Source organism: Sylvia atricapilla, chromosome 16 (assembly GCF_009819655.1).
Source record: "Sylvia atricapilla isolate bSylAtr1 chromosome 16, bSylAtr1.pri, whole genome shotgun sequence".
In the NCBI taxonomy this organism is placed as follows: Eukaryota; Metazoa; Chordata; class Aves; order Passeriformes; family Sylviidae; genus Sylvia; species Sylvia atricapilla.
Window position 1 is genome coordinate 14,310,103 of NC_089155.1, and position 71,137 is coordinate 14,381,239.

Genomic DNA, 71,137 nt, shown 5'->3' on the forward strand with positions numbered 1-71,137 from the left:
CCTGCAGAAACCAACCAGGGTGCCTGAGTTTTCCTGCACTTCTTACCAAAAATTCAACTGTTCAACGTGACAAACCAGAGCAGGGGAAGGGAGGTGGCAGGGAGAGATGGGGATCCTCTGCTCTTTTACTGGAGCTCTCCTCCAGAAGTTCTTACAGGAACATTTAAACCCCTTTACTCTACAAACCCACCCTCCCCAGCCCTCACAGGCACAGGGGTCAGGCAGGAGCCCACGGATCAAGCCCAGAAGCAATAACATGTTCAAGTGAGTTCTTTAAAAAAAGAGTTTTATTGTTACAACTAAAATGAGAACTGAAAACTTGTATGGGAGATTGAAAAACTGTACAGTTGTACTCTAACCTGGGAGGCCCAGCAGCGGCTTACACAAAAGACAAGATACCTGAAACTGTATTATACCAAAACATTCAGCTTTTTTGTTGAGTTTTTTTTAAACTTTTTTCTTTTTTATAAAAGTTTATTCTATGGCAATCTGTAAAAAAGAAAGACCTGATGAGTAAATATTTGCTTAAGGCAGATAGCAGAGCAGCTCACTAACTTTCTAACGAGTCTAACATGGATGTTTGTCCATTTCCAAGAACAGGTTACCCAACACCCCCCTGTGCTACGGTATTTACACCCCCCAACTACCACAGACAGTACAGGACAGCAAACAAAATGGGCACAGCTCAGGGCTCCAGCCCTGCCCACGCCTCCCCGGGCTCTGGGCACACTCCCCGCGCCCCACAGGCTCAGAGCCACGCCTGGGACACGCAGAAACAGGCTCCAAGAGGATGCTCAGAGCTCTTCTGTCACCTGCAGGACCTTTGGGTCCAGTCAGCTGCAGGTGAATACCTGTATTCAAAGGAGGGATGCTTTGTTTGCCTGCCAGACCCGGGCTCTGAACCAGCCCCTCTGGGGAAGGTGTCCGGGCCAGGGGAGGGGTGGCAGGGCTGCCTGAGCTCTCTGGAATGTCTGTACTACACTCACTCAGCTGAAAGGAACATGCTGCCACCGGGCACACGGAGCACACGGGATCCCACGGGACGTCATGCCAAGGCTCAGGCGAGTACATGGGCTCTGAAAAACACCACTCAGTCCAGTGCTGAACACAGAGACTCAGCAACCCCCCTCTGAACCACAGCCACTAAGGATCAGGTCATGCAAATATCATTTGGGCACATCAGGAAGCAGGAATATAAGTTCTGTCACCTTTCAAGCACGTGGTGGTTCAGACTTCACATGCACTTTAATACAAAGGGGTACAAACGGCGCCTCAGGGCAGGGTCCTGCCCACGCTGCAGAGAACGGTGGGGACAAAGCAATCACAGAATGGATCTTAAATACACAGATGAGCCATTATATATTACCATTTTTCTATACTCATTTTTTTTTCCTGTTTCCAATAATATAACTAAATATTGACTGATTACAACATTCCTCCTTTCAAGTACTGGTCTGACCAACAGTCTCACAGGTAAAGGATTGAGTCCCAGTACTACCTGAGGATTTATTATTGTACTCTTGAACAGCCCTTGATGCAAGCTTAACAAAACACAGAACAGAAGTAACTCCCACCCCCGCCCACCCCTTCACCTACTCACCCACGGAGGGAAGAGCTACACCTACAGCCAGTTGGCAAAAATAAATAGGGAGTGGAGGGGCTCCGCTGGGCTCCTCCCCAGCCAGGGCTGCACTCAGGGTGGGTAAGTGCTATAAATCCAGAAAGACTTTAGAAACCAAACAAATCAGTGACACTGCTGCAGATCAGCTGTCGTGGGGCAGGTTCAGTCACCACAGCTCCCAGGAGCGAGTTGGCTCCTGCTCCTGCACCACGACACCAGCAAAGCCACCTTCGCCGTTATTGTTTAACCATTAATAATTCGGTATTCCCCCGAGGACCAGCACTGGTGCAATGCTGCCTGCCGGTGCCAGTCCTCCCCACGCAGCCCAAACTCCCTCAGCAGCACTTTCCCCTGAGCCCTGGGGCTGTGGGGGCCAGGGGCTGAGCCAGGACTGGGCTCTCTGCTGTGAACACAGCAGGACACACCAGCCGTGTGCTGCCATCACCGGGGCTGGGACAAACATCCCCAGGGGTTTGTCCAGAGCCCAGGCTCCTGCTGCCCCAGCAGGGACTGCTCTGGATCTCCCCACACTTCCCTGCTCAGAGCCTGAGGGAGCAGCTGCAGAGTGAAACTGCCTTTTACATTCCAAATGCTGAGGTTTAAGGACTGGTCCTTCCACGGGCGCGGGCCCACTGCTGGTGGACATGGTTTGGTTGACTTTCCCTTCCTGTTTCTCCCCCTCCCCTCGACCTCTCCCAACCCAGAATATAAAAGTAAAAACAGCTTTAGAAAGGATGGTGCAATGTAAAGAGGCGTATGTGCAAGTAGAGTGCAACAAAAGTCAATGAGGAGATACACTTAGTAAAGAAAAAAAAAAAAAAAAAAAAAAAAAGGAAAAAAAATCCAAGAGCTGGACATGTTGGGATACCCTGAGCAAATGCAGAAGCCTGGTTCTATCAACACAAGTAAAACAATCAGCTCTTTAAGAACAGTTATGCCAAGATTAAATATATCAATACCACAGGCACTGCCCACAACTCAGTCTTTAAAGATGAAGCAAGTTTAAAAAAAAAAGACAAAAAACAAACCAAAAAACCAACCACAAACACACCTCCCCTTCCAAAAGTTTACATTCTTCAGGTATGTGGGTTTCTTTTTCTTTTTTTTTGGGAACTTGTCAATGTAAGTCATGTATTTGGTTACAACACTTGGAGAGTACAAGCAAGTTTCACTTGTGTCTAGTTTTTCTGAAACAAAAGAAAACGAACTGGCTTTTTTTTTTAAAAAAGGCTAAAAACAACAATGTGTTGTAATTCTATTATTCAGTTAAAAAAAAAAAGGAAACAAATAAAAAAAAAAAAAAAAAAAGGAAAACAGACTATTTGGCATTTTCTCTGCTTACTCCTGAATATTTCAAGGCCCTGAGATTACAAATACTATGTTCTTGGGACCACAGGGCTGGATCAAAGCCTAGTGCATCGATTCTGTGATGGAGCCCTAGCCCAGCTCTGGCCTTTCCCCCGAGATGTCCCTCTCTGAGCCAAGGCTGCCCCTGGAGGGGCCGAGGGCTGGGCGTGGGCCGGAGCGGCACCTGCCCCGGGTCAGTGGAAACACACCCTGTAGCACAGGTAAGCTCCTGCCGTGAGGAAAGTGAACATGCAGATGTTCACCAGGAAGGGTTTCCAGGTGGCCACCACGTTCTCATCCTCCTCCTCGGGGCTGTCCTTCGGGGGCTCGTCCTTGCGGGCCGAGAGCCGCGCGCTGTCCCCAACAGTTCTCCTGCGGGCTGCAGTGTCCTGGCTGCTGCTGGGGACAGAGGGGGACAGTCAGGGCTGGCCAGGGATGGACATGCCATGCTGGATTGGCCACGGAGGACAGAGGCCACACAGCTGCTCCAAGAGACCACAGAGCTGGGAATCTCTCGGAGCTGCAGCAGCCGCCGAGGCACAGCCTGTCTCCAGCCAGGACACATCTGGCTGTTCAGCAGAGGTTTAGGAAAAGCCTGGGAGGATTCTGTGCTCTTTAAAGAACAGGCTTTAACCACCACTGCTTTCACTGCTCATGACAAATCTGCACCAGGACAGGCAGTGAACAAACCCCACTCACACCCACAGCCGGGTCAGGGGAACACCAGAGTTCTAAACTCCAACCTGCCCAGAAACCAGACAGGGACGGGATGTGGCTGCTCCTTCAGCCCTCATCCCCAAAGAGCACCTCAGGGTGGAACTGAGTATCTCCTCCCTTTGGTCACCCCCAGAGCCCAGGGGCAGTCAGAGCTGTACCTGTCTGTCCCCAGGGCAGTCAGAGCTGTACCTGTCTGTGCCCAGGGCTCAGGGGCAGTCAGAGCTGTACCTGTCTGTGCCCAGGGGCAGTCAGAGCTGTACCTGTCTGTCCCCAGGGCTCAGGGGCAGTCAGAGCTGTACCTGTCTGTGCCCAGGGCAGTCAGAGCTGTACCTGTCTGTGCCCAGGGCAGTCAGAGCTGTACCTGTCTGTGCCCAGGGGCAGTCAGAGCTGTACCTGTCTGTCCCCAGGGCAGTCAGAGCTGTACCTGTCTGTCCCAGGGGCAGTCAGAGCTGTACCTGTCTGTCCCCAGGGCTCAGGGGCAGTCAGAGCTGTACCTGTCTGTGCCCAGGGCAGTCAGAGCTGTACCTGTCTGTGCCCAGGGCACTCAGAGCTGTACCTGTCTGTGCCCAGGGCAGTCAGAGCTGTACCTGTCTGTGCTCAGGGGCAGTCAGAGCTGTACCTGTCTGTGCCCAGGGCAGTCAGAGCTGTACCTGTCTGTGCTCAGGGGCAGTCAGAGCTGTACCTGTCTGTCCCCAGGGGCAGTCAGAGCTGTACCTGTCTGTCCCCAGGGCTCAGGGGCACTCAGAGCTGTACCTGTCCGTCCCCAGGGCAGTCAGAGCTGTACCTGTCTGTGCCCAGGGGCAGTCAGAGCTGTACCTGTCTGTGCCCAGGGGCAGTCAGAGCTGTACCTGTCCGTCCCCAGGGCAGTCAGAGCTGTACCTGTCTGTCCCCAGGGCAGTCAGAGCTGTACCTGTCCGTCCCCAGGGCAGTCAGAGCTGTACCTGTCTGTCCCCAGGGCTCAGGGGCAGTCAGAGCTGTACCTGTCTGTCCCCAGGGGCACTCAGAGCTGTACCTGTCTGTCCCCAGGGCACTCAGAGCTGTACCTGTCTGTGCCCAGGGCTCAGGGGCAGTCAGAGCTGTACCTGTCTGTCCCCAGGGCAGTCAGAGCTGTACCTGTCTGTCCCCAGGGCTCAGGGGCACTCAGAGCTGTACCTGTCTGTGCCCAGGGCAGTCAGAGCTGTACCTGTCTGTCCCAGGGCAGTCAGAACTGTACCTGTCTGTGCCCAGGGGCAGTCAGAGCTGTACCTGTCTGTCCCCAGGGGCACTCAGAGCTGTACCTGTCTGTCCCCAGGGGCAGTCAGAGCTGTACCTGTCTGTCCCCAGGGCTCAGGGGCACTCAGAGCTGTACCTGTCCGTCCCCAGGGCAGTCAGAGCTGTACCTGTCTGTGCCCAGGGGCAGTCAGAGCTGTACCTGTCTGTGCCCAGGGGCAGTCAGAGCTGTACCTGTCCGTCCCCAGGGCAGTCAGAGCTGTACCTGTCTGTCCCCAGGGCAGTCAGAGCTGTACCTGTCCGTCCCCAGGGCAGTCAGAGCTGTACCTGTCTGTCCCCAGGGCACTCAGAGCTGTACCTGTCTGTGCCCAGGGCTCAGGGGCAGTCAGAGCTGTACCTGTCTGTCCCCAGGGCAGTCAGAGCTGTACCTGTCTGTCCCCAGGGCTCAGGGGCACTCAGAGCTGTACCTGTCTGTGCCCAGGGCAGTCAGAGCTGTACCTGTCTGTCCCAGGGCAGTCAGAACTGTACCTGTCTGTGCCCAGGGGCAGTCAGAGCTGTACCTGTCTGTGCCCAGGGCAGTCAGAGCTGTACCTGTCTGTGCCCAGGGTTCAGGGGCAGTCAGAGCTGTACCTGTCTGTCCCCAGGGCTCAGGGGCAGTCAGAGCTGTACCTGTCTGTCCCCAGGGGCACTCAGAGCTGTACCTGTCTGTCCCAGGGCAGCTGGATCTTTACCTGTCCGTGCTCAGGGGTGGAGCTGGCCGTGCCCTGCTGTCAGGAGCTGTCTCCTCCCCGGGGCTGAGCGAGGCCCTGCCCTCCTCCTCCTGGTGCCTGGGGGAGAACTCGGGGTGCTCGTGCATCCTCCCGTTGTGCAGCTCCGAGGTTCTCTTCGGGGGCCGGGGAGGTGGCGGCGTGTGCTCAGGGGGAGGCTCCAGGTCCTCGTTGGAGAGCTCTTTCCACTGCTCCTAAGGGGAAGGACAAGCTCTGTAAAGCTTTTCTCTTTTATGTAATTTTAAACTTTACCACGGCAGAATCTTTATACTCTATCTTTTAATTAACTCTTAAAGTGGCTCTTCGTTTGCATTGAAAAGAAAGAAAGGAAAAACAGACACAAGAACTCCAAGCCCAAGCTATATCCACTACACGAAAAATATATTTGCCATAAAAGCAAGAAACTCCAATCTGCTTCTAAAAAATTTAAGCAGCACGAAATAAAATCTATTTTGCTGGAGTTCTGCTTACCATAAAAAACCCTGATGAATTTAATCATGACACTTAATCTTGAGGCATATTAGAAAACTTGCACTGTCTGAAATGCCAGGGGAGGCTGATGCAGCAGCTCCACCCCAGTCACTGTGCAGCAAAGCACAGCAGGCACCTGCTCCAGAGCAGGGCCTTTTGGAAATAAATAAAATACAGCACTTTAGGTTGTGACGGACTGTAAAGCACTGTACCTAAAACCCCCGTAATATAAACACGTACTGAAGCTGAAGCAAGCACTAAATTTGAGGCTCCTTTCCATCCCGTTCCTCCCACCCACTTGCTGGAGCTGCCAGGAGCACTCACTTGCACTGAAGCATCTCCCATGATGAATTTTGCCCCTTCAATGACAGCCAAGTAGGAGAAGCGGAGCTGGTCTGCAGTCTGGATGAGCCCCATCCTGTACTTCCTCATCTCCAGCAGAACCTGCTTGACGTCCACGGAGGAAGGATCTTTCCGTTTGTCCATCTGCAGATGGAAATGTGAAACACGTTTTCTGCTCTGCTGAGGTTCGCTGCAGTGACTCATCCTGTGGCAGAGCCTTCGTACCACCCTCCACATCACAGAGGGAACGAGCTCACACACAATTGGTATCAGCGGCTCATTACTGGGTCTCCAAAAACACAGAGGGGAAAAACGCTGCGCCTCAAAAACGCTGCCTTCCCTGAAGGCAAAGCCTGTCTTAGTGAATCACTGAAAACCGGAGACTTCTCTTCCCCAGACTCAGAATGGCCTCTGAGGAAGGAGCCCTGCTCTGGGATACACTCCCCAAGAGCCGAGTACAACAGTGGGAACCCCCAGGGAACCCTGCCCAGCTCCTTTCCGGCCCCACCAGAGCTCCCCAGGGCTGCAGAGCAGGGGTGACACAGGCCAGCCCCTGGCCAGAGTGTGCCAATGCATCATCCTCTGAGGGTCCAGCCTTTGTGGAGGAGTGGCTAAAATTAATTAGCACGGCTGCTCTTCAGAGGTTTTTGTAAAGCAAAAGGTTTAATAGGGAAAAATAACAAAATAACGAACGTAACAGAAAACAAATGATGAGCCTGGCACAGGTGTCCGAGAAAACCTCTGAAACCTCGCTAAAACCCTCCAGAAACCCTTCACCTCCTTTTGTGTGCCTTCCTAAACACTGAATGTTCTAGGAGGCACAATCTGTCTTGCAGCCAAAAGAGAGAGAGATGGAAGAAGGGTGACAAGGTCTAATTGACCCTTATTTCTGGCCACTGAGCCAACCCCTGTCAGGAGCTATCCCAGCCTCTGCGTTCTTTCCCTCAAGGAGCGAGTCCTAGCCTCTCCCCTCGGTGACAAACCGGGCTGGGTGTGTGGTGTGGCCGCAGCAGGGCCCTTACCAGCAGCAGACAGGTGTCCACCAGGCAGAAGGTGCCCGACCTGCCGATGCCGGCGCTGCAGTGCACCACGACGGGGCCGTGCGCGGGGCTCAGCGAGCCCGACTCCCGCACCTTGAACAGGAAATTCAGGAACGATGCCGGCGACTCCGGCACGCCAAAGTCCGGCCACGTGGTGTAGTGAAAGTGCAGGATCTCTCGAGTTTCCTGGCTCTGCAAAAAAAACCCAAAAAAACAGGGGTTTGGGAATTCTTTCAGCTTGGGGACACCGCTGACTGGAATTCCGAGGACAGAGTGTCACCAGGCTGAGGGAGCGTTTATAGCTGCACAGCCAAGAAACTAATCACAAGGAGTGGGCTTTTCTTGTCAAAGTGTCCTCTGGGAGCCAAAGGAATTGGGTAAGTAAATTTACTTATTTAGAGTTTAGTTATTTCAGTACAGTTCAAAAGGTTGTGTCACTCCGGACATAAAACTGCCTGGAGGGTCCCCAGGTACATCACATAAATATCCAAGAGTTTAATGTCCATGACATCCCATGCAGAATCATCAAATCCAGGACAATTCACAACCACCAATTTCAAGCCCTTGCTGGTGAGGAGATGAATTTCACCCCAAGGAGAACAGGGACTGGCTGAGAGCCGGTACTCACGGTCAGGTTTTCCAATTCCAGCTGTCGTACTGTGTAGTAGGATTTTATATCTTCAGATATCAGTGTTAGCTTCAAGTTTGTGTCTTCAAAAAACATTTCCTTCTCCTCCTTCCGTGGCCAGTACTGTGCACATTTTATCTAAAACCAAGCAGCAGACACCTAAATGTCATTCCCCACTTCTGACTGAATTGCAATTTTTTTATTAAGGTTTCCCAGGGACTGCTGCATGCCAGGGACTTTACCGAGCCAATCAAACAGGAGGGCAGCACTTTTTGAAGGAACTAAAATACTCACAAGCAGCACAAAAAGGAAAGTCTGCACCCAGACCTCTGATGATGCAATGTGGGGATGCTGTGCCTGGGAGAACTGGCTCCTCCTCCCTCTGCCCTGGGATTGGGATCAGCACCTCACCCCTCCCTCTCTGGGGCTCTGCACATGGCTCAGACCTCTTTTGGTAAGGGTAAACCGTGTGGCCAAACCAAGAGTGGAACATTGATACTAAAGCAAGGGCAGGCCCAAGACTAAGATGATTTCTGACAGCATTTTAATAAATAGAAAACCCCTTCAGCATTTTCTTCGTAGGTAGACTAACAGTGGTTTTGCTCCAACTAATTCTGGTTTATTTTGGAAATACATCCTCTTGTTTATCAGGATGTAGAATGCAGTTAGAATTCTCTGCTTTTTTTTTTTTTTGGATTTGTATTAATGTTAAAGTTATAGCAATTGCCTTTGTGTCTAATTTCCCCATCAATGTGTCTGCAAACAATATTTTGTTGTGCTCCACTCTGAGTCTCCCACTGCTGTTTGCTGAGGAGTGTAAGCACTGCCCTAAGGGATCACTGTAATTTGTTTTGCTCAAAACTACAGCAGTGCAGAGAGGGCTGGAAAGGAAGAAACTATTGAAAAACATGGTTACTGCATCTCTTTTGAAGATTAAATTTCACTTGTAGTACAAAACCCAGCAAAACAGAGAAAAACCCAGACTGCAGTTTATTAAAACACAGCTCATTGCCCAAGAATTTTCCAGATTATTGGGAATGTTTTCCTGATGATGCAAAGGCATGTACCACCCAGTTATCACTGGTGGGTACCAAATACACTCAGTGCTCTCCTCCAGAATGTCCTTATACATGATGACACTTTATTCTGGGCAGCAGTGACCCTGGAGGGGACAGGAGTGTGCCTTGGGGTCCACTGCATGATCAGAGCTCAGGGTGTGCTGGAAACCTGGAGCCCAGAGCTCCTCTCCCCTGCAGAGCCCTGGGAGCTGCAGTCTGTGCACACTGCCAGCTCCAGACCCCTGGTCAGCAGCAGACACTTCCATCTCTGTGGACTCGTGTTTGTGTTTGATTTCAGCCAAATTAATGAGAAATTAGGACCTGCAATTACAAACCGAGTGATTCTCTGACTGCAGCAAGATCAGATCACCAGGTATTCAATTCCAGGCACAATGTCATAGAGAAAACTACTTACAGTCATCCCATGCCATTCTTTGGGTTGGTTTTACTCGGGTTTTTTATTACAGGAAGCCATAAATGTGATGAACACATAGCTAGAACTGGGTGAGTACTTACAGATCCCTTTTCCATCACTCTGTTCAACATGACAACACCGCGGCTTTTCTGTTCCCAAACCATCTCCCAAAAGTGACCACAAGTATTTGGCAAAGGTCCCTGCAGAGACAGAATCCCCAGAAATAAGCATTATTTTCTGTAAATGTCAGTGCATTCTTCCCCAGTAACAGTCCCTGCACAAAGCAATAGATTCAAATGAGTAACAAGCAACTTCTCATTTAAAACTGTCAAAAAAATGCAGGGAGACAGCTTGTAGTTCCATGTTATGTATTTAGCCATGAAAGCATGGTTAACCTTTTCCCCCCATGCATTAGAGGAAGAGAGACACAGCCTTCATTTGTGAGAGCAGAACTGGGAGTAAAAATGCTGCATTTTCTTAGGAAAGGTATACAAAGGTCATGGGGAAATAAACCCCACTGACTAAAAGCAAAAATAACATCTGTGCCAAACCACCCTGCAGCCCCTCATCCTTACTCATGCTGCTTGAAAATTACTTGACTAAATGATAAACATCCAAAAGACTGAAAGGATGCAAAACCAGTAACACACTATATGGCTTTCCAGAATGTTCACAGATTTACTCTGGGACTGAACAAACGATGACTCCTTTTAAAGACAATCTACTCCCAAAGTAGATTTCCTTATAACTTCCTATTTCCTTATAATTTCCTATGTTCCTTTGCTATTTTCTACTCTGAAGTTTGGGGTTGATCCACTCCTGTGCTCAAAGAGAACAGCAGGTCCTCAGACAAAAATGACTGGATTTAACTGAAGCCACTCAAAGCCATGAAATGTGGCACATTTGACTATCCCACACAGAGTTCACCCCTGTGATCAACCCCCCAGCCTGAGAAGGGTAAATGCACACTGCTCTGCCCATTTCTTCCTGAGAAGATTTATCTTTATTCTTTAGAAACAGGAAGGAAGAGCTGTCACTTGAAAATATTAATCCCAGTCTACCTTTATCTAAAGTGTGGCAGGAAGGGGTAAAAAAAAAAAACCAGCCAAGATTAGAGATGAGGACAGTCTCCAGGGAAGGGAACATTTAGGACAAACAAGAGGCCTGGCACAGTTGCTGGCTCTCAGAATAAGACAACAGGGTACGTGGGTATTTTAAATTTGTTACACAGATAGGTGTGGAATTGGCAGAGTCAGGGAAAAGCAGTGACTTTTACACACACACAGATGTTCCTGTGCTTTTAAGCAGCTTTATAACAAAGAAAACAAACAGAAAACCCACGAGAAACAACTCCAGCCACCATAAGAGTTTTATTATCCACTGCCAGCAATTACCTGGGTAAGGATGTAGCTCCTTTGGGCCTCTTCCATTTTTATCAAACTAGCATTGATATAGTCGTTGTCACCTTGGTTTAGCTTAATTCGACTGTGATCAACTGCAGCACAATTAGAAAAGACTGGTTAATGAACACAGAACACAGCACAAGCCTCATCAGATGGTGGGGACAAGCAGCTGGGAAGGGACAGCCCAGGACAGGGACAGCCCAGGACAGGGGCTGCAGGAGCAGCAGAGCTGGCCACAGCTCACACTTCACCTCCCCAGGGCTGCAAAGGGGAAGGCTTTGCCCCTGAAATAATCCCCACTGCAATCTGCAAACCAGATCACACCGACCTATTTATACACTTATCAAGGTGCTGGTTTTAAATAAATCTAATTACACAACTCCTTATCTTTTCAGCTTCAACATTCAAATAGAGCTTGTTCAAGGTTGGTAAAGGTTTGTCTAAGCATATGTTGGGCAAACAGGACAGAGACCTTTTATTCTTACTGACGTTTAGCTGCTGTACCCGACCAAACAACCTTTCATGTACAGAAAAAATTACCAAAATTCAAGAGATACAGCAAAAGGAAATTATTTGCTCTTTTGTTAGTCACTTGCTTGACTTGGGACTAAAGATACCAAACCACCAACCAAAAAACCTCAATACACACAAGGGTACCCTCATCTGCAAGAAAGCAAACAGACTGGGAACAGGATTATCTAAAGGTAAGGAGGAATTTGTTCCTCACAACCTCAAATATTAGAAATGCTTAGTAAAGCAAACCACGTGCAGTATTTCTGTTCCAGATGACTGCCCCAAAGGCTTCAGCAGCTTTTAAGCACCAAGGCAGAGTTCTGTCCCACAGAGCAGCACCCTGGGCTGGGACAGCAGCTGGACACGTGCCCTGGCACTGCTGAGTGTCCCTGAGGGGACACAGGACTGGCACTGCCCTGGGCAGGGAAAGCTGCTCAGAGACCTCCTGGCACCTCCCTGCAGTGCCAGAGCCACTGAATGTTGTATCTGACCAGATCCATTAAATGTTTATCTGACCAGATCCTTTAAATGTTATATCTGACCAGATCCTTTAAATGTTGTATCTGACCAGATCCTTTAAATGTTTTATCTGACCAGATCCTTTAAATGTTTTATCTGACCAGATCCATTAAATGTTGTATCTGACCAGATCCTTTAAATGTTGTATCTGACCAGATCCATCAAATGTTGTATCTGACCAGATCCTTTAAATGTTATATATGACCAGATCCATCAAATATTATATCTGACCAGATCCATTAAATATTGTATCTGACCAGATCCATTAAATGTTATATCTGACCAGATCCATTAAATGTTATATCTGACCAGATCCTTTAAATGTTGTATCTGACCAGATCCTTTAAATGTTGTATCTGACCAGATCCTTTAAATGTTTTATCTGACCAGATCCTTTAAATGTTGTATCTGACCAGATCCATCAGATATTTTATCTAACCAAATCCATTAAATATTATTTCTGACCAGATCCTTTGTGTTGCCTGGCAGGAGCCTCTTCTAGGTGAGAATTGCACAGAAACCACCCCTGTGACTGTAGAAATGCTTTTCTAGCAGAAGAACTCAAAGGTAAAGCAAGTTTCTTTCCACAGATTCCTGCCCAGAAATACAGAGTCAGTCTGTGTGCTGCTCTCGTGTAGCCCTATGGATATAAAAGCACCCTGTGACACAATCTCACAAATAAATAAATACAACAATGAAGAGAGTTGTCTTGGACGCTTGTCCACCTAACAGAATCCTGCCCTTACAAAGAACTTTGAGCAGTGAGAAGTCATTAGAGGTCAACAGTCTTACAAACAATGGCAAAGAAAGTGTACTTACAGGGGCTGACATCTCTGTACCTATTTCTATTTTTGTTTCTGGGATGTTTGGCCACTTTGCATGGAAAATCACTGGCTTCATGCCTGATGTCCTGAAACAAAAGAAAAAACCCCGTTAGGTATGAATCCATCTAATTTCAAACCATTAGCTATTTTAAGACAAATAGCCATTTGACTTCCCATCTTCATGTGAGGGAATTCTGGACAGAAAGCACTTTGGGCCTCAAATTAAGAATGGAGTTTAAATTTCTCAGAGTACAACACCAACATTATTTATTAAAATACTATTAGTTTGCATAATAAAGCAGCACAACATTCACCAGACATTATTCCTTTCAGCTCCTGAAGGAGCAAGGTCTCTGCCCCAAAGCACTTCCACATAAACTGCTTTAAACCCTTGTTCGCAGCATCAGTGGAAATATCAACCCTGCCCCTGGCTGAGCAGCAGTGAGAACATTCACTGTGATAAAGGAACTTGTCTAACCCCTCCTGGCATCACACACACACACAGAGGTGATCTCAGACCACTCCCAGCATTGTCCTGAGTTATCAGCACAGAGCTGCAATGGCAGAAATCCGCTGTACCCAATTCAGGTGGAGCATCTCCAACAGATCACCAGGGTTCTCTCAGCCAGGTCCTTTCAGATGTATGTAACAGCTCAGATATCTGAGACAATTTCAGAAGTCAAAATATAAAGAATTCTGCTGCCCTTGGACATTAGTCCCAATTTGCCGAAACAGAATTTCCTGTTGTAAATAAATACTGTGCAAGCACAGCTCTGCATATAAACAATTATGTACAATGCTCAAGATTTTTTCAAGTGGGCCATCCACTGCAGCACATTACCTGTTTATCTCTTCTGCTGCATTATTCAGCTATGTACCAATTTACCCTGAATGCTACATGTCAGGAGAGGAGCTCTGATTTACATAAACCTGCCCAAAATTAGCACAGTATTCTGAAACTGAAATAAGGGCTGACATCAGCTGCCAGCTTTTTATAACTGAACACATGGCTGCCAGTATTTCTGCTTATGAAGAATGCAGTCTGGAGAATATGATCTGGACTGCCACAGTCTAATATCTCAAACATGAGGCAGCTAAAATGGGACTTTTCAGAGATTTGTCTCTGACACTAGGTTGGTGACTTTGTACTTTACAGAGATTTATTCTTCTGTACCAATTGTATGGGATTAACAAGAGAAAAAAAAAAACCCAGGGAAAAATGGTTTTCTAGATCAGTAACCACATTTCCCTAACGTATGTTGAAAATCCCTAACACCCAAAACCACCACAACTCCCCCCACTCAGGATTCATGTTATAAAAGCATCAAAATGCCAACCAAACCAAGATCACTGAGGGATCTTTCTGTAAATACTGGGCTGTGTTAGCAGCAGCACTAATACACAGTTTCATGTCACAGCATTAACAGACTCGAAAAAAACTGTCCCCTCTTTTAAAACGAAAGGGATCAAGTGCTTCTTTACCGAAATGGAATTAAACAAAGGAACTCTAATACAAAAATATTACACTGGAGCATCCACACGTATGTGCACACACAAATTACTGCCAGGCCCCAGGAGCTCCACAGACTCAAATACCAACAGCAAGTATTTCAGGAACTGAAAGTGGCAATTTATTGTGCTGGGAATAGAGAGCTGGCTATTACCTCAGCAGCAAATATCAGATCTTTCTCAAGATCCCACAGTGCCTAAAGGCACCTGGAGAATAATGGAGTTCCAGGAGATGCTGAACTCCCACAGGCACAGAGAAAATGGAAAGAAAGAAGTCACTCGTGTGCCTTCAGCAGACTATTTAAAAACAGCAGTGTATTTCTGGAGCATGTTTCAAGAAACAGGAAAAACCACAGGGTGGGGGTGGGATGGTAACAAAAGAGGGATGGAGATATGGCAACAGGCAAGCTGCTGCTTCATGTGCAAACCCAGCCAGCACCCAGCACCTCACTGCTGAGCGTGGAGAACAGGGTGAAACAAAAAATCCTGGAGAGCAGGAATGCCTGGGCATCAGACAGGGCATCTCTCCTCAGCACTGGGGCAGGAAAGTGGTTTGGAGTTTTGGCTGGGGGAAAAGTGGTTTGGAGTTTTGGCTGGGGGAAAAGTGGTTTGGAGTTTTGGCTGGGGGAAAAGTGGTTTGGAGTTCTGGTTGGGGGAAAAGTGGCTTGGAGTTTTGGTTGGGGTTGGGTTTTTTTGGATACAGAAGTTGCTAGAAGATCTGAAGTGACCAGAGGAAGTTTATCATCCAAGGTCACTTCCAGGATATGAAGCTGACTTCAGTGGAAATGCAATCGCCTTCAACAGAGAAAATGTCTGGAGAGGAACAACCCAGGAACTACTGACACCACTCAGCTGCAGTTTGGGTAGGCTCAGAACACGTCCACAACAGCACCACCAGGTCTGGAGAAACCTGACTCACTCACAGCACGGAATTATTGTGCTCTGAGGAACCTGAAGCCAGGGATGTCACGAGAACTGAAGGTAGGGGAGGAAGGCAGGGATTTATGAAGTTACAAAACACCTCCTTGAATCACACCCAGTCACACTGCAGAGATCCTGCCCGTCAGAAAGGAAGCTCGACATTTCATCTGAAAGGTCGCGCGGTATAAAACTCCAAAGAGGAAGGGCCAGAACTGCAGTCAGTTTTCCAAAGTCAAGTGCTTTGGGTTTGGAGCATGAGTCACTTCATGCCACTGGTCTCCTGGTTTTGAGCCCTGAGCCCCAAACGCTGCAGGGCTGGAAAGAGGAAGTCTGCTGAAGCCCTGCTCTTCAAAGGGGAAGTTCCTGTAGCTCTGAGCACACTGGGCTCCTCTCTCCCCATCCTGCTCCAGCACTGCAGGAGACTCAGAAACAGAAGATGCACCTCAAAATCTCCAAGGAAATATCCTGTAAGAGCACAGGGAGAGGTGGCCGTGCCATCAGCCATTCAAGCACACTGTGTAGATCTGTGTATCAGTATTTAGAAGAGAAACTGAAGGTTCAGTCTTGGTGTCTTCAGCTCCAGCAGACACACGCCCAGGAAGCCTTGGAGCAGGGCTCAATTTGATCACACTGTTTAATTGCACCATAAACCCTGGAGCAGCTCAGGCTCAGAGATAACCATTTACTGTCATTTTAGCAGTTCTGCTCCTACGGGAAGCAGCAAATGCCAAGATCTTATCAGGGGCTACAGAATTGCTCCTAATCCATCTAGTGAGGCACTCACACTAAGGAGAGCAATTCACAATAAATTATATACAGACTTATATAAAAGAGTAATCTTAGCTTAAAAACCAGGTTTCCTCTAAAAGCTGCCACTGGAAAAAATGACGACACATGATACTGCTGGAAAAGGTGGAAGAGTAAAAAGTTACAACGAAGTCAAGTGGAAGGTGCTCTTTTCCCAAGATATCACTCCGGGCTGGCTTCAGAAGGAAATCCAATCCAATGAGGTTGCAAAGACCAGCAGAGAAGAGCAGAAAAAACCCAGCAAGTGCCAAGAGATCCACAAGAAACCCCTGCTTTACACAAATGGGAAAATCTTCACATTCAGCATGGGAGAGATCAACCCGAGGCCCTGAACTCGCTCCCCAGCAAAAGAACCTCACAAAGATATAAATCACACCACTGCTCACGTAACCCACTTTGACAAGGAAGATTTGATTTCTTCTCCTACACTGAGCTTTACATCAGGATCTTTGGGCAAGAACAAGAAATGAGGATGTAACTCGTAGGTAAGAGGAAGGTCATCTAAAGATCAGATAAATGAGCAGGCAGTTGCATCACACAACGTAAATCTTAACAAGCAGCTGCAGAATTTTAGCCAGCTAAGTGAAATAAATGTGGGTTTTAATACCCTTTAAAAACGTTTCATCTGGTCCCCTAGTTTTGCTTTCAACTAAGATATGGTGGTATTGATTTGCTTACTAATCTCTCTGAAAAAAAAAAAAAAAAGATCCCAGTTGCCTGCTACGTCAGGCTTCTTCCTGAGGTCCAGCAGCACCGAGAGGAAAGGACAGGTTTGTTTAAAGTTCAACACCGCTGTGACACCAGGTTAAACCAAATAAATAAATAAGAAATCACACACTTGCGACACAGTTTCCTAGAAAGCCCCCTGCTAATTCAGCAGTGCCCGGGCACTGGGAGCAGGCTGTGGGGTTTGTGACACCAGTCAGCTGCCGGGAGCACGGAAATAACCCCCAGGAGAATGTAAACTGGGCATGACTGCCCTATTAAATCATATCAACACGTGGCAAAGCGGGCTCATCTTTCCCAAGCCCATATTTATCACGGCTAGCAGGTATTATAGATTGTCTCTCACCACGGACCAGCTCCAACACGCCTCACTGGAGAGGCTCCTGACAGCAAATCCTTTACTGCAGCCACTTTATCAGCGAGGTAAGCGCACACTGTGAATGCTCAGTTTAGCACCTGCACCTGAATGAATGGCTGTCAGCCCTTGGCTCTGCCTCCAGAAGGGAGAAAACCTCAGACTGGTGTCACTTCCACACCTCACCAGTGCAGTCATTTGGCATGTTCCCAGAAGGAAGGCACTGCTCTCAATAAACAGCAATACTGCACAATTCAACTGCTCAGATTCTCACATTGCTTCAGTGCCATCTGCAATGGGGAAAAACTGATTTCTCACTTCTGGTTCTTTTCAATGTTGCAGCAGAGACAGGGAATCAAAGAGCTAAACTTCAGTATCAGGTTAAAGAATTACATGCGACTTCTCAAATTTCAGTAAGTTCAAAATATAGTTTGTCCTTGAAATTTATGACCCATAACAGAAGAAGTTCAGAGCTGCTGGCAGGAACACTCCACTTCTGCTGTTTTGTAGCCATGTACTCACTGCCAAAACAGGAAACAACTGAATGGAGCGTCGGCGTAAGAAAACAACTCAAGTTCCCTTCTTCTTCTTCTTCACATCCATCTCTGTTTCTCCTCCCAGATACTCAATCTGCCCCAGAAGCGCATCTTGGACATTATTGGAAGGATAGAGACATTTGAGAATGTGAAATGGCTTTTTCTTGACAGCTGCTGTGCAAAAGCAAAGCTTTGCTATCTGTATCATCAAACAAAGCCAGTGCCAGGAAATAAACCACACTCTCATTAAAGTGTCAAGAGGTTCTAACTCAGTTGCTCTTCTTCTGAAAGAAAAATAACCACCAAGATGAGATCCAGATCTTAATTTGCCCAAACATTAGGGGTCTCTCCATGAAGAGTTTTGGTTTAACCTCATCTCCCATCGACTGGTGTATCCCACAGACCAGATATCCACAGAACTCCTAAAGGAATTTAGGCTGCAGAGCAAATCCAGACCTTAATTTGTTTGCAGTATGGGTTTTGTGTGAGTTTAAAAACGTATCATTGCTGGCCTGGAGGGTATTCCAGGCTTCACACACTGACAACTGTGGTTATAAACAGTCCTGCTTTCCTAGTTACCTCATATTTTCAATCTGACATCTCACAAGCTGTCTAAGAGCATTATAGCTTTTACAGAGCTACCACCACCAAAAACCCATGAACAAACCCCAAAGATTTAGAGGCTTCAGAGGAGAGAAAAAGACATGAACCCTGCAAATGCTAGAATGTAAAGCAATTACAAAAACACTTCCCACACCTTTCCATGTGCTGCATAACCAAGGTATTTTGTAGAATTTAGACAAGCTACAAACAGTATGTTTCAAATTGGAAACAAAAGGACAAGAAATGCCCCCCACTGCAGACAGTTTGCAGTTTCCCAAGGGGATCTCTGACTTCATGGAATCATTTACCATGGGATTTTTACCTGCACTCGCTCAGGGTCCTGGACTCTCTTTAGAGACACTGTTCTGAAAACCTCAGTCAAGGTGAAGAAAGCAAGACTGTACTATCTCCCCCAAACCTCGCCTAATCCATTATCACCATTCCCCCAAATCTTGTGCAGTCCATTACCACCACACACTCTTAAGACAAATGAACTAATTCGATTAAGATAATCAAATATAAATCTTGCTTCCTCACCAGGTAAAGCATTTCCTTTTCTCCCATTTCTGACCCCAGTGTGTGCATCTGCTGCAGGACTCTTGTCTCTGAACACATCCTGCTCCTCTGTGCAGCTGGGCATGCTGGCACACTGCCCACTGCAAGGACACAAATCTGCAGAGTATCTGCCCTTGCCTACAGCTGAGCAGCAGTCTGAAAGGCACTGCAGAAGGAGGTCTGGACCCAGCAGAGAAGGACATTATCACCTTCTGCCTGAAGAGAATCCAGGCCATAGTTTAGTACTGGATCCAGTGTCCCAGCCGAAGGGCCCCTGGACCAGCTGGGGACATCATTAACACACTCACCTAATGAGCTGTGCCAGCACACTGCACTGAGCAGGAGCACACACACACACAACAGGCTCTGTGGGCTCCATGAGTAATATCACAAGTGGGTTTGAGAGCAACCAGCCCAAAGTGTCTGAGCTCCACTCCTCCTGCTAAGCCTCAATGAAGATCTTTAAAAAGAGCCTTCACTTTGGGTTAAGACGTGCACTTCACATGCACTGAGCTACAACCGAAACCTGTCTGTGGTGTTGGTGTCCTTTCACCTTTTCCTGGAAAGTGTGTTGACTAAAAGCCAAACAAACAGCACAGCACTTTAGCTGCCTAACACACAAACACCGCAGTCATTTCACTCAGGGCAAATATTTTAAAGAAGCAAAATAAGACTGCAAATGTTCAATTTATTTTTTGAAAAAGAAATGCCAACATTCGTGTAGTTGCCTCATCAGGAGTTTAAACTCACACAGTTGCAGACCTACCACAGCATTATTTTTAATCCTTTTGGAGATTACAGGAGTTGAACACATCTAGGTTACCAAGTGGTATCTTAAAAACACTGGTGACAATAACAGGTAACTGGCCAAGCCCAGTATTCCCCATCTACAGTCACATCTGCTCATCTGTGACACGCAGAGCTCACTGAAAAACCAGACCTGTCACTGAAAAAAGGGCAGTTTGCAATCCCCAAGTGACCTAAACCTTGCTGAGATCATTTTCAACACAAGGCACCAGACGTGAGAGAGCTGCCTGCCCAGCACACACCACGACCAGAAGGTCCAGAGAAACCCAAACGCTCCACCACGAGGCGCATTCCCACAGCAGGGCCAAGGAGCCCAGCCTCTCTCCTGCTGGGGTATGACATGAGCCATGAAGGGATAAAAGAGAGAAGCCCAACCCAGAGCTGTGCAGCCAAGGTGACTCCCAGAGCCTGCAGCTGCCACCCAACACCATCACCGTCCCTCCCCAGGCTGCTTCTGGGAAAGGAGCTGAAGGGAAAGGACAAGTGTTCCCAAAACACTCCCCAAACACCACCCACACCTCCCTGGGAACACCACCTCACCACGCCATGAGCTTTCCCTTTCAGCCCTAATTGAACCTGGAAGCACCAGGGAGTTGAGTCAGGAGAAAGGCTGTGGCTCCTCGGGGACAGGGACAGGACCTAAAATACACAAGACCTGAGCAGCACCTGTGGTGTGGCTAAACCTTCCAGCTACCACAAACTCATCAGCTCTCCTAAATCCATCATTTTTGCTCATCCAGCAGAGATAAATTGTTTGTTAGGCTTTGGGACATTCTGTGGCAATCCTAACAAGTCAGAAAAAGTGAAGATTTTTTTTAAATGGTCTCCTAGTGGTGATGTTGGGGCTTTTTCAGTTTGATTTTATACCCACATATTTTAGCACCGGGACAATTGCCTGAAAGGCACAGGATTCCCTGAATGAGATCAGCAGGATCTGAAACCCTGGATTTAGCAAACAGGACAGTGCTTGTGACACGTCTCAGCCCGTTCTGCAGCACTGCTTCTGTCAGAGACATGAGAAGGTTCCAAGAGGAGAAAACAGACACCTCTCCTGAAAGGTGCCACTGACTACATTAAAGGGGTTACCAGTAATGAACACCAAAGAAGTTTACATTACCGCTTGAAAACAGGAAATAATCTGACCTCAGAAATTCTGATGGGTGCTCAAAATAAGCATTACAAACTCGGTGGAATCAGAGATGTCTACACAGAGGCAATGAGAGCAAAACCCTTCTCTGATGTCAGAGAGGCTTTACACAACCACACATCCCTGAGAACAGAAAATCTGAGCTGCCAAAGAGCTCCACACTTCCCATATTTACTGATCAAGCTCTTTACAAACACAACGACTTGACTTGGCACCTTGCACCACCTCCCAAAACCACAGTGAGTAACAGGGGAAGCAGGAGACTTTGTACACTCCAAGACTTACCATCAGCTCCTTTTTGTTACGCCGTTAACACAGCAGCAGCATCTGCTGCAAGGGGAGAACAGGCTGGTTGTGAGAACGTGCACACACACACTCCTCTGCTCACAAAAATACACTGCTAGGCTTTACAAAGCAAAATACCACACATATTTTCACATCACTGCCACTGTCCTTTGAATACCCTAATGTCAAGTTTGTTGTTGTCGTTCCATTTCAAAATAAACATCACCTCTGCCTTCAGTGCAGAAAGGCTGAAGGTTTTCAGTGAGGAGGAGAGCTCATGCTGGAGCAGGGGTTTTCACCTGCACTGTCCCCTGGTGCCCTCCCCGAGGAGCAGAGCCCTGAGAAGCCCCTCCAAGGACGGGCAAACACCTCTCGGCTGTGGAAGGATGCTCCTGGGGCTCTCCAAGGGGATCAGCTCTCAGCTGGGACACTCCAACTCCTCAGTTTCTAACTCAGCAGGCAGTGTTCCTCACTGCCATCTCAGGAACCCAGCCCTCTGCTGGAACACACAGATGTGCTGGGACATCTCTGGATTCTGCTCTCGGGAGTGAGGCCATTCCTATGGGCAGGTTTTTTAGGCTCTTGTAGGAATGCTTTCTCTTCCCTGGCTCCTGGAGCAAGGGCAGGAAGCTTTGGATGAGCTCCCCTACCCCACCACGAGCACTGTGGAAAAAAGAACTGGCCCTGGCAGGGCTGGGGATCCTGCATTCCTCCTGCATCTCTGCTGAGAAACTCCCAAAGAAATACAAAAGCACTCCCAGATGAACTCTCAGTGGTGGATTTTCCGTGATGACACGAAGGATTCTCACCTAGGAATCAGGACTTCTGGAGTCTGCCTCATTTTTATTTTCTTGGTTTGAGTCGGTTTGAAAGTCTCTTACCATCATGGAAACAGGATTTTGTGAAAACAGAATAAATTTGCAAGGCTCATTTTCTACCCGCAGCACCGACTAAAACTAAACTCAGATCTTATCTCTTATAATTTATAGGAGAGAGCAAACAAGCTATTGGTGTTCACAGAAGAAAATACAGATGACAATGGTTTTTCTTCAATACTTATCTGCAGTTAAACGAGTTATATATGCATTGAGAAAGTACAGCCAGTTAAAGCAGTTTTAGATACCAGGCTTGCCATATGCTATGTTAAAATTAGACTGATTTTTTTTTTTTAAACAAATTTATGCATGAAGTAGGTCTATTCAGTACACGCAGATTTTGAGGAATGCTTTTTCTCATCCAGTAATCTTTGCAGAAAGTTCCAAACAAAGCTTAGCAGAAAAAAAGAAACTAGTTCAGAATGTGATTTTGAAGGTATCTTCACAATATCTCACTGAACTGCTAACACCTTGTTTGATTTAAAAAGTAATGGCCTGGTTGCACTAAAAATGCTTATCATCAGGGTGAGAAATACACAACAATATAATTTTTAGAAATAATAACATGGGTACCATTGAAAACTAGAGACCTTGTAAGACGGCTAAAAATAGCAATTTGAATTCCTAGCTTAGTCAGCTTGGCCAGAAACAGCTGTGTTCACTGGAACCTCCAATTAGTTTGCCTATTATAAGAGCCCCAAAGATTTTTTCCCTCTCCAAAACCTACTAAATTAGCCATCACAGCACAATGCTGTTACCGCACCAGATGCAACAGAATATTCAGACTTTGGAGACTTCCCACTGCTCTTTCTGAAATGTTTCATTTATAAAGGCAAACATTCCCATTTGATAAGGTAAAGGCCATCTCCCCTCTACCTGGAGCATTCAGAGGAGCCTGGAAAGGTAAAGACAAGGTCCAGTTCTCAGCTGCTTCAGATGAGAAAGAAAGGCTTTGGTTCTAACACAACTGTTCATTACCTCAAAACACTGAGCAAGCAAAGTCAGAATTTAAAGCAAATTTCTCTCATGGCTAAGTGCTGTCCTTCTGCATAAATAATTTCATTCACACTGGGTACTCCAGAGTGAATCTAAGAGCTAAACTGAACTTTCCAATGTCTCTGCACATGTTAATGAAACAGTCACACCATGACTACAGACCACGACAGTGTTATTTTTCTATTTAGAACACTACGGGAAAAGCAACAGCCATATTTCCAACTTCTTACTAATTCCACCAAGATTCTCCAAGTCATAAGGTTGTGTGTAGAGGAAGGGAGTGGAGGAATTGTTATATAGGAAACCGTGAACTCTGCTTTACCTATTAAAAAAATACCGTCATCTTATTCAGTGGCAAACTTCATTTCCTTGAGGATGTTTGTACTGTGTGCAGCTTTACTGGCTTTCTTGAGATGCAGGCTTTAAGTCAGATGTATGAGGGGGAAAACTGAATTTATTTGGTATCAAGGAACCCCATCCATTCAAAATCATGAAGCATCTGTTACACAGGTACCAGCTCCATAAGGTAAGTGGGTCTCCCCTCTGCATTCTGTTTGTTCCCTGCAATGAAGGGTACAAGACCAAATCCAGCAAGTTCTCATCTGGGCCAAAAGAATGTCTCACCACGTTGGCCATTAGAAAGCAGACAGGCAATGGAACGACAGATTCATTCTGCCAAAGCGTGCTCATTACACTGCTACGAAAAGCTTTTTATCATTCCTAACCTAACAAGATTCCAAGAGTTTAAAGAGAATGCACAATTACCAGGATTGCACAATGCAGGTTCATGCCTCTGCACGCAGGGAAAGGTCAAACTGGAGCTTGGCTCCTGCAGCAGAACCAGCAACCAGCCCTGCCTTCAGTACCTCTGGTTCTCAGCACTGCCCAAACCCCTCTCTGGGAACTTGAAATAGCTCTAACTGCTTCACTACCATCTCCAGAAAGAAGTTTTGAGTATCTTTTCTTAAAAAAGACTTTCGGACAGCAACTGAAGGAACTTGCTGGATTACAGATTTGCATGAACAGCTTGTTTCAGTTGGGATCTGGTTAACGTGGAGGTTGCAGTTATAATCACAGATGCCCACTTCACTGTACTTAGAATATTCAAATTTGGAAAGGAAAATCGTAGTGATGATTAAAAGCACACTGAATTCACTGAATGGTGCAACCTACAGGTTGCCAAGCTACTGCAATGCACACAAAAACCTGCTGAGAACAAACAGTCCTGCTGAAAACAGATGTTAGATAAAGCAGAATTAGGATACTCCTGGTTTTCCACATGACTGTCTAATTTGTGTTTAGGAAAGCAATCCAACTGAGCTAGGTTAATATTAAACCTTGCAGCACTCTGAACCTGAGCTGCTCAGCTCCCAGTCCACGGCCCAAACACAGTTTTGGGAAGTTTTGGGTCAGTTTTGGTGTATCCTGCAGGGGCAGGGTGATGGGCACAGCAGGGACTGTGCAGACCCCTGCCTCTGGGGCAGGATGCTGGACACCTCTGGTCTGTACCAAGGTCTAACACGAGCTGCACATCAAAGCACAATGTTTATGCCACTACTTCCAGAGCAGTAAACTGCTCTAAGGGTCAGGGAGAAAAAGCCAATGTGCTTTTTGGAAAGGGAGATTTAACCCTTAAATACAGCAGAGATGTAGATGTGTAAGAAAATCCTCCTAGGGCCAACAAGCCTGGGAACTGGCATAGAGACAACCCCTCCCATAACCCCAAACCAGCCAGACCTTACAAGTGAAAATGTATTCAGTATTTTTGGTTCTCCAAGCTGCAAAGCAATGCTTCAGGACACTGCCAGAACCAATCCTGTGTTCTGAGAGGGTGTTTAACTGTCACTACAGGGACAGAGAGTTTTCATGCCCAGCTGCACACGGCATCTTCCCATCTGAAAGCAACTGAGAGTTTATAAAAACAAATGTCAGTGTTAAACAGGGACATCACATCATCAAGGTAAGTGCTCACAGACAGCCTAATGCAGGCCAGATTAGCACTCTGCACTCCAGCACATGAAAAAGACTGCAAAACTTGACAAGCCAGGCCTTCAAAGGGCTGCTCAGTGCTCCCCATGCTAATGGAGCAGACTGCAGAGAGAGCCAGTTGTGCGCATCAGATGAGATAAACGCTTCTGCCACTTCAGACATCTACTCATCCTGCTGCTTTACAATAATTAATTCTGAGAACTAAACCAGCTGATTTAGGCAAGCCAAGCAGCCCTCACAACTCCCACCCCTGGTAGTGGCAGCATCCTCTCTGGAAACACATGACTCCCATTGCTTCCAGCACTCCCTGCCAGCCCAGACAGGGCTGCCCTGAACCCACCACACCCCAGGCTCCACCAGACTCTTGCTCATCGTGTTCCATTTCCTGCCAGCCAAAGCCAGCTATCAGCTGTGACTGACTGAACGTGCTTTATCACTTGATGTCTACCTCAAATCCTCATTTGCAGCTGCAGAACAGATCTGGAACACTTACAGAAAAAAAAAAAAGAATACTAAAAAATGCAGTAAATATCTTTAAATAAACCCTTCACACCTATCACATCCTTTTCCATTCCCCATCCCCCCAAAAGACAGCTACACCAAAGGCTTCTGAGCACTGAGCCACAAATAAAGGTTATCAACTATCAAAATCACAAAAAAATGCCTCCTTTCAGACCGACGCTGCTGAGGGCAAAGCATTTTTGGATTGTATTATTCTTCTGTAAGTATTTCAAGACACAGTTTTGCCTGTAGAGAGAGAGAGAGAGTTTAATATGCAGAACACATTGTTAGCAAAGACTTTGGTACAAGAAAACCCAAAAGATGTGGATGTTATTACACGAAAGCAATAAATGTTTGAGTGCCTGCTCCTAACTGGGTTCCAATATTAACTCATTTAGCTACTCTCAGAAGATAATAGGCACATAACAGTTTTACCAGCCCAAATTTCATGTGGCTGAGAAGGCAGCAGGCAGAGCAGCACACAAGGAATTTCCTGCTGTCAGCCAGGCAGTCACAGAGCAGCATCCTGTGCCTGGATTGTGTGGGCGACCAAGCAAAGCCCGGGCTGGGCTCCAGCGGAGGCTCCTGATGGTCAGCTTTACACAGATTAGAAACACCAAATCAATGACAAATAAGACATAAGTCAGTAGTTTCCACGATGCTCTGTCTGCTTCCTGACGGGCTCTAAACAGACACAAAAATCAGACCTCTCCACTAACGCTCTCCTGTGGGTTAATAAATCCAGCAACTTCGCAGCTCTAAAGATCTCACAGATTTTCAACCTCCCGTTCCAACCTTTCACCTCTGCTGAGCAGCAGCCTGATGGACACAGGAGCTCCAGAAGAGTCGGGGACCCCTGGAAACAGCTCCTGGAAGGGAAGGGCTGAGCACTGCGGGGTTTGTGCCTGCAGCTGATCACACCTTCCCTGTCCCCGGGCCAGCAGTGCCCAAGGCAGCAGCTGTGTGCCCTGCTGCTCCCACCACGGGCCAGGCTGCCTTATCTCCCAGGAAGTGTGCCACTTATCGGGGATGGCTGCGAACAGGAGGCAGCTGCTCCCCAGGGGCAATCATTAACCAGCCGGGCAGGTAATGCCCAGCAGCCCTGCCCCAGTGCCCGGGGGAAGGGGCAGGGAGCAGAGCAGGGGCTTTGCTGGCTCCCAACACACGCTGTCCCACACACATCCCCTAAGGCAGCTCTGAAACAGCACCAGGGCAGATCTCTGCTCCTGAAATGCTCGGGGCCACTTCTGAGAAGGTTTCAATAGTGGGAAGGAAACACAACTCCTGCTCATGGCATCCCACAGACACCAGGAGGTTCTAGGCACCAACTGCGATTTTCTGTGAAAATCCTCCATTGGCAGAAGTTTAAGAAGTGACAGCGCTGATTTTCAATTTAATTTAACTCTCAAGGAAGAAAACAAAAACGTTTTCCAGAGTTGGGTAGCTCTCCACCCCCACTCCTTTACTGGGTAAAATTCCCCACAGCTCTTCCACTTCTGGAAGCATTCAGAAATTCTGTCTAATGTGTCATTATGTATTTTAGCTGTTTAATAAGCTACGTAGTATTTTCCCAGCCCTTGCTCCAGTGACCCAGCCTTTCCTTCTTTCCAGAAGAAGCTCCTCTTACTAAGACCTCTTGCTTGTGTCAGAGTTGTGTTTTTCCTGTAGCTCCCATCTGCAGTCACTGATGGCTGTACAAATGTTAAGAAAGGAGATACAATCCCAGGTGAGGATGGCAGAGGCTTAGTCCTCCTTCAAGCAGCTGCAATGACTGTACAGAAGACAGCGGGAAAAACAGACCCCACACGATAAAATGGAATTGAGATCTTCTGAACAAGCATGGGTTATTTTTCCTGTCAGAAAAAGGAAGTAGAGTCTTCCTTAGTCAAAGATGCATTTTTAAAATAGATTTCACATTTTACTTCCTGCCATCGCATTGAAAGGTCACGCTGTTTATGTTACTGTAACCTGTTACTGTGGGATCAGGAACGGGACAAACAAGCAACTCTCATTGAACTGTGCACCAGGGAAGAAGGTTATGAGAACATTCCTCTTCGTGTGTAGAAGGCTTGTTCCATATAAATATGAAGAATCTGAGAAACAGAGTGTCTTTTGTAGGACGGCTCTCAGCATCAAGTACCCGACAAACCAAGTGCTTGACAGAAGCAGCATAAAATTCTGGGAACTTCAGCTACAAGCAAAAGCACCTGACAGATCACAGATCTAACAGCTGCTTCGAGGGCAGAATAGCACTATACAGCAGCATTTTGAACCAGTGATCGTGTCAGAACATGAAATAAAGAGCTCCCAGCCCAGAGGGGAGGGTTCCCTCTGCCCAGCACACTCACCCCTGCCCTCCACAGAGGTCCTTCTGTAATTGCCTGAACCGGCAGAATGCAAAACCCCACTGTACTGGTGCTTTATTTTCTGTTTCTATTGATGTAGAAACTGCTTTAACCGTCTAAGGAGAGGAAAAAGGCTGCACAGAGCAATGCAAATCTGATTAAACAATTTCTTCATCATTAGTGAAACAGGTAAATCTTTACCACTGATCTCCTCATCCTCAGTGCTGAAGGTGACTTTTGATCCCTTAAGCTACGTGTTCCTAAGGCATCCACACCAACCAAGGGCTGAGACAACTACACATGGAAAGTGTATGGAGTTAAAAATAAGAAAAAACAGAATTAAAAACATTTCTGAAAGTTTCATATTATACCAGCTCATTTTCCTTCCCAACCAGGATAGACATTTTTCACTACTGTTCAATGAACCTGCTTTCTTAAATGCAGCAAACACAAGCCAATTTGAAAGTAGATCAGCTATCACTATTAGCAGAATCACATGCATTTCCAAGAATCACTTTTACCAGTTTTTCTCAGTATAATCTGACAGGCAAGCTGTTGAATCTTAGCTGTATTCTGTGTGGGTGAGAGAAAAAGCACATCTGAATTCACAGGGTTTGGGAGAAAACGGATTGGCATTTGTACTACACCATCTACAAAGGGAACACACAAAGGCATTTGGATGCTCTATCAAAGTGCCTCTCCCAGTCAAACCAGCAAGGGCATGTCTCCTGGCACCAGAGAGGAGAAAACCACCTCTTCTGCAAATCAACATGAAACAAGTTGACCAATGACTAAAAAAAACCCAGAAAACCTCAATGGCAAGAGCTGCAAACACACAAGCTCAGAGATTAGATCAAGTCTGCGCTCATTATGAACACTGCAGAGAAGCAATCGCTCAGTCAGGAATCACTGACTGTCCTCAGGTATTTAATGAGGTTAAATTCACAGTCCAAACAGACACAGTGTCACTTGCAGGGTCGTGCAAGTGACACTGATCTAAAACCTGGTAATTCTCATGTTTACAAGAAAGTAGCAGTGATATTTCAGTGTAAGCCACATCTTCTCAAGTCTCAACTAAAGAGAACCACTGGAAAAAGTCCATTTGCAAAGCAAGTATTACAGGAAAACATTTAATTTCAATGTTTAGTTAACTATAGGATGAACTGTTATTTCAAACCTACCCAGCATATTTAGAAAGTTATTTTAGTTTGAAAAATATTTGGTCTGCCACTACCACATTTTATTCTCTGCTTGCAAGGGCTATTTCTATTTGAATTTACCATCATTTGGCCTGTGGCCAGCACTGCTTTCTCCCCAACAGTTTCCTTCCATGGGTCTGTGCTTCCAGCACACAGAGGTGACAGTACCATGTGGGAGAACACACTAACACCATAAAACCCTTCCAAAAATGCTCAGAAGCAGGTGAGCACTGTGTGCACACTGTATGATTCCCAAATTTTTAGCAAATGATACCCCTAACAGGCTCCATTTGTCCATGAGCTGCTTCCAGCAGGACTATCACAGAAGCTCTGGGTTCAAGTATTTAGATTTTAAACTCTGTAGGAAAAGCAAAGTGGCTCAGTAACTTTATATAATAGGTCTTAGCCAATCCCAAACTTGCCAGCAGCAGACACAAGTGGTGCTGCTGTGAGAAAAGGCAGCAGTAAAACCCAGCTCAGGCAGCAGAGTGCCCTGAGGCAGCCCCAAGGGCACAAAGGTGCCTCACCTGCAGCTCAACAGCACCTCTGGTTTCCAGGCAGGGTCCTGGCTCTGGGAGCCACAGACACTTCTCCATCACCGACCCTGCACTCAGTGCACAGCACAGGGAAACATGGAACATCTCCAGTTTAACGAAGGAACAGAGAGATTCCTGCAAGCCCAAGTCCTAAACCAGCTTTCCACAGCCAGAGCCAATTACGCTGAGCCTCGATGAATCAACAGGGCACGGATTAAGCAGTGGCAAAGCTCTGCATGCAGAGACCTGCAGCTGCAACCGGCAGAATAAAGCACAAAGATGCATTTGTGAGAAGTCAGGTTCGTGCCACAATTTATCTGCTGCTTAGCAGCCGAGCAAAGGAGTAACCCAAATGTCTTCAGACTGCAGCTTATAAACCAACAACACTTGTAGAGCTTCCTGTCCACTGGCCTTAAATACACAACACAAACATGCTGCTGCAAGTCTTCAGGATCAAACATTTCACAGTTTATTTTCAGCATCAAAATCCATCTAACATATTCTACAAATATTTCTCCAGAGACAGTGAACAGCTAAAAACTTCCCATGCCTTTTCTCTCTTGACAGAGATATCCAAAATGTCCATGATACCCTTTTATCTTCCTTCCCTAATCTGAATGAAGTTCATTCATTTTCATATTAGTATCTTAGTTTAGTTTAGAGAGATTTAGAAAACTAACAATCACATTAATATTTGGTTAAAAGACCCTCAAAAATTTATAAAGAAACTGAGAACAGTTATTTACAAGCCTCAAACCCAGCTCTAACTACACTTCAGCTTTCCAGAGATAGGTAGTTCTGTTTTCAGGATACTCACTTCCAAACATGCTGGAAAATCTAAACTATATCCAGCCCCTTCTCATTATATATTCCACTAACTATAAAAACGAGAAAAGAGTGCACATTTCAGTTTCATTTTGCTACCTTCACATGGAAAACTCTGCATCAGCTGTCCCCAAATGTCAGCTCTGCCCCCATCCACAGTGAATGGAATCCCCAGCTGAATGGAACATCAGGGAATAATTCAGAGGAGTTTCACTGCTCCTGCTAAGCACATCAAAGGTAATATCATTGGCCAACATAAAGTCAACATATCTGCTTTATACAAACACAAGAAGCAGCTCTACCTGCATTTGAGGGTTGTGTTTTTAAGATAATATCTCGTTCTATCACTCTGTGTAAGAAGTTAGAAATGAAAATATCTCCTAAAGGTCTGAAAGGCTTCTGCATGTAAAATTACTGTGAAAATCTGATATTGCACTCACTGTGAGCAAACAACAATCCAGTGTTGCTTTGATATTCTGGACAAATATCTACTTTTCTCCCCTGCTCTAAAAGCCTCAACTGTGTTTTCCTTAGCTCTGGGGTATGGGTTTTTTGTTGTGACATCTCCAGAGTGAATGCTTCTCATTCCAATAGATACTTCTGATGATATTTCTGCAGGGTGCACGTCATTCACTTACCCTTTTGTTTTCTGTTGCACACCTTTACCACACTTAGCACATGGTAAAGCTCACATTCCTCTTACTTATTGTTTTATGGGAGAGGATTTTAAATTGAATGTGCCTTTCTTACGCTTATGTTTCACTAAAATACAAGCAACAGCCAGAATCTGAGCAATTCTTTTTCTCACTTGGGTCCCTGAACAACCTCCACAGGATCTCATGGCTCTAGTTCTTGTAGCAAGTGAATCTAGAGGAAAGTAAGGCATAAAAATAGGTATTAAAAAGTAAATAAATATTAAAAAAACCCCAAACCTAACAAAAACCTAAGAACTTCATCACTGCTCACCCTGTTTTGCCCAGCTGTACAGAGAATGGTTCCACTATTGTGCAGTGCCCAAGACGTGATTGTCATAGAATCACCTAAACAAGGTCCTCATTTTGAAATGTTTGTGTCCCCATCCCATGATTACTTCTGCTGAAAAAAATGGAAGGTAATCTAAATTCTATTCTTTCCCAACTGTACTATCATAGCTGAACACAGCTTCCGCCCGTCCAAAAAAAAAAAATCAAAAAAAAGCATGGACAATTTTAACCCTTCCAAGTCACGTGGCACCCAGACAAGTCTCCCCAGCCACTGCTCCCTGTCTGCTGCCAACTCCTCCTGGAGATGCTGGGCTCTATCTCGAGGGAACAGCCTGAGACAAGAAAGGAGCAAGCTGCAGCATCACGCTGAAATCCAGAAATGATCCCCAGGAACACTGCTGACCATTTCTGGTTTCAGCAGTTACAACCATAACACTGAGGCACCAGGAGCCTGTGGTACAATGACCCTGGGGGAAGATGTTTTTCTGCACCACGTTTTTCTGCCATGTAAGTAGAACGCCCATTGTTCCACTTTCTGCGTTCTTCAAGCAAGAACCAGCGCTGTAGGAAAACTGCTCTGTTAATGTCACATCCCAGACACCAAAAGCACAGATTAGAGAGAAGAATATTGTTTTTCCAGACATACACGACCTGCCAAGATGCCATTTCCAACAGCTTATTTAAAAGCGGGATGCAGTTGAGAAACTGGATTTCATGACATAGATGCACATATTTATTAATCAATCGGGGAAAAAAAAAAACCTAAGTAAAAAGCCCACCCCCTGAGCTTGTCAATAGTTGGATGCAAATCAAAGAATCACTTTAGTCCTTTTTTAAATTGAATTTTAGTCCTTAATCAAAGCTCATGCTGTGCCACAGTTTGAGCAGGCCACTGAGTCATATCATTCAAAGAGAGCAGGACAAAAATATCACTGAATGCTGATCCCTCATTGAAAATGAGCCATTCCCTCATCCTACTTAGACATTTCACTTCTGTAATTAAATTGTACCTGTAGAAATGTACCACTTGAATTACCAAGCCCTGTTACTCAAAATCATTTCCTGAGCACTGAGCCTGCAACACAGCAGACCATCCAGAACAGTTCAGCAAAAAACATAACGTCATATATCCACATGACTTTCAACTGATACAGTCAGAGAGCTCTGACACTCGGCAGGGAAGGGAAATGTAGGAAATGGACCTTCTGAAAAGCAGCCTCAACGTTTCATGCGTGTTCTCTAAATGCCAGACAACTGAAGATGTTCATCCTGCAAGCTGTGACTGCTAAAACCCGCCTGCTGCGATTCTGAAACTGAAGTCCATTTATTTCACTTTCAGACAGCTCCTTCCCTCATTTATTTCACTTTCATACAGCTCCTTCTCTCACGGTCTATAGCCAGGGAAATTCACACCGAAAGAAGCAAAGCTCAGCGTCTGCTGCAGACGTGAACTCCGAGTCATTCATTTATGCAACACACCAGCTTAAACATTCAAATGGATGTTACAGCAACGCTGCCTGATGTGACTGAACACATCCGCCCAGTCATTCATGTATTTCAGCTTCTCTTAAACTCCATTTCACATAAAGGTGCGAAGAACTTTTAAAGATAAAAAGCACTAACTTCTGTGTCTTGTACGCGAAGCTGAATCCAGGAGGCAAAGACTAGTGCAAGCATTCACATTTATCACGGGGTTGTTTTAAATATCACAAAAAAAAAAAAAAAAAAAAAAAAAAAAAAAAATCTAAATGCGGTACCCGACACAATAAAAACCCAGCACCAGCTAGCTGCACCGGGATTGCTAACACGCTGTTCCAGGCTCTGCTGTAGGATTAAGGGGACTGAAAAGCGAAACGCGTTTGATTCCCGTTGTACCCCAAAGCCACACGGGTGGATTCGGTGTCGCGGGTTCGGGAGGGGCACAGCTCCGGCGGAGCCGTGTCCCCGAGGGGACGGGGATGTCCCCGGGCGGGCGGCACCGAGCGGGGCTGGGGCAGCTGCTGAGCCCCTGGGGCGGGGAACGGGCGGGGAACCGGCGGGGAGAGAGCGGGGAGAGAGCGGGGAGAGAGCGGGGAACCGGCGGGGAACGGTGCCCGGGCAGGGCAGGGCAGGGCAGGGCAGGGCAGGGCTGGCCCTCAGGGCTGGGGCAGCACCGGCGGCACCGCGGCAGCCGGAGGCAGCGGAGGGAGCCGAGGGAGCCGAGGGAGCGCTCCCCCCGCGGGAAGCGGCCGGGCGCTGCCCCTCACCTGGTAGATGTCGCCCCAGCTCTCGGCCTGGTCGAGCCGCTGGAACTCCTTCTCGATGTCCATGGCGGGGGCCCGGCCCCCGCGCCGCTCCGCCCGCAGCTGCTGCCGAGGCCGCGGCGCCTGTGCCCGGCCCCTGTGCCCGGCCCCCGCCCGCCGCCGGAACTGCGCAGCGCCCGCCGACGCGCGTCCGGGGCGGTGGGAACGGGGCCGCGCCCGCCCCGGCCCGGGGCTGCTGGGGCTGTGCTCCGGGGGCTGTGCTCTGTGCCCCCGGCCCGGGGCTGCTGGGGCTGTGCTCCGGGGGCTGTGCTCCGTACTGTGCCCCCGGCCCGGGGCTGCGGGGGCTGTGCTCTGTGTCTGCGGCCCGGGGTCTGTGCTGTGCCCCCGGCCCGGGGCTGTGCTCCGTGCTGTGCTCTGTGTCTGCGGCCCGGGGCTGCTGGGGCTGTGCTCTGTGCCCCCGGCCCGGGGTCTGTGCTTTGTGCCCCCGGCCCGGGGCTGCGGGGGCTGTGCTCTGTGTCTGCGGCCCGGGGCTGCGGGGGCTGTGCTTTGTGCTGTGCTCTGTGCCCCCGGCCCGGGGCTGCGGGGGCTGTGCTCTGTCTGCGGCCCGGGGTCTGTGCTGTGCCCCCGGCCCGGGGTCTGTGCTCCGTGCTGTGCTTTGTGTCCCCGGCCCGGGGCTGCTGGGGCTGTGCTCCGGGGGCTGTGCTCCGTGCTGTGCCCCCGGCCCGGGGCTGCTGGGGCTGTGCTTTGTGCTGTGCTCTGTGTCTGTGGCCCAGGGCTGCGGGGGGCTGTGCTTTGTGCTGTGCTCTGTGCCCCCGGCCCGGGGCTGCGGGGGGCTGTGCTCTGTCTGCGGGCCAGGGGCTGCCGGGGGCTGTCCTCTGTGTCTGCGTCCCGGGGTCTGTGCTCCGTGCTGTGCCCCCGGCCTGGGGTTGCCGGGGGCTGTGGTCTGTTTGCGGGCCGGGGTCAGTGCTTTGTGCCCGCGGACCGGGCCGGGGTCAGTGCTCTGTGCCCGCGGACCGGGCCGGGGTCAGTGCTCTGTGCCCGCGGACCGGGCCGGGGTCAGTGCTCTGTGCCCGGGGGCCGGGGGCTGCCGGGGCCGGGCCGGGGTCGGTGCTCTGTGCCCGGGATTCGGGGGCTGCCGGGGTCGGTGCTCTGTGTCTGCGGGCCGGGGTCGGTGCTCTGTGCCCGGGGGCAGGGGGCTGCCGGGACCGGGCCGGGGTCAGTGCTCCGTGCCCGCGGACCGGGCCGAGGTCAGTGCTGTGTTGCCCGCGGACCGGGCCGGGGTCAGTGCTCCGTGCCCGCAGCCCGCTGCCGGCTCCGAGCACAGCCATCCCGGGAGTCCCCCCGGTGCGGAGGCGAGCACACGGCGGAGCGGAGCCATCCCGGCCCCGGGCCGCCCTCTCCGGTCCTGTGCTGGCGAGCAGCAGCCGGCCCGCCGTGCTGCCGTGCTCCGCGGCCCTTTGGGTGCCGAGCAGGGCTCCGAGGGGCCGGCGGAGGGTGGCGGTGGCACGGCGCAGTGCGGACAGCTCGGGGCGGTGTGCCCGCTCAGCCACCGGCGAGACATCGTGTCTTGCTGCGGCCGGAGGATGGAGAGTGCTCCTCTTCCACAGCCGGCGGGATCAAAGGGATAGGGGTCAGCTGCCCCGTACATTTTGGTCTAAGGAAATCGACAGGCTGCAGATGGTATTTATCATCTGCTCTCGGCGCTTGCATTCCTACTCCGGAATGGCCATTACTGTCCAGGTGCTACAGTCCTGTCCCGGGAGGTAAACCTGTCAGTCTGCCGCAGCTTTTTCGTAAGGCCGTTCATTTCCAAGTGGAGTGTAGCTAACACATCTCAGAGAGCCGCCGCCCTTACTGCTGGATTTGAAATCCAGATATTCCAACCATATACAGAGATACCCCAAGTCATATATCACAAACAAACTGATATTCAGCTGAAGATTTCACAGAGTAGCCTACAAAATCAGTGTATCTTACATTTCATAAATCTCTGCCCATCACAGTGGCAATACGTGTGACAAGTACCAAATGTGTCAGTCTGGTTCAATAAATTATTTTACTAAATAAATGGAAATTTTTGAGTGGGTAGATTAGTTTATAAATACTCGCTTTTACCTGTATATGCCCATACAAAAGAAGTAAGAAGCAGTTTGCAGCAGTGACACACATTGTGACTCGTTTTGGCAAAGCACAGCAATGGGTGTGCCATGGAATCCTGGCTTTCCTTCGACATGCAACGAGATCCAGGGCTAGAAAACGGTGACCCTCACCATATGTGGACACCAATTTTTGCCAAATTGTAGAATCACAGAAATCATTTGGGTTGGAAAATCCCTCCCAGCCCATCCAGTCCAAGCTGTGCCCAGTGCCCAGCTTGTCCCCAGCCCAGAGCTCTGAGTGCCACCTCCAGGAATTCCTGGGACACCTCCAGGGATGGGGATCCAAACCTCCCTGGGCAGTTCCAAGGCCTGAGCTCCCTTTCCATGGGGAAATTCCTGCTGCTGTCCCCCCTGAGCCTCCCCTGGCCCAGCCTGAGGCCGTTCCCTCTGCTCCTGTCCCTGTTCCCTGGGAGCAGATCCCAAATCCCCCCTGGCTGTCCCCTCCTGGCAGGGACTTGTGCATGAGCCCCTTTCCAGCTCCCTGAGCCCCTCCTGGGCTCCAGCCCCTTCCCCAGCATTGTGAGGAAAGTTAAAGGTTTTATCTCTTTGGCACCTTGTGCCCACAGTCCTCAGGTGCCCAGTCCTAGAGCAGGAGTCGGGATGTCCATGCGGTGGTTTGCTGCAGCCTTTGGTGCCTTTGGTGCGTTTTTGGGCGCTTTGATGAGCGTGGGAACAGCGGCAGCTGTGGGGAACCGTTATCGCCTCAGTGTCCGCTGCGGAGGGGACAGGAGCCGGCAGTGCCACACGGCAGTGCCACACTGCAGCGGGGACAAGAGCCGGCAATGTCACAGACACCGGGGACAGGAGCCGGCAATGACACACTGCAGCGGGGACAGGAGCCGCCAGTGCCACTGACACCGGGGACAGGAGCCGGCAATGCCACAGGCAGCGGGGACAGGAGCCGGCAGTGCCACATGGCAGCGGGGACAGGAGCCGGCACCGGGGACAGGACACACGGCAGTGCCACAGGCACCGGGGACAGGAGCCGGCAGTGCCACAGGCACCGGGGACAGGAGCCGGCACCGGGGACAGGACACACGGCAGTGCCACAGGCACCGGGGACAGGAGCCGGCAGTGCCACAGGCACCGGGGACAGGAGCTGGCAGTGCCACAGGCACCGGGGACAGGAGCCGCCAGTGCCACCCGGCAGTGCCACACTGCAGCGGGGACAGGAGCCGGCAGCGGGGACAGGAGCCGGCAATGTCACAGACACCGGGGACAGGAGCCGTCAGTGCCACACGGCAGTGCCACACTGCAGCGGGGACAGGAGCCAGCACCGGGGACAGGAGCCGGCAATGCCACAGGCAGCGGGGACAGGAGCTGGCAGTGTCACAGGCACCGGGGACAGGAGCCGGCAGTGCCACAGGCACCGGGGACAGGAGCCGGCAGTGCCACAGGCAGCGGGGACAGGACACACGACAGTGCCACACGGCAGCGGGGACAGGTGAGCAGAGAGGAGAGTGAGGACAAGGAGATGCGGCACCAGAGATGGGACTGGGACTCATCGCCAGGGGGTCAGCGGGTCAGGGAGCCGTGTCGTGCCCCTGGTACTTCAGGTGTGTGAGGCTGAGGGGTTACACAGGTGTGTGAGGGGTTACACAGGTGTGTGAGGGGTTACACAGGTGTGTGAGGGCTGAGGGGTTACACAGGTGTGTGAGGGGTTACACAGGTGTGTGAGAGGTTACACAGGTGTGTGAGGGGTTACACAGGTGTGTGAGGCTGAGGGGTTACACAGGTGTGTGAGGGGTTACACAGGTGTGTGAGGGGTTACACAGGTGTGTGAGGGGTTACACAGGTGTGTAAGAGCTGAGGGGTTACACAGGTGTGTGAGGGGTTACACAGGTGTGTAAGAGCTGAGGGGTTACACAGGTGTGTGAGGGGTTACACAGGTGTGTGAGGGCTGAGGGGTTACACAGGTGTGTGAGGGGTTACACAGGTGTGTGAGGGGTTACACAGGTGTGTGAGGGCTGAGGGGTTACACAGGTGTGTGAGGGGTTACACAGGTGTGTGAGGGGTTACACAGGTGTGTGAGAGCTGAGGGGTTACACAGGTGTGTGAGGGGTTACACAGGTGTGTGAGGGGTTACACAGGTGTGTGAGGGCTGAGGGGTTACACAGGTGTGTGAGGGGTTACACAGGTGTGTGAGGGGTTACACAGGTGTGTGAGGGGTTACACAGGTGTGTGAGGGCTGAGGGGTTACACAGGTGTGTGAGGGGTTACACAGGTGTGTGAGGGGTTACACAGGTGTGTGAGAGCTGAGGGGTTACACAGGTGTGTGAGGGGTTACACAGGTGTGTGAGGGGTTACACAGGTGTGTAAGAGCTGAGGGGTTACACAGGTGTGTGAGGAGGAGGGCTGGGGTCCCTGTCCCCACACCACAGCCGGTTTGCTGTCCCCGGAGGAGCCCCGGACAGCAGATCCCGACAGCAGATCCCGACAGCAGATTCCCAGCAGCAGCAGATCCCGACAGCAGATCCCAGCAGCAGCAGATCCCAGCAGCAGCCGGCGGCCCCGCAGCCGCGGCAGGAGCCGCTTGGTGTCACTGCTCCATCGGGAGTGCTGCGAGAAGCGGCGCTGGGTTCAAACCCTCGGCAGCAGGGCCGGGGGCAGGTGCGGAGGGCAGAGCTCTTCGTGCGAGTTTTTTCACTATTTCTTTCCGTTCCTCGCTGTAAAAATGTGATTTTCCACCGGCAGAATATTTCAGTGTAAAATGCTTCTGCAGGGGAAACTTGCTCTGGTATGCTTTGGCTGGCTTTGTACGGTTTCTTTGGTGACTTCTGAACTATTTCCTTCTTAGTAGGAAGCAGTACAAATTGAAAAAAAAAAAAAAAAAAAAAGGAATCTTACAGTACAATTTAGTGATGATTGGGGTAGAATCGGAAAGGTCATAGGAGTGTCTGGACTGGAATTGTTGCAGGAAGGTCTGTTTCATGGCATTTCCAGTCCTGGCTTGCAATGGAAAAAAGGTGAATTAATCCCTGGATTTATTAATTCAGCTGAAGCCAGAGGGGACAATACTGATCACCCCAGAGCTGAATTGCACTCAGCTGGCTCCACGCGTTTGGGTGCCTGTCCCAGTAGAGTTAAAGGTCTGAAATATTTTCCAGCCAACAATACAGGCTGAAAAGGGCCACTTGGATCAGACTTCTGCGCCCTACAGACATATTCACCCTTTGAGAGACATTTAATCCTCAAATTGTGCCTCCACACAAATGCAGAGAAGCAAAAAATTTCCTAACGGCCTTTATGAAATTTATGATCTACCTTACAAAATACTAAAAGTTGCAAAATCTGCAAAGCATTGCAGGATAAAAAAACAAAACACAGAAGAGATTAAAAGTTTTGCTGGGGACTTAGATCCATATAATAATGGAGGATTAGGTAAATGAAGATGTTCTGTGGTCGCAGGACACAACCATTCTTGCGTTTTGCACAGAGGAATGCAGTCCCTTCCCCAAATAATTCCAACCTGTGCAGCTTAAGGCACATTGTTTTTTCATCCCAGTATAGTCTGGTTCAGAGGTTTTAGTTTTCAGATTGTCCCCTAGAGCCTGGCCCTTGGAATGACAATGAGAATCCAGGGGAAAGGGCTGGATGGTGTCACTTATTTCTATTTCATAAAAAAGGCAGGTGCTTGTCCAAACTCAATCCTACATTTCACATCCTCCCTTCATCCTCCACAGCTCAAAGTAACTTGATGGAGAATGTTGCAAATACACAAATGCACAAAAATTACACCGTGGAGAGGCAGGAAAAGTGACTCCTCAGGGCTCCCTGCTCTGTCAGGCCTCAGCTTTGGGGAAAGAGAAGGATGGGATGGGATGGGATGGGATGGGATGGGATGGGATGGGGTGGGATGGGATGGGATGGGATGGGATGGGATGGGATGGGGTGGGATGGGATGGGATGGGATGGGATGGGATGGGGTGGGATGGGATGGGATGGGATGGGATGGGATGGGATGGGATGGGATGGGATGGGGTGGGGTGGGATGGGATGGGATGGGATGGGATGGGATGGGATGGGATGGGATGGGATGGGATGGGATGGGATGGCATGGGATGGGATGGGGTGGGGTGGGGTGGGATAGGATGGGATGGGATAACCTGAATGCTGTAAATAAGACTAGGATATCAAAACCTCTGCTTGCTGCCTCTGTTAAAGGACAGTAAGAATAACTCTGTGTGTGTGTGTGTGCCCGGCACCTTCTGCTGGTTCAGATATTTTAGGGCCTCCATGGGTTTGCAGGATGTTTCACACCCTGCCGTGACAGGAGCTGGGGGAGGCAGAAATCTTTAATCAGAGCTGTTAATTACTGTCTCACCGTTGGATGGCACTCCAGTCCTTACTGCTCGTGCTGATCACAGCCTGGATTTTACTCGTGCACAGGATTTTTATGTCAAGTAGTAATGATTAGGAAGACTATTTTTTTATGGCTAATGTGATAATAGAGTAAAATTAAAAAAACTTGCAGAGCTGGTTTTAGTTTCACAGCATTAGGCTTTAGGAAGGCTGGGTTAAAATCTTGCCAGATTGCTTAGTTTTCTAAATAAAGATTTCCAAATGCAGTTGGTTCTGTCCCAAGGGACTCAGGTGTGATGCACTCTCCAGTGTCAGGAGAAATGTGTGTGTGTTTGATTGTGAGGTAATTTATCCCCAGGCTTCCAGTCACTGTTTTATGCTTTATGCAGTGTTTTACATTAATGAGAGAATGTTTTCAGCAACCCTTTCCTTAAATGATCCTTTTTCCTTGCAGCAGATGCAGCATCCCTGAGTCTGGAATCACCTTCACCTCTGTTTCCCGGGGCTGCAGAACGGTGAGTGCTCCAGTCTGCACACCTCTGGTCTGGCAGGCAGAAACGTATTTCCCCTCACACTGAGGACACAAATGTCCAAGAGAATGTCTGCATTTCATTCAAAGCTGTGGCTGAAGGTGTTACACACGCCAGGGAGCATTAGCTGGGGTGAGAGTGGCTGATGCAGCACCGGGGCAGCCGTGTCCCTGAGCACAGCGAGGCACTCGGGGCGAGCTGCACATTTACCTGGGATTCCCGCAGGGGTTTGCAGCCCGCCCTGAGGTGCTCGCTGCCAGCAGCCAGCTCACCTGGAGCAAGGTGAGCTCTAATTCTGATTTGCTGACTGCACTTGGGGCCGGTTATCCAAGGCAACACCAGCGAGGCTCACCTCCTGTGCCACCTGCTGCTGGTTTGTGCGGTGTCCCAGCCCTGCAGCTCTGCCAGCCCCAGCGTTCAGGCAGCTGCACTTGGGAATGCACCTGGAAACACACCTACTTAAAAAAAAAAAATAAAAATAAATCCCCCCAAACGCCACCATCACCACCTAAAAAACACCGCACACACACACACACCAAAAAAGAGTTTTCTTCTGGATTATTTTAATCCGGATTAGGTCTCTAGTACAGTGAACCACGTGGCACAGAAACAATATTTCTAGAATGGCAAAATGCATTGATGCTGGGGCAGGAAGAGAACAGGAGATTAAGATCAGTACCATAAACCAGTAATTCCACTCAAGATTCCATCCTGAGACACCCCAGCTAATTCTGCAATTTCTGTGATCCACAGCAATCTTTGATATAAAATGTTATTATTTGTAGTAGTAGTAGTAGTAATAGTAATAACTATTATTACTGTTATTATTATTATTATATTTGTGACAAAATCTATGCCAGCCATAAGTAAGACTGTAGTTACAGCAAATATTTTGTGTGGAAAGAGCAGCCTGAATTCCTTTTTGTCTAGGAGGAGAACAAAAGCCTTCTCATTTCAGGTAAGTCTTTAAGTGGAAAAAATAATGATAGGAAAATAAAAGTTTATCCATTTTAACCAGCGTTTACTCGAAACAAATGTGACTATTTTTACACTGTCCTCTAAAGATCAGTCATTTCTGGAGGCACGTCTTAGTACTTTTACAGTGCGAGAGTTTTATCACTCTTATAATAAATATTAATAAATATTCCCCATAAAGGAGGAGGAGCTCAGATCAACTCCTTTTGCTGAGTCCGAGGGGCTCAATAAAACTGAAATTACCACCGGGTTTGGGAGGCAGCAGGGAGATTTACACATCGTATTTCCCCAGAACTGTATATAAATAAACAAGTATCGCTCAGCTGAAACAATTTTTTTCCAAGCGAGATACAGTTAAAAATTTCAAATCTGGCCCATTCTGAAAAGTCAATGAGACAGAAAAATCCTTCTGCAGGGCAAAGAAACCTCAGGGCACGGCTGATCGCCTGCCAGGAGAAGAGGCACCTAGGAGACTTTCTTCTGGTGGGTTATCTCAGTCTTATCTGCTCAAACACTTCAGAGTTCAGCAAAAGCAGCCAAAGTCAATTCCTGCTTAGGGCTTTTGAAAGGAAAATAAACAGAAGGCAGAAGTTGTGCAGGAGGAGGCGGTGGGGTGGGACCGCCGCGGTGGTGGGGCTGGGGAGGGGATGCTTTAACCCACACCGGCTCCTCTGAAATCCCCCGGGATCTCTCCACCGTTTCCTCCAACGCCAAGGGAATTGCACAATCCGTAAGTGTGGTGGAGGAGAGCTGCTGGGGCTCTCTCTGCCCTGCCGGGTGGGTGACACGATTGTCAGTATAAACCAGAGAACAACGGTGTCGTTATTCGATGGCAGCCACCTGATCCTGCAAAGCCTGGAAAACGCCTTCTGAAACGTGTGGGACAGAGTTTTCAGCTCTTTGTAAATGTTTTAAAGCATTAAGAAAACCCCCAAACCAAACCCTTTCCCAATGCACAGTCAGATGATTGAGTTATCTGCTCTGTGCCACCTTCCCACCTGAATCAAGTGTTCTCAGCCCAGACATCAGGCTGGAAGTGGAAATGGTTGTATTTCACCTGTAATTTCTCCTTCTGCCTATTAACACCTTGTTTATTGAATGTAAGGGTTTGTGTTCTTTAGTGACCTGTCACCACTGGCTTTCAGAGCTGCTGCTCCAAAGGAAGCTCCAAAAATGATTGTGCCTGTTTAGTGTCTTTAAAAACCAGTTATTTTCTCTGTCTGTGGCATCAGACACCACATACGAATCCTCTCTGAGTGCTCGTGATAAAGAATTGAATGACAAGCTTGTTTTTAAAAAGAAAACCCTTCCAGCAGGAATGAATCTCTCCTTTGCAGCTAATAAAATAGGAGAAAATTTAACCAAACCAATTTATTCTGGTTCCTATGAAAAATATTGTCTGTGAAAACATGGAACCCTTACAAAATATCAACATCTCCCTCCTATCTGCGTGTAGATCAATATGAATGGGTCACAGTGACCTCTCAGGGAGCAGGTGTGCATGGCAACCAAAACTAATATGTATTTTAAGGACTAAGGTCCTTAAAAAAACAGGAACCACCTTTATCCAGAGAGGGTCTGTTCCCAACAGGATCATTTCTACACTATTTTACAGTTGGTTTCAGGGTCATTTTGGCTTTGTTGTTGTTGTTGTTTCTCCCACAAGGAACTTTTAAGATTGAACAAGGGACTTCGTGTCTGCTACAGCAAAGCGTTTTCAATGCTTTCAATTAGAACGTCGTGTTTTCTGAAGTGAAAAATCTCTGCTGCCAGAGCGTGGTTTGAAGTGCAGGAAAAGGCGGTGTCTTCACAGCAAATTGCAGTTTTTCAGTCAAGCAGCATCTCTGAAATTCATTCCACCATGCAACACTCGAGTGAATCACAACAGTCTGGGCTTCAAGGCTTAGTTTCCTTATCTGAGATAGAAATACGTAGCTGAGCTGCAGTAGCAGGGATTGGGAATGTTTCAGCAAAGCATCCTTTGTCTAAAAATGCTGGTTTTTGAAGAGGGAACACTCGTGGATGTGTACTTTTTACAAAAATCCATCTGAGCCTCAGATGGAATTTGTAGCTGGAGGAAGAGAACGTGAGGGACCCTCCTGTTCTGGGAGGTGGAGAGGTGCAGTGCCCAGAGCTGGCAGCCCCAGCTTTGCCCTGTGCCTGCTGTGTCTCAGGGAAATGTCTCAGAATTGGCTGGTGGAGATCTGTCTGCCTGCTACAAGGGTTATGTGCTCGTGCTCTCCTCTTGGAAAAGACCTGGAAGACCTTCAGTTTGTTCCAGTTTGGAGCACAGCCAGATTTTGATACTTGAGGATATTTCCCAGCTATTGATTCCTGAGCAGCCTCGAGTGGCTCAAGCAGTGCTCACCTCCAGTGGTTTTAGCCTCTGTGTGTCTTGGCTTCTCTGCTCCTCTCGGGGCAGGGCTCCTCCCTGCCTGTCCTGCATGTGCTGCCCAGATGGGCAGAGCCCTGGGATGTGTGATCCACCTCGTGGCCTGGAATTCTGGCACCGTGTCCTGCCTTGGGAGAGGTGGGGCCACGCACACCCAAAACCAAAATTGTGTGTTGGGGCAATAAGACAGTTGGGGCTTGTTTGTGTTTAGGTTTGCACATTCTGCATATAAGCCATTGATCCCGAGTAAATAATGAACAAGGGGAAATCCATTAAATAAGTTATTCAAAATATCCTAGAACTCGTCAAATTAATGATTTCACAAGAGGCATCCAACCAATTGTTTTTGCAATACAGCAGTTTTTTAGGGATTAGAGAAAATCCAAGCTGTTGGCAGGCAAAATCCAGCTGAGGTGAGATCAAAATTTTGCATTAGAGCTTAAAAGTATGGAAATGTTGAACTGAATAATTGTCTATTTTATTTTCTCTCGTCTTTCTCTTCATCTTTTATCAGTGCCAAGCCAGGCATGGGAGGAGGGATAGATGAGCCTGAGGGCAGTTACTGTTGACCCAAGAGTGGTAAATGCTCAGTAATGAAGCTTTGGTCAAAGAGAAGTGGCTCAGTGAGATGAGAAGCTAACAGAACATCCATTACAAATGAAGAGATAAATCTGTGGCTGCTTTGAAAATATTCTTTATTGCTCAAACTAAGAGCGGTCAATAAGAACAACTTACAAAGGGGATGGAAAAAATAACGTTACAATTACGGTTTAAATGTTAAAATGACTTCTAATTTAGTCATTATGAAATAATGTCAAATTGATAGGTCATATTTTCTCCATGTCGGGGTTTTAACTAACTTTTCTGAAGCCGGGATAATCTTGCAGTGATAATGTGACTTGACAAGGATTCGCTTCCATGAATCCATGTGCAGGGTGGGTAGGTGCAGTTGCAGTTCACTTCAGACACCGTCCCGTGGTATTTCAGCAGTGCTCAGTTTCATCAGCTGTCGTTATTAACTATGCCTAGATTGCTCCTGCTGATTAGCAGGTACCTGGCTAATGAGCTGTCCAAGGGGTGAGAGGTTTATTAGGCACTGGCAGCCAGTTAAAACTCGCCATGGGACAGGGATGTGGGCTTGGGCAGGGCATTTTTCCGTGCAGAGTGGGGATGCTATTGTCCAGATTTGTCTCATTTCAGCTTAAGTAGTTCCAGATTTCAGTGAAACACAATGTTTGTGAACTTTTTCCATTTCGTACGTCCCTGATGACTGGGCATATTCAGCTGAAAAGGGATTTGGACACCCCACTTAGTGATGCTGTGGGTCTGATGACCTGGGCCAGAAGGAATTGCTGATATTGGCTTGGACATGAGATATTCGTGATTTTAGTTCAGCCTCTCACTGTGGAAGGAAGTGCATAGCTCATTTCCCACAGCGTCCTTCCTGCCCGAAGTGAGCAGGAACAGAGCCCTTGGAGATGCACTGAACTCAGAGAGCTGTTTGAATTTGCTGAGCAGCCTCAAGCTCCAGAAACTGAAACACATTTTCTGGGAGGAGCCCAAGACTCAGGAAGGTGATGGAGACCTTCAGAAGGTTTTCTCGAGGATCACGTTTTAAATTACTGACACATACATTTGTTTCCAGAATTAATTCAGTGATGGACTATCCTAAGAGTCCCAGACAGTTCAATAAATTCCTCCTATAAACTCCCCCAAGTCAATAGCTGCAGTGCTGCAGCCGTGAGTGCCAGTGATGGAACTCTGCTGGTCGTCACTCTGGCATCCTAACCTCAGATCAGCAACACCCAATGCAGTCGTTGCTTTTCAAATATTTCCTAGTCTTTTTTGTATTTGTTATTATTTTATTTCTGTGCTTTGTAGTTATTTAGGAAGCTTGTTGGTCTTTGTTTTTTGCCCAGCACCTTAATTATGGTTATGAAGAGACAAGATTTTTTTTTCCTGTCCTTAAACCGTCTTCTGAGTTTTGTGTACTAACACTGCACAGTCTCTACTTAAAGACCTGTTTAATAGTTAACTCAAATAAACAGAACAGAGATATTTTTTAAATAGAAATCTATCGCAGACCAGAAAATAAATCTTTAGGTTATTGTGTTTAAAATAATTTGAAGTAAAAAAGCAAGAAAGAACAGACCTTCTGAGCACTTCAGCAAGTGCTGCAAAGAGTAGAATGGAAAGTATTCAGTGTTTTAGGACATCTTTTTGCTGTGTGGAGTCTGTGTTAATAACATTATGCTTTGGAGTTGTAATCTAAAAAGGTGCTGTGCACAAAAGCAAAAGCAAAATACCGGACCTGACACAGTTCATTGAATTTTCTGCTGATTTGCCCTCAGCTCGTTCTCTGAACTCCCTCCTCCCAGCCACCGTGATAAGTTTCTACTTGTTGCTGTTTTTTTCCACAGCAGAGCGCTTGTCCCAGCGCCAGCACATTATGTTCCTGCTTAGAGCCATGACGTCAAATGGCACCTGGCCCCAGGCCAGGGCCCGCTGCTGGGAAGGAGGAATGAATGAATGAATGAATGAATGGAGTTCTCGGTTGTGGCTGCCCCTTTCGGAGCCGGTGTGATGCTCAGTCAGCCGGGTAATGCCCATTTATCAGTGCTCCTTAGCCCAGCTGCAGGAGCTGCAGTGAGGAGTCACACCACGGACAGCAGCTCGGGAAAAACCTCCTGATCCACCGCAGGGTCAGAACTGGGTGTGATCAGGAGGAGCGTGAAGGGAGAAAGATGTGATTCAGTGCAAAGTGGCTGCTAAATTCTAAATATAGTAAGTGGAAGGAGCCTGAGCCTGGAATAGTTAGAGTCTAGTGCTGAGAAACTGAAACACATCACACGTTCCGAATTGTCAACGTTCCGGTGAGCTAATGCGTTTCTTTTAGAAATAATACCCTTCTCTCTGCGTGACAGTACACTGCTGTTATCTGAACATTTGCAAAACTGAGGGATCAAAATCATCAAAATTCAAGTCAGGATTCACCTGTCACTGTCTGTATGAAGTTTTAGTCACTGCAATCTGGTTCCCACTTCCCCTCGAATGCCCAGCCTTCCATGGAAGAGAGAATCTTTGTGACAATTCTGAACCTCTTGCCTTCGGTTTCATCATCTGGAGCTCTTCAGCAGCTGCTTGCACAGAAAGAGCAAATGGAATGTTCAGAGCATCCTCAGGAGTGAGCTGCTGCTCAGGGCTGAATTTGTGAGGGATAAGGGAGCCCACAGACGGAAGGGACACGGATGGATGATGTGCCATAAGGTGCCAGCTGGCCCCTTCTGATGTGCAGAACCAGGAACTGATGAGTTTAGGGCTGTCTGGTAGGGCTCAGAGTTCTTCATCACACACAGTAAAAACAGCATTGAACAAGTCTGTGCACTCAGAGTATTATAATAAAGGTTTTACTGTTTCATACCTAAAAAACACTGTAATCCAGACTGAAAAAGAATTCACACTTCTCAATTAATTTTTCTAATTGCTGCTACTCTCCCATGAACATAAAGGTGCACTTCTAAATCTTCCACTCAGTAGGAAGCAGTGTAGCAATTATAGCTATTTTGGCATCCAAGAGATGCACAATACCCCGTTGTAGAAAAATACCTGTATTCTTGGGTGTATTTACGTGTTTCTGTGAAAGGATTCCTGCATCTCAGAGAAAGTGTGACTTCCTGAGTATTGTGTAAAATTGACAATTATGTTTTTCATGCCAGATAAATCCAAAGATCCATAAAACTCATTGTTCCACGTAGGTGACTAAATTGTCCAATTAAGGCATAATGCACATTACTGTGTGTGCTTGCCTCCCTCACTTGGGCCGTGCTCTTGAGATTGGGAGTGTTTGTAATGGAGTTAGGGACACGCCGAAGGATCTGCAGCAGAGAGCTGGAAAAGCCTGGGTTAAACACGAGCCTCTAACCCGTGGTCCTGCTCTGCAGTACCCATCTCATCAGTCAGGAGGACGGAGGGAAAAGCTCTGCTGTGGTCCCTTTTCCCTAATCCGGATGGCAAAATGAAGAGGACAATGGTCCCTCAAGCAAGGAGCGATTCCGTTTGGTTCTGCACCTCGTTTTGGAAATGGAGCAGGGCTGCCGTGGATGTTTTTATCCTCTTGGGCCAGCAGGACCCTCGGCAGTGAGTGTGGCTCACACCTCTGTCACCAGAGCTCCTCGGAGCTCCCTGTGGGCGCTGCACCGTGACCACCTTGGCCAGGAGCCCTGCAGGGCTGAGGGGTCTCTTCCCGTGCTGCAGGCTGAGACAGTCCCTCCCAGCCCCTCCTGAAGGACCCAGCAGCAAACAACCAGAGCCGGCAGCAGATCCCAGCGGCTGCTCTCGGGGAAAACGTGCCGGGTGCTGTGCTCTGTGCCACCCCTGCCTGGGCTGTGTGCGGGCACAGCCTGCCCCTGACGGCGCCTGCGGAGCCAGCTGGGGAGCAGCCACGGGAGCAGCAGGAATTGGGGTCCCCAGGAGGGTTTGCAGCCCCTCTGTCTGTTAGGGCTCTAATTCCTGAGCTGTGGTGCTGCTCAGAGGAGTGTGAGTGGACAGGGAGGCAGTGAACTTCACGGCCATGTGAGGAGCAGTCACGGCTGGTGGCAGAGCAGAGGAGAGCCTTCCCCTGCCCAGGGCTCACTGACACAGTGCCTGGCACTGAGGTGGCCCTTGCTGTGTCCCCAACAGGAGCCTTTTCCTGGGAAAGCCACCCTGAGCAGCCGAGGAGCCAGAGCTCTGGGGTGTGACTGTGCCGGTGTGCGGGGAACAGAACCCAGAGAATTCCTGCCAGAGGAACCCAACAGAATTCATTCCTGCCAGAGGAACCCAGCAAAACTCCTGCCAGAGAAACCCAGCAGAACTCACTCTTCCCAGAGGAACCAGCAGAATTTTGGCCAGAGGAACCCAACAGAACTCACTCCTGCCAGAGGAACCCAGCAAAACTCCTGCCAGAGGAACCCAACAGAATTCACTCCTCCCAGAGGAACCAGCAGAATTTTGGCCAGAGGAACCAGCTCCCAGCAGCCCAGGGCTGCTCACTGCTTTGCCTGTCCCTCCCAGCCCTGCTCCTGCACCTCTCCTCACCTCTGCGGATCCCTGCTGCAGACCCAGCCTCTGGCTTTAGTGCCCCCGGGCTCCTCTCCTTGGAGCCTGCTGCTCCTTTTTTCCTTTTTTTCCACAGAAGCGAAGGGCGCAGTGGTGCCTGTGGGATTTTTGTAATGGGTGGAACTCAAAACTTCATCTTTTATTTGGGTTAGTTCCCCCACATTTCTGTGCTCCTGGCCCAGCCAATTCAAAGTGTTTTGATCAGCAGAATTAAGCATAATAGAGTGGGGCTGGATTATGTGGGGGCACTTCTGAATCCAGACAGTGTCACAACACATGACTACAAAGAGGTAAATAATGACAATTAACTGGACTTCCTTGAACCTTCCCAGAAATATTCTGATTTATTCATAGCAAAGGTTCCGAGCGGCTCATGTTCTAATTGAACCACTTCACTCATCCCTAAATGAAAACACTTGCAAACAGTGTCCAACGTACATAGCCCCAGGCACTGTAAAACAATCAGATGAAAAGACTTCTCTTTGTCTTATTTATTTACTTGAAGCTAAAGAAAATGCCAAAATTCTGCCCTTGAATAAATCACCGCTTTTTACATGCTTTACCCCAGGCACAAGTTCCAGTTTTTTCCTAACTTATGAGTTGTTTTTGTTTGTATTTGTGTTTGTATATTTTTTATATCTGGGTTGTTTACTTTTCTTGCTTCTTAAAATTGTCTCTTCTCTTTAGAAGTGGGGGAGAAGGAAAGAAATTGAGGTGAAACCACAACATGTTTTCATTTTCATGTAACAAACAGATCTTTTTTCACAAGCTTCTTGAGGCACTAAATACCAAATATGGCTTGAGACAATAAATTATAATATTCTTCAGAGAATGCAGAGCTGGGAAAAGAAGAAATTCAAGTGTTTGCAACATGTTTTAAGAGAGATAGCTGACTGAGATTTCATTAACTCTACATTGTCTCATTTGCATTTGTAAAAGATACTCATGGTATTATTTATCCTTTTGCTGCTCACTATCAGTGGGACAGAGTCCTTACATGTGTGTGTGCCATTATTTCTGTTTTTCAAATGCATCTCACAAACTCAGCCAAACCCCCGTGGAGCTGAGGCTGCCGTGGTCAGAGTGACTTTGGTCAGTGGGCACTGATTTTGGTGAGTGCTCTGGAAATGGAGTCCTGAGCAGTGCAGCAGGCAGGCAATCAGCACCGAGAAGTCTCCTGCAGCTATTAAACCTCAGCTGGCACCCACTTCACAGAGGGCTGAGGTGCCTGGAATTGTCCTGGAGCACTCCCTTCCTTGTGCCACTGCAGTGTGAAGAGGAACAATCAGTTTGTACCATCCCAAGGGAAGGTTCTGCAGGAGTGAAGTGATGTAAGGAGACGCAGTTTGGGTTGTTCTGAGGGTGAATGACTCTGTATGTGCCTTCTGTCAGGATCTTTGGATGCCCTCACACCAGGATCAGATGTAATTCCCTGGAGTCTCCGTGGGGCACGGAATTCTCCAGCAGAGCAGCCAAGGGAGCTTGTCCCAGTGTGTCCTGCAGGGAGCAGAGCCCAGGGAGAACCAGCAGAGGCAATTCCATTTCTCCACCCTGGCTTCTGTCACTGCGTCCTGGCCTCACCTCCTCTCGCCCAAAATAGAATTCTTTCCTTCCTTGATCATCCAGTGTAACATTCATTTCTTATCACCACACGAACCTCACATACCTGTGTGCTCAAACAAACTGTGCAGAAATCAGCTGGGCAGGTCCTGCAAAAGGCCAAAGCATTTCACGTGTCCTGCTTCAACAGCCTCCACTGAAAAATGTAAATGTCATTGATAATGAGATGATGAATGAGATAGGGAACAATTCCTGTCTTATGCATCCTCCTGCTGCTGTGGAACTCAGAGGTGAACTCTGCATTTTGAGGTTTGTCCTGAGAAAAATAGACACTGAAAGGTAAATCCTTGTTTATTAGGTTAATTTGCTTTATCAAGGACTGCACTGATTATTTTAATGATGAATGAAAAAAACAGTCTTCTGACTTTGGAGCTCTGTAGTGGTTAAAATCACAAACTAATTTTATACACGAGACCTTTACAGATTAGAGCACGTGCCTGAGATGTGCTACAACCTCCCAACCCCTTCTGATGGCAGAAAAACTGCCCCTCTGATGGCAGATGCTGCTTCAGGATGAAAAGCTGAATTCGGTGTTAAGCCAGATCAGCACCAAAGGTGTCCGAGCAGAGCACTGCTGTGACCTTGCTGGGATATCTCCAGGGTTCTCTGGAACACCTCCTCGGAGGGGCTGAGGAGAGGAGCAGGTGTCAGGATCATCTCCAGACCGGTCCTTCCTCTCAGGTGCCGATTGATTTTATTTTATTTTCTCTCGTCTTTCTCTTCATCTCTTATCAGTGCCAAGCCAGGCACGGGAGGAGGGATGGATGAGCCTGAGGGCAGTTACTGTTGACCCAAGAGTGGTAAATGCTCAGTAATGAAGCTTTGGTCAAAGAGAAGTGGCTCAGTGAGATGAGAAGCTAACAGAACATCCATTACAAATGAAGAGATAAATCTGTGGCTGCTTTGAAAATATTCTTTATTGCTCAAAGAGCAATCAATATGAACGACTTACAAAGGGGCAGTGGAGTTTTTGAGGAAACGCACAAAACTCATGGATCCTTATCAGCAAACGTGTCCCGAAGCAGCAGCGGCCGGGCTGCACACCCTCAGGAGCTCACACACGCCCCGGCAGCTCAGGCACCGCAGCAGGATTGTTGTTGGCTTTGCCTTTCCAGCCCAGGATCGCACAGGCGTGTCCCGTGTGCCGAGATAGCGGAGGGCAGGGCCGGCAGGGAGGGATGTTTAAGAAGTAGGATGATAATGAGCGCAGCGCCCTGTGGGGAAGATTGGACTGAGCCCCAAGTGGTTTTAAAGATCGTGGCAGGGGTTTGCAGCGCAGAGCAGCTGGGGTTTGCTTTGAGGTTTGCTGCAGAGCGAGCTCACAGTGCTCTAACCCCACCACATATCATATATATCATATATCATATATCATATATCATATATCATATATCATATATCATGTATCATGTATCATGTATCATATCTCATCTCATAGATCACAGATCACAGATCATAGATCATAGATCATAGATCATAGATCATATACCATATACTATATATCATATAGCATATAGCATATAGCATATATAATGTATCATGTCTCATATCTCATATCTCATAGATCATATACCATATACTATATATCATCTATCATTTATCATTTATCATCTATCATCTATCATATATCATATATCATATATCATATATATCATCTATCATATATCATATATCATATATCATACATCATTACGGCGATTGTGGAACTGTGTAGTAATCGGGGTTTTTGCCTATGCAAAGTGCAAGTGGTGGGATTTACAACCCAGCCAGCCTGGAGAGAGGGAAAAGCGCAGCTGCCTCTGGGAACAGATGGGGGATGTCAGGAGTTTGGAGCCCGTGGGTTTGGGCTCTCCAGGTTTTACCGAAATCAGGCTGCACGCCCACTGCCCACCTGATTTGGGCTTGGCACATTGGCACATGGATGTTTCTTCCTATCGACACACGAACAGTTGGGGTTTTCTTCAATATGTCAGGGAGGTGCTTATCTGAGAGACAACAGAGATACTGGTTGGAGGGGGATTTTATTGAAAACTTCTTCAAACTTCTGCTCGAAACAGGGCGAGCTGGGTCATTGCACCCTGTAAATCAGAGTTAGGAGTCGCTGTACAGCTGAAAATCGGAGCTGTTTGACAGTGCTGGGTGGGAGCAGAGCTTTAATTTGCATGAATACAAACCCATTCTGACTGAGAAAATTCCCTGGGGGCAAAGCACCATTTCTGTCTTGCTTTTTTTGCCATGGGGGAAGTACAAGCAGTGCCTCTGTCACTGAGACAGAGCTGTCAGTTGAGACAAAGATTTCTACTCTAAACTGTGTACATTTAGAACTCCTTAGTTCACAGGCAGTTACAAATCATGAATTGTTTTCCAGTCACTTCTGCTGTATTTCTACATGTGTCACTTCAGCTGCTGCTTTGAAGCCACCCTCATTTACACCACTGTAAATGAGAGGAGAAATGAGCTGCTTTGGCTGCTTAGAAAATTTACCATGAAATGTTGAGATTGTCTCCAGGGGTGTTCAGAGGTGATGCTACGACAAACAAAAGAAAATGGGGGGAAAAAATGGTGCTAAACCCCTGCATTTACGTAAAATTAAAGTCTAGTTCTGGACTAAATTCAAGAAAACTCCCTTGACTCTGTACCCACGGTGTGGAGCACCTCAGGTGTCCCAGCGTGGTGGGGAGCAGCTGAGCACACCCCACTGGTGTCTCCTCCATTTCCACTCTGTAGTGTGGATATTTGCATCGGAGAGGTTGTTTTTTGGTTTTTGCTGTCTGGGTGAAACAGCAATGAAAACACCATCGTAGGATCCACGGAGGGGTTTGCCAGTCCATAAATGCACAAAATGGCAACAATGCTTCTGAATAAAATCTAAATGCTAAATGGACTGTTCAGTCATCTCAGCGTTTCCATTTGGAATGCTGAATAAAGAGCCCTATTTCTAATCCAAGGCAGTTTTTATTAGCTCTCAGTGCACTTAGCGCAAGCACAGACCAGTTCTGGAATCAGCCAGGGTATAACTTGAATAAGAGGGAAGTTATTTTCTGCACAAACAGTAGATTTATTAAGGCCTGGTTTTTTTTTCTCTCATCAAAGACTAGTTGCAACTAGTTTGAGGAAGGCATCAGAAGAGTTTAGACATCCTGGGGATCTCTGAGAAACGAGGGTGGATTGGCAGCACAAACAGTGCTGTGTCCAGAGCTGGTACATCCACGGAATTCCAGGGAATCCTGGGCCAGCAGTTCCTGCTCCAGAACATCCTCCTGCAGAATGAGCTAAACCTGGCATCGGACCATGTGCAAAGTCCGCGGTGATAACCCAGGGGAAAGGGGGACAGGTTCCCAGCTCTCTACAATGGACATTGGTTTCACTTTATTGTCCATCTCCCCTCTCCAAGGACACTCCTGACGCTGCTCTGCACCCATGGCTGTGTTAATTACCGCTAATTGACTGGCTGCTGTCACACCACGTGCCTCCCAATCCAGTGGGACACGGAGGAGCGAGTGATGCATCCAGCTCCACTCATCTTCATGCTCCTCAATAAAAAATCATTTTCCTGTCGATGCCTCTCTGGGGGCCCGTTTAATCTTTCACACAGCGCAGGAAAACTGCAGCAGAAGGTCTCAGTGTGACCTTGTGCTTACAGCACAGCCTCGGGAGGGTCAACTTTGCTTTCTCCAGGAGCTGCAGCAGCTCCCTGCACTTGGCTGTCTTCACTGCTTTTGTGTTTCTTAAAGGCACGTTGAACTCTACACAATTTTCTGCTTCTCTGTGAGAAAAAAAAAATAAATTATTTAGATATTTAATAATTTAGAATTTTTTCCTGACTTTTTATTTGGCTGAAGCAAAACTATGAAGTCTTTGCGTGTATTTTTCCCGGCACTTGTGAACTAACTTGATTTGGTCATTAAATGTTTTTCAGTTGGTTGGTTTATGCTTACTCAGCAAGAGTTCCTGAGAAGACTTTCTATGGAAATTTATTAGTCTGGGTGCATTTGGAGATTGAATTTGAAGTTTATTCTCTCAGGACTGAGAGAGTTTGTGTTTAGCTTTGTAGGGGTAATCCCCCTGACTGCCTCTCTTTCTGCTATATCAGATCCACTTAACTCTGGCCAGCTGCTGGATTTTGGAACAAGAATTCATTTTCATTGAGTTTTAAATACCAGTTTAGAAATCTCTGAATGTGGAGGCACATCTGTATGCCTCTGTATGTGGTCACCAGTGGGGCCGACACAAAGGGAAAGGCAGGAGAAATCACTGCGCTGTAAATCCACCATCAGCTAAATCTGAGGCTTTTTGAGCCGTTCAGCTGAGCCGGTGCCAGAGGGAATTGTGCTGCTGGAACTAAGTAAATGCATATTGCAGAGTAAATGAGAATGTGTAAGGAATGCTGCCTGCTTGTATGTACATTAATCTAACACAACTGCAGGCTGTGCTCGGTGTCATGACTGAATGCAAAGAAAAACAAAACTGTGCCTGATGAAAACATCTGGGTTCAAATCTTGATGCCAGTAAATTCTTCCCCCACTGGTAAAAAAAAGATTGTAAAATCACATTCTTTTGGGGTTATGTGATTCCTAGGAATTTTCTGGAGTGCTCCAGCTCTTCTCCCAAAGCCAGAGGTGGCAGTGGCCGTGTTTGGGGTCCGGCACAGGGGGAAGGGACGGTGGCCTCACCTGTGCTGAGTTTGCACCTGGCAGGGAGGGGAGAGCTCACCCCCATTCCGGCACTTACGGACCCAATGGGCATTATCCTGCACGGATGGAACATGTGATTCACAGCCCGAGAATTCCTGCCTTCCCTGGGAGGTAGCAATAGTCCTCAGACACAAGGAATGCACCGTCGGAGAGGTGAGAATGTGGGAGGCAGCAACAAAGGAGAATTTGAGAGTGGGATCTCAGTGCAGAGAGAGGAGCTCTGAGGATAGAAAGGGGCGCAGTTCTCAGCCCCGTGAAAACTTTAGAAGGCGACTCAAATAATTAGGGAGTGATTACCTCTGCACCTCTGCACCTATTTCCTGGCTGTATTTACCTTCCTGTTGTAAACTGCTTTGGTTCATTCTTAGTCACCTGCCAAAACCCCCGACCCGGGCAGGTTCTGTGTTTGCTGCCCACGGAGGAAGGTGTGAGGGGAGCCGTGCCAGGTGCCCCTGCAGAGGGAGAGCTGCTCCGGGCGTGGCAGCAGCCCCCGGCAGCGACAAAGTGACAAAGTGACAAAGTGACAAAGGGAAGTGTTCTCTCCCTGACCTGTGAGCGAACAGGGGCGAGGATGGGATGGGGATGTTCCCCTCGAGTTTTACTCCGGACATGAGAAAACGCGGAGTAGCAAACCTCGCCAAGGCTGTGACGTGGTTCTTTCCAGTAAAAACATCCGAAGGGTTTGTGAGCGCTGGGATGGTGGTTGTCACCCAGAAGCAGCTCCTGCTGTAACCCGTGTTCAGGCAGCCTAGCCTTCATCTGCTCAGGCCACGTTGCAGCTGGCGCCAGCGGTGCCCGGTCCAGGGCGCTGTCCCCGGCCCCAGGGGTCACCAGAGGAGGGATGTGGCACAGAGCTGCGGTCCCCAGGGCCAGCACAGCACGGGTTTGGGTCACGTCCGTGCGAGCTGCTTGGACTTTACTCGCTGTAATCTGGGATCCTAATCCAAACAAGCCGCGGGGGTATGTCCACAGCGGCTCAGAGCACCGGGGTGACGTGTCCGGGCTCCGCTGGGGACAGCTCAGGGCTGGGATGGCAGCCCCAGCTCCCCGGGGCTGTGTGGGGACACGGGGACACGGAGGCACGGCAGTGACAGGCGCTGAATTTCACTGCTGTCCCTCCTGCAGCTGTAATGGTACCTGTGACTGCAGTGCAGAGTTGTATAACTCTGCTCAGTCGCCCTGTCATAGAAAATAGGCCATTGACTGGAAAAAAACCCCGAATAATGTGAAGGCAACTTGTCTTTCTCCATTGGCAGGGGTGTGATGCGAGGCTCAAAGCCACAGGAAGCACTCACGCAGTTCCCTGCTCACCAGAGAGTACATGTGTGACATCTTTTCAGGTCAGGAGCCGGCTACAGGCTCTCGCCATGACCTCAGTGTAGCAGCTACACATCAGGTAGTTTTTTTAGTGTTGCTCTGGTTTGAAACTAGAACAAAGGAAGGAAGCACTTTGCTCTTTCTAGTGAAATGCTTATCTGACACAAGAGGCATGTGGCTTTAAAACTGTTTCCCTTGCTTGTCTCAGATGCAAAGAACATGCCCTGGATTTGGAATTCAAACGATTTCTTAATTAAAGACAGTTTTATGGTTAGCTCGGAGCCTTGTCTATTCCAATTTCGGTTGTTTCAGTTCAGAAAATAAGTATTTTCCACAGTTTTAAGAAGAAAAATGTTTTCACAGAGTAAACATAGAATTTCTACTGGGGAACAACTGGCTCAGTAGTCTTGATAATGGACTGGACAGCATTTTTTAATGTAGTTTATCAGATTTAATCCAACAGTTATTGCCTAAATGGCAATCTTAGTTGAACAGCTCTTTTGGGCCAGAATGGGACAATTTGGCTCGTTTCTCTTTCTAGAGGCTAAATATTTCTGTATTATAAAATCAGCCTTCTAAGTCTAGATTGAAAAAAAAATCAGAGAATTCAGAAAGAACTAAGAAAAGGATTGAAATATTTGAAAGGAGAAACATATAGTGATGTGTTTATTTTTATCTTATACCCCAAACCAGACCAGATCTGATTTAGGACCCCTCACTGCTGGGTATCATACACAATATGAATCAATATTGGGATCTGAAGTCAGACATTCAGTGAGCAATCAAAAACATGTTTAACAGTTTAAAAAAATGCCAGGCATTTTATTAGATTTTTTTTTTTTTGCTTACACAGCTCTAGAAATATTTTTCTAAATATTTCCTAAAGTAGATGTATTCAATGAGCTCAAAGAAATCAGTAAGATTTTCTGTGGCAGGTCAGGCTCGGCAGCGTGTCCCTGTGACCTGCTGATATGATGGAAACATCTGGCAGAGGTTCCTGTCCCTGTGTGTCCCTGCCGTGATGTCCCACCCCCGGTGCTGTGCCCGGGGTGAGCAGGAGGTGCTCACACACCTTCCTGCAGTGCTCCAGCAGGACTGGGCGATGAGGGCAGGGAGGTCAGGCTGTGCTCAGTGTGTGTTTCCCTGGCAGCTGGGCTGGTGGTGGGGCTCTGCACCGTCCAGCTCTGAGTGACCTGGCCGGGCTGAGAGCGCTGTGGTGCTGCAGGGAGAGCACAGTTACAGGCTCTGCGGTGGGAGAGCACAGGAAAAGAGCCTCCAGGGATCAGTCAGCCTGCAAGGTTGGTCTCCATCCTGCTGGTAACAGTGAGAGCCCCCAGAGGTGGCCTGGTGAAGGTGGCTGTCCCTTCAGGAGCTGGCCAGCTCCAGGGAATGCTCTGTGCACTCACCCCGTCAGCCAGGGGCACCTCAGAGCCACACTGCCCGGGCTGGGAGAGCACAAATGCTCCAGGTGCTACAAAGTCAGAAAACAGGAATTGATTCAGCAGGGTTCAGAGTGCCTTTGGGTTTGGAGACTCAGTGGCAAAAGCTCATTTTGTGAGCTAAATCAGCTAAAAAGTGCTAAATCCGCACTTCAGGACTCATTCGGAGCTCCCAGTGCCATCTAACAGTAAAATGTTAGACATAAAACAAGTTTTTGAGGAAAGCAGTCTAGAAACACGTGGGGATGGAACCCAAAATCCCAAAGCGAGGGGAAAGAAGGTAAAACTGCCTCCCCCAGGAAAGGCAAGCAACTCAAATGCATTTCTGTTGCTGTGACATTGAAGCCCTTTAGCTGGGGTTTTGTTTGGTAGGTCCTTGGTAGGTTTGCTAACTGACTGTGTAAAGGATTGATTTCCTTATCCAGGAGATGCTGCTCCATGAGATAAGCAGATGATCTGAGCTGGCTTTTCAAGACTGCTCACATGTGTTTAGAAATATTTCTGTTTACCCGATTTGTGACAGCTAATACTGACTTCCAGCTGTTTATGTGCCTGTGTTGTCGTGTACTGGTCTTAAAGATTCCTTATGAAAGCCTGAAGAGAATAAAACAAGAGAGTGATGCTGTGTAAAACCAATAGAGAAATCTGTGTTGTTTCGATGTAAATTGTAAATCTCGAGGCCACATCTGTTCAGAATCTAAACCTTCATGTGGGATAAAATCTGAAATCGTCAGTATCAGCACAGGAACCTTGTACTAGAGAGGGGCAGTGTCAGCTTGTGATACCAGGAGTCAGCATCCAGCAGAGATAACCACAGAGACGTAGGTTCACCATAATCTATCCACATGTGTGCACAGCATGTGTTGATGCAACCCTCTGGGGCCACCTCCTCGGTAAATAAATGACATTTGTGAGTGCTGTGAGCTGGCAAGAGGTCGACAGCAGCAGAGGAAACCGTGGATTCTTTAGACCTGTTTCGCCTGAACCTCACCACAGGCTCAGATTAAACAAAAAAACAAACCCTCAAACCAACAGTAACTTTGTGAAGGAAGGTGTTTGACAAATGTCTTGCCTTCCAAAAGTGAAATGAAAGCAGAAGCTGTGCAGCAGAGTTTCAATCTGCGTGTTGTTCATAGAGAGCATTAATAAAGGCAGGAGATTTAAACCTCACACACATCTGAGGGTAGTGAAACATCTCTGAAGCCTGTGAGGATCTTGATCCCAGGCTGAGATTAGATTCTCCTCATGCTCAGCTTCAGGCCACTTGCCAAGGTCCTCAGCATTAATCACAACGACGACAGTAAAAGCTCAGTGAAATCTGTTTGAAAGCCATCACACACTTGCGGTAACGATTTGAGAATTTGAAAACGAAACCCTTGTTTTTGTTTGGTTTGGGAAATAAGATTTGGTAATCAGTTGGCTGTAACAGAAATGAAGTGCACTCCCTCAGCCACTCCTTAACCTGGGCAAGGGCTGCTCAGGTGAGCAGTGTGCCAAATGTCAGGGCCTGCAGCGTGTTCAGGAGGGTGTGTCACACCCCCTGCTGCAGTGTGACAGCGCTTCTGCCCAAGGTCACCCCTGATGCCAAGAGCCCAGCGCATTCGAGCGGATCTCTGCGGCGATCTGACACGTGCAGGGCGTTTTGCAGCTCTTTTGACAAGATTTTCAGTGACATGCTCTTGTTTGTTCAGCACAAATCGTTGGTTCTCGGAAACCCGTGACGCTGTGTTCTCTGCGAAAAAGAGGAAATTTGTTGGAGGTGGGAAGAGGTGGGGGAAAGCAAAGTCAAACATCTGCCAGGGAATTCTGTGGGACAGTGATGGGAAATGACCGGCAGGCAGCTGGAATGGGCTTGGCTCTGCAGCCCCTCTCAGCGTGGTGGTAAATGGGAAAGCAGTCCCACTTTCACACTGTGCTGGAGGAGTTTCAGAACTGTCCCCTGAGCCTTGCTCCTCAGGAGCCCTCCAAGCGGTTTGGTGAGGCACTGGCTGCCTCTGCCTTTCCAAAACAACAACACTAACACTTTTTTTCCAGTGCAGCCAGGGGCTTACGATGGGTGTTATGAACTCTTCTCCGTGTCAATCTTATTCTTGGTCTATTTGGTCTGTCTTGAAACTGATAATGATGAAAAGAGAACAGCTCTGTTCTCCTGAAGCCTTTGTTGCCTTATTTAATCCCTGTGGGACGAACACATTTTTGCACATTCAGTGGGAGAGATTATTTGGAACATACAAAAGCACCAAGCTGGCAAGTTGTGGATGCCTGAAGGTGTCTGTCAGAGGGGCTGGCTTGTGAAATACTCAGCTGCAGGCTGGACTGCAGTTCCTGAGCTGTTCTTTCCCTCACCACGGGGAAATTCCATAGGAGCAGAATCGTTTGGGTTGGAAGAGACCTTAAGTGCCAGCTGGTTCCCCGCCACACCTCCACGGGGGAGGGTTTGCTTTTGTTTTCCCCCCCAAAATCCACTGGAAGGGTTGGTCAGCATGATGAGATTGAGCCAGGGGAATGTGCCCTGTGACAGGAGCAGTGGCAGGAGCCCTGTCCCTGCCTCAGGCCGGTGGCGTGGCTGCTGCTCACCACATCTGGGGCAGCACTGAGGAGCCCAGGAGGGATCATCCTGCTCCTCTGTGGCAGCCCTGCCGCATCTCCCTGGCCTGTTTCTCACACCAGAGCAGAGCAAAGACAAATAAAGCCCTTCCTGCTCCTCTGAAAACCCCAGAGAGATGTTTTCCTAGCAGAGGGAAGCACGAAATGCCACGCTGCATCTCACAGACACCCTCTGTGCTGCATCAGCCCTGGGGGCAGGAGAGGCTCGGACCATTTGCTGGCCACACTTGGAGCACCAGCATCGTCCGTGACAGTTTGGGGAGGGGAGGGACGCTGCAGCATTCCTGGGGCTGCTGGTGATGGAAAGCAGGACTGCCATGCGCTGGGTAATTGTCCACTGCCCTGCTGACTGGCAGCTGCAGCGTTTGATCTCGCATTTGTCACGACTTCTCTTTTGGGTTTTTTTCTTTTTGTTTGGTTGGTTAGTTGGGGTTTTTTGGGGGGTGATGGTGTTATGTAAGGTCATGAGTAGAAAGACCCAGTTCTATACACTTTTACTCGAGTAACGATGGCTTTGGCTTGTCCTCATTATTTATTTACAACACGGCCTCGTGGCTTAAAACAGAACAGAACTTTCCGGAACAAACCCTTTCCCTGCGTTTGTCTCTCGGGTTCCCTGCGCTGCGCTGTGCCGGGCCCTGGGGCAGCAGTGTCTGTGGTAATCCCACCCCGGGGTGCCCAGCTGCAGAGCACCGCTGGGACACTGCCCAGGGAAAACACCTTCGTCTTGTGTCCCCCTGCTCTCTGCAGCCTGCAGGACTGTGATCCCTCCTTACAGCCGGCACCGCCCGGGGACAGCGACAGGGGTGGCCGTGTCCTGTGCAGGGGCTGACCCGGGACGGGTTTGTGCCCGACTGTCCCGGGCTGGGTCTGTCCCCGCCTGTCCCGGGCCGGGTTTATCCCCGCCTGTCCCCGCCTGTCCCCTCCTGTCCCAGTCCGGGTCTGTCCCCGCCTGTCCCCGCCTGTCCCAGTCCAGGTTTATCCTGTCCTGGTCCTGGTTTAATCCCGCCTGTCCCTCCTGTCCCCCCCTGTCTCCCCTGTCCCCGTGTCCCCCTGTCCCCGTGTCCCCGTGTCCCCCTGTCCCCGTGTCCCTCCTGTCCCCGTGTCCCCCTGTCTCCCCTGTCCCCGTGTCCCCGTGTCCCCCTGTCCCCCTGTCCCCGTGTCCCCATGTCCCCTGTCCCCGTGTCCCCCTGTCCCCGTGTCCCCCTGTCTCCCCTGTCCCCATGTCCCCATGTCCCCTGTCCCCGTGTCCCCCTGTCCCCGTGTCCCCCTGTCCCCCCTGTCCCCGTGTCCCCCTGTCCCCGTGTCCCCCTGTCCCCCCTGTCCCCGTGTCCCCCCTGTCCCCGTGTCCCCGTGTCCCCCCGTGTCCCCGTGTCCCCCTGTCCCCGTTTCCCCCTGTCCCCGTGTCCCCCTGTCTCCCCTGTCCCCGTGTCCCCTGTCCCCGTGTCCCCGTGTCCCCGTGTCCCCCTGTCTCCCCTGTCCCCGTGTCCCCGTGTCCCCGTGTCCCCGTGTCCCCGGCTCGGGGCTGGCCGCAGGACATCCCCAGGACACCGCTGGCTCCCGGCTCTGGGTGTGCTCTGCTCCCTCCCGCGCTCCTCGCCGCCTTCTCAGCCCCGTTTCCATTTCCCAACAACGTGCTGCTGCCAACGCTACCCAAGGCGTGTCAGCGGTAGCTCAAAATGTAATTTTCTTGTCATGTACTGTTGCCTAATTATTTATATTGCTTATTAGAAATATGGATAATTTAACATAATCTGCTGGGGATCACGGCAGAGACAACCATACCCTACACGTATTTCAAACAGAAAAACAAATACGAAGACTGTGAAAATCACCTGGCAGTCGGCGTGTGACATCTGTGATACGGCTGTTTCTTCTGCCAGACAGGTCTTTTGTTTATCTCCTTCCTTTCACACGTCTGGAAAGAAGGATTGGGAGAAACAGTTAGCTCCAGCCTTTGTGTTTAGCATAGTAAATCATGTGGTTCAGTTGCTTTGCCATCATTATTTCACTGAACCAAATTTATCCCCATGCGTGTACAGTGATTTAAACCAGAAATTAATTTAGCCCGCAACTGTTTTTAAACACAAAAATACTCAAGTTGGGTGGAACTACATCTATAATTGGAATCAGAGTCTGAAACAAAAACATTAAAGGCCAAATTCTCCTTAGAGGACCTGACCTTAGACATCTCATGCCCACATAAAAAAGAGAAAGGAAAAAGGCACGGTCCGTCGTCTCCTACAGCTGGAATATGTGATGTCATAGTAGAACTCCAAAGTGACTCCCAGTGAATAAACATTATCACCAAAGAGCGGTGTGTGTGAGATTAAGAATCATTTAATGACTGAAAAAGGCTGCAGTGCAGGAGATATGGGAGACCTTGACAAGCATTTAAAAAAAAAAAAAAAAAAAAAAAAAAAAAAAAAAAAAACCCACAACATTTCAGATGTTTCAGTCTGTGTATTCTCTAAAGGCTCTATTTGAAAAAAAAAATTCTATTGGCATATCAAACACCATCCAACTTGTGGAGCCTGACAGGCGGCCCCGGGTGCCCTGGGGACAGTCCTCCTGGGGACAGTCCTCCTGGGGACAGTCCTGCACACACCGGAGGCAGTCCAGGCTTTTCCCTGGCCACCCCAGGGTCTGTCCCCTCTGCTCTGTGAGCTGGCTCGCAGCAGAGCTCCAGCTGCAGCACGGGGGCAGCAGGAAACTGCAGGAGCAGATGTGGTGGCCCGAGGGCTCTCCCAGAGCTCTGGAGATGCTCGGCAGCAGGGTGACAGTCCAGGCTGGCTGCTGCCTCTGGGGCCCGGGAGGATGTCCCTCCCCTGTTCTCCAGACAGGGAACAAGAGGAATTTTTGGGGGAAAAAGGGGCCAGTGTAGAGTATTTATGACGTGAAGTGAACTAAAACAAGAACTGACTCAAAGATTGAATCAGTCACCCAGGTCTAAGACAGAAATGGGGTTTTGGCAGTGAGTGTCAGAACATTTGGAACTGTCAAACACAGGGGAAGATTGTCCAGGACTTGTCCTCTGAGGAGTGCTGGAGCCCTTGTGAAGGGCACATCGTGGCCAAACAACATTTCTGGGCACATCAGGATGTTACTGGGGTGGTATCAAGGGCCCCGTGGCTTATGAGGGTCAGACCAGAGCAGGGAGAACCCTTTCTGTCTTGGAGTCATGTCAGTGTAAACCAACAAAACCAGAGGCTGCAATTTACAGCAAAACAATTGAAAGGTACAAATAATGTGTTATGCAAAAGGATTCATTTGCGGGAGGAGAAATTAAATCTGTGGAAATTGCAGATAGAGGAATTACAGCGAGAGGAATCCTGACCAGATGAAAGAGAAAACCCAGTTTAGTGGGCATCTGGTTTGAATTGCTAAAGCAGCCGTGTCTGGATAAACAATAGTAAGTGTCACAAGGCACCTCAGAGTTCCAGCACCACGGTGTCAGTGTTTCTGGGATGGAGTGACTGGCAGGTAAATTCACTGGGAGTCAGTTCTAACAATGAGCAGGAAGAGGAACAGGGAAAATCCCAGGCACCTTCCCATAAGCCACCTGAAGAACTTGTCCCACAAGCCTCAGACTGTTTGTTTCCATCAATACCACCCTTTGTACACAAAGAGACAGCCCGTGCCTGGACCTGCTGGCAGCAGGCACAGCAAAGCAGCCACGGGAATGAGACGTGTGTCAAGACTTGCTCTTGCCCCACCGTGGTGCAGCCAAGGCAGGGATGAAATACGGGCAGCCAGCCCCTATTCCCATTGGAAGGGGCTGGTGGGGTTCAAAGCCTTAAGATATCTCAGTGATGGCAGTTATGGGGTTTTCTTCTTTGCCTCCTGCGGCTGGAGTGTAAAAACTGGCTCTGAGTATTGCCTTTCCTTCATGAAGGCAGCGTTTCTTATAGGAAACCTGAGGGTTTCTGTTGGTTTCTGCATTTATATTGTGGGAGAGGCCAATCCAGCCCTCACTGGCCACGCGTGTGACCGCGGAATGTGAGAATGGTTTGTGAGAATGGCTGGAGATGGGCACAGTGTGCATCATCCTGGCGGGAGCAGTGTGCCCCTGCTGTGCTGTCACATGTTGGACAGATCTGGGCAGGATGGAGCCTGAGCTCCTGCCCAGGAACCAGCTGGACACCTCTGAGGGATCACGTTTGGAGAAACACTGAAATGTTGCCAAACAGAACAAAATCCTGAGGTATCTGGCCAAGAGCTGGGTGAATACCACTGACAAGTATTCGTTTGACTAATTTGTTTCCATCAGCTTTGAGTCATGTGTGCCGTGTCTTCATTCCTCATCTGGCTGCATTCTTCAGTCAACTCAATTCTTTTTAGCTTATTTAGCTTTTGTTCTCGTAAGCGTTTCTTATTCCTGTTGATAGGAGCAGGGCTATTGACATTTCTGAGGTGGCTGTGTTAGTTCAGCCGCTGGGATCTGGGTGGTGGTTTGATTCCAGCATTGCCCAGGGAATGACAGCCCTGCTGTAAATGCTGATGATTTACTGCCTTGTTTTCTGAGTGCCTGGACCTCGTCAGGACTTGCTTTTGCCCTCTGGAATAGATCAGACCTACCTGGGGCTAAACTCTCAGCTTAAGGAGAGGCAGGCATTCCTTCAGGAACATCCCAGCTGGGAACTTTCTTACCAAAAGAGAATCTAGAGCAAGGTCACTTCTCCCCTTCCCTACTCCTGAGACTTTCTGGGGTCCCCTTTTCATGTTCATCCTCATTGCTGTGGGGAGGATTAATGGAAGCAAAGGGCAGAATTCTGTGGGAAGGGGAACATGTGATGGGATAGAGCAGAACTGATTCGCTGGGAAAATGCAGAGCTGGGATTGATCTGGAGATTCAGAGGCAGACAGAGGTGTGAATAAACGCCTGCAGAATAATATTGCCCTCCCTCTGCATTTCCTGGGGGGCCAGCAATAGGAAACGGGATGAAAAAATCTCCTGGGGGGGCTGGCAATATGGAATGGGATGCAAAACTTGGAAGGGTGAGGGGGTGGATTTTAAAAATCAAAAGGCAGATAGATCAAAACTAGGAGCTGAACAAAAGTGGTTTCCTGGGTTTGCATCACCCTTGTGACTGGGATCTGAGTATTGTTTTTACCTTTTTGACAATTGCTGCTGTAATTCCTCACTGCTGGAAATTTAGCTGTAATAATGGACACAATATGAGCAGACATTCTGATGCAATGGAGAATTTTTTGGTTTACTGTCTTTAGGCTGGTGTTAAAAGCCATCACAAGCAACAGGACTTCAAAGCAATATCCTCAATATTCTGTTCTCATTTATCAATTTATCAGTTTGTCAATACGATCCAGTCTGTGCGCTGTTACCACCTGAAGCTGCATTTAAGGCAATATAAAAGAATAAAAAGTAGCAGAGGTTTCTGAAGAGTCGTCATGTCCATGCTAAAATACATTTGGCATATACACACACGTGTATCTGTATCATGTGTATCAGCAGTTCCCAACACTCTGAAGCCCTGATTTCTGCCTTTCTTATTAAACACATGGGCTCAGACAGTTTAGCTTTATATTATTTAACATCTTGTTTGCATACACACAAATTATACTTAATTTGTCGTTAATTACCGAAAGCATATTTCCTTAAAATTGTGTCTTTCCCTTCCTGTCTTCTGTAATAGAATTCCTTCTCCTCCACCTGGCTAAAAAGCCTTTTAGGTGAAATCCTGGTTTGTGGGAAATCGCATTGAAGCTGCAGTAACACAGCAACCAGCAATTAAAAATAAGCTGATGCAAACAACAAGAAGAGCAAATGCAATCAAAAGCCAGACCTGACACTCTGCATTCTATGGATTTTTTTCTGATTCTATTGGGAGCAGCTGAATTTGCCTTGCCCTTTCCTTCAGGCTTTCTGTGGTTCTTATTAATTAGAACTTGTGCTTATACATTGCTGTTTAAAAAAAAAAAAAACAACCTCTTGAGTTTTGGCTTTTTAGTTTTGGCTTTTGTTTTTCCTCCTCCTTGCAGCTCCCCCCCAAATGCTCCAGTTGTTCACCTGCAGTTGGTTTAAACAAGGACGAACCGATGCTTGAGATTGTGCTCTTAGACATCTTATTTAAATTTAATTGTGATCACAGATTTTCAGTGTTACTGGTTAGGGTTGTTGGTTCCTGTCTCTTTGGAGGCAGCAGGAGCAGAGGAATGGCATCCACTGGCTCAGTCCTGGCACAGAGCTGGGAGGCCTTGCCTTCAGACTAAGACAAGGGATAACCCAGGAGCCAGGAGCAATTCTGGGGTGGGCACCCCGTGCCAATTCCCAGCCTCCTGCAGCTCTCTCAGCAGGGACACGGAGTTCAGTTGTACACCCACACTGCAGCTTCCCTCTCCCAAAGTCCAAAATGTCCAACTTCAGCCTCCTGGAAGGTTGTTTTTCCCAGAGCCTGACTGCAGCCACATCCCCAGCTCCAGCAGTTTCAGCTTCCTGGGCAAGGTTTGGTCTCAGTTCTTGCAGTCAGGATTTGGCCCCGTGCTGGTGCTTTGGTGTCCTGTATCCTCCAGCCTTTCTGGAGCACAGGACCTTTCCATCCTGAGCATCCCTGGTGCTCTGGTGCGTGAGCCATAGGAAACAGCCCAAAAAGTGCAAAATCTGTGGAAAATCAAATTGTGTCATGTTATGCCTCAGTGCCACAGCAGCATCAGAGGATCCCAGAGTTTCCCAGGAGGAAACCCTTCCCTCTGAAAGAGTTACACCAAATTCAAGCCTTCCCAGCCAGCAGGAAATCCCAAAAAAGGTGCCAGGGGGTCGATTCCTGCAGGGAGCAGCAGGACTGAGCCAAGCTCAGAAAATGCCCAGCCTGGAGGGATGCACTCAGGGCAGCAGGAAAACACTTCACATTGACGAGGACCCTGTGGAAATGAGAAGATGCTATCACCTGGAGTTGGTGGTTGCTGACATTGCCCTTGTGCAAACCATAAATTCGGTTGCAGTGCAGCAGCAGCAAACTCTCAGTGTGAAGTCAGAGAGAAGAGTTATTGAGTGGCCTTGCCAGGATTTGAAAAGAAGAAAGGAGTTTCTAAGGGAGAAAAACAGCTTGAGGGAAAGTCTAAATTTAGAAATAGGTCTCCATGTTTAATAAGATAAATATAAGGCTGAGTCAACAGTAAATATATCCAGAGATTAATGATGAAAGTGGAGCAGACATGAAGGAATCACATTCTCACCACTCAGGAGCACTGGGAGAGTTCTCCAAGGAACAAAAGGCACCCAGATGTGTTCCCCAGCCTGCTGCGGCAGAGGTGTGCCCCCTATGACTGTCCTACACATATAAACTCTTTTATAAATACATATCTTTGTTACGGAAGGAGCAGCACTGTGTGACGTGCAGGCAGTGAAAGTGAAGGTCAGAGATCAGACATGAAGGTCTGTTCCACCTCCACACAACAGCTCCGCACTTTGTGTGTTCCATTTTGCAAGAGGATCCAAAACTATTGTTTCTTTCTACTAGGAAAAGATAGTGATCTCAGTTTTCTCGTAACCAGTACAGAAAAACGATCTCATTCAGCTGTAGCTTTGCTGTGGCCAGATTTTCCACCAGTCCAGTGGTTCAGCTCAATTGACTTTACTGCAGCAATGTTTTCTCACTCTGGCTGAGGATCAGCTTCGGCTTTTTGATCTAAAATATTTCCAGAATGAAAGGCATTGTCCTGATCTGTTACAGGAGGGTAGTGATGGATACTTGCTGCCGTGATTCCTGTTGGATCAGGCTTAAATGCCTGTTTATTTTGGTGACATGCTGACTGAAGCATTTCATGGAACCTGTTGGTTGACAGAGAGAGAGAGAGCGGAGGGGGGAATGTTTGCTCTTGGTGTTTATGTTCCCTGTGCTGTACAAGCCGTTCATTCCACCTCTCTGCCGGGATGGATGGACACAAGTGCAAGTTCCTGCTGCCCCAGCTGTGCCTTTGGGTGGAAGCTGCCCCGTGTCCCCCTGCAGGAGGGAGCTCTGCTGGTCCCCTGACACCGTGGGGATGGCGCAGCCACAGGATGCTCCTGCTCCTCTCCCTGCCCTTTGACTCCTCTCCCACGGGTTGGTTTTGTTTGCATCACCTGCAATTCCAGCCCTCAGTTTTCATCTCTGAATGGACATTTTGGTCCAGATATAACAATACAAAAAATAAGTCAAACTCTGAGGTTTGGGGGTGGTTTTATGTTAGGCAAAAATTAATGTTTAATTTTCAGACTTCCCAGCAGAACAGTTGGCACCTTTTTCTCCCTGTGGTCAGTGTTCCCTCAGGGGGATGTGAGCCAGAACCTTCCTGAGCTCACCAGGAGCTAAAGCTCAGGGGGTTCTGTCCAGGGTCTGTGTCCTTACTCTGGCAGCAGGGCCAGGCTCTGCCCCAGCCCTTCTCCATCCCAGGACAGTCCCTGTGGATTCCCCTTGGGACGTGGGTGATGTGTCTGAGGTGCCAATTTGTTGTGAATGTGTTTGCAGAGGCTGCAATGTCCTTGTGGGGAACACACACACACCTCCAGCGGGGCTCTGGAGGCACCTGGCACATCCCAGGGCCAGGAGGAAATTCCCAGCCCAAAGATGAATTGTCCACGTGGGTCACACAGAGACCTGATGCTGGATCTTGTGTTTTATTTTGAGACAGAATATTTTCTTTTGTCCTGTTTGTACCTAATAAATAGACTGGTCTGTGACCTCCATTTCGGATGTGGCATGTTAAATGTACATCAAATGTCTCCTGTCCCCTCATACAGGTCTGTCTGTTCTCTCCTGGTTTGTTATTCCCCTAATGGAAACCACAAAACGCTTTTTCTGAAAGGTTTAATGTGGAGGAGCCCAAAGCCTCTGTCTGTTAAACTGCAGGGGAGGTGGAATATTGAATTAGAAGTGAAATGTGAACCAGGTAGCAGCAGCCTGTAATCAGGGGAAAGCAGTGCCACCCAAAATTAACATGATTGTGTCTGGGCTAGTACACTTCCCTCTGGTGCTTTACTGTTCACAGAAACATTCCGGTTTTATGCGAGGACGAACCAAAAGAGTTAACGATGGTGTAAAAGCCTCAGACATCGGGATCCTGACAGCCTAATTGCTGTGCTGACAGCAGGGGCTGCTCACCGCTCTGCTGGGGCTTTCCAGCCGCGCCAGGGACTCAGACACACCTTTCCCAGGCACCTGCTGGCAGCGAGGATGTGTGTGGGAGGCTCCCAGGGAGCTCAGACAGGCAAAAGCACCTGTCAGGCAGCTCAGCACTCCGCTTTGTGCCAGATCAAGCCCACGTTCAAAGGGGGTTGGGGAAAATAAAAAAAAAAATAAACAGCAGTTGTTACAGTTTTATCCACTGCTCCTTTTTCAGTTTATCAAGGTGGGGTTGATTTTTGCGTCCTTCTTGAGTAAAAGAATAAGGAATCCTGGACACATTTAATCAGAAAGTGAGAGGTGAAGTGTTTTCTGTGGGGAGATTGGTGTTGACCACGAGCAGCTGCTTTGTCTGTGCATTCGAAATTACAGTGGCCTTCTTATTGTCTGCACAGGTCCCGTATTTATTGGCACAGGTCCCATATTTATTGGCACAGGTACATTTAATAGGGCTGCCGCTGAATAAAGAGTCAAATATTCCAAATATCAGCTCAGGTCATTTGTGGTGTAAAAACCTGGAATGTAGTCAATGTCGTGATAAGATTCTTGTGAAGATAGGGAAGGATACAGCTGAATTCTCCTCAGGGCATTTCTTTGGAAGTTCCACTCTGATTTTGCTTCTCGTGTTGTAAAAATATTTGCAGATTTGAGGAGACAGAATTTTTCGATTCTGTCTTCATACTGATTGGCAAGACAAGCCCTGGCTGTTCCAGCAAGTTCACCCCAATTCTTGCTTATGCTGGGAAAAAAAACTTTATAAACTAAGAGTTTACAGCAATTCCAGGGAAAGCTGGAGGAGGAAATGACTGCACCGTGTTTTACAGGAAAAAAAGGAACTTTGTTTTTTGAAAACTGAGCAATTTTCAAGCCCCTGGGGCAGCTGCTGAAGCAGCTCTGTGCAGTCTCCAACCTGCTGGTATTTCATAGTGCTTCATTGCAACCTGGTTCACAGTGGTCAGTCTTCAAAAAGGCACCTGAAAAACATTCTAAAACAATCTAAATCAGATGAGTGAGGAACACAATGGGCTTTTCTTGTAGTGTGGACTTCGAGGTGCTTTCATTATTTAACTGTGGCATAAACCAGGCTGTGTCTGACTGTGTCCTGCAGGAAAACTGTGGTAAATCTCTGTATAAGAGCGTAGAGCCAAGGGAAAGTGTTCCAGAAATTGTATAAGGAATAAGCCCCAGGGCCCCCAGGGAGGCTGGACATGTTCTGGGACACAGCAGTTGCCAAAGGAGAGCTGGATCATCTCCCAGGATCCAGCCCCATCC

The 71,137-nt window shown here is 48.3% G+C and overlaps 1 protein-coding gene across 2 annotated transcripts; it reads right to left on the reverse strand.

The window, feature by feature from the left end:
* Positions 1 to 269: 269 nt before the first annotated feature.
* Positions 270 to 33,748, reverse strand: PTPN1 (protein tyrosine phosphatase non-receptor type 1). 2 transcript variants are annotated; one of them, XM_066331000.1, is made up of 9 exons: positions 33,621 to 33,748; positions 12,870 to 12,960; positions 11,010 to 11,110; positions 9,717 to 9,815; positions 8,143 to 8,280; positions 7,497 to 7,706; positions 6,457 to 6,618; positions 5,626 to 5,855; positions 270 to 3,364 (listed from the first exon to the last, which is right to left on the reverse strand). In XM_066331000.1, exons 1-9 carry the CDS (start codon positions 33,681 to 33,683, stop codon positions 3,163 to 3,165), a joined length of 1,296 nt encoding a protein of 431 aa, XP_066187097.1. In that variant the 5' UTR covers positions 33,684 to 33,748; the 3' UTR covers positions 270 to 3,162. The 2 variants fall into 2 exon arrangements, with proteins under 2 accessions (XP_066187097.1, XP_066187096.1); XM_066330999.1 differs by having other exon boundaries at positions 270 to 3,367.
* Between the last annotated feature and the right edge of the window lie 37,389 nt (positions 33,749 to 71,137).

What these genes read in the sequence shown, in the direction of transcription:
- PTPN1 (XM_066330999.1), bottom strand. Translation starts at nt 33,683, where the DNA reads ATGGACATCGAGAAGGAGTTCCAGCGGCTCGACCAGGCCGAGAGCTGG. An exon ending in TGGGAGATGCTTCAGTGCAA is followed by an intron (nt 5,856 to 6,456) that starts GTGAGTGCTCCT and finishes CCTTCCCCTTAG; the next exon opens with GAGCAGTGGAAAGAGCTCTC. An exon ending in CCACCCCTGAGCACGGACAG is followed by an intron (nt 3,368 to 5,625) that starts GTAAAGATCCAG and finishes CTCTGTCCCCAG; the next exon opens with CAGCAGCCAGGACACTGCAG.